This window comes from Pinus tabuliformis, chromosome 6, assembly GCF_031772625.1.
Source record: "Pinus tabuliformis cultivar Carrire ecotype Pingquan chromosome 6, CPIR1, whole genome shotgun sequence".
Classification (NCBI taxonomy): Eukaryota; Viridiplantae; Streptophyta; class Pinopsida; order Pinales; family Pinaceae; genus Pinus; species Pinus tabuliformis.
In genome coordinates, this window is record NC_142292.1 from 1142299236 (window position 1) to 1142371324 (window position 72089).

General features: G+C 38.4%; 2 protein-coding genes across 2 annotated transcripts; both read left to right on the forward strand.

Annotated features, from left to right (window-relative positions):
* The first annotated feature begins 13932 nt into the window (after positions 1–13932).
* On the forward strand, positions 13933–35065 carry LOC149262889 (uncharacterized). The gene is made up of 2 exons (XM_089386669.1): positions 13933–14203; positions 33344–35065. Exon 2 carries the CDS (start codon positions 33482–33484, stop codon positions 34259–34261), a length of 780 nt encoding a protein of 259 aa, XP_089242795.1. The 5' UTR covers positions 13933–14203; positions 33344–33481; the 3' UTR covers positions 34262–35065.
* LOC149262890 (uncharacterized) lies at positions 19051–24859 on the forward strand. The gene is made up of 3 exons (XM_089382820.1): positions 19051–19277; positions 19388–19812; positions 24851–24859. The coding sequence occupies exons 1-3, from the start codon at positions 19160–19162 to the stop codon at positions 24857–24859; spliced, it is 552 nt and encodes a 183-aa protein (XP_089238946.1). The 5' UTR covers positions 19051–19159.
* Positions 35066–72089: the final 37024 nt, after the last annotated feature.

Genomic DNA, 72089 nt, shown 5'->3' on the forward strand with positions numbered 1-72089 from the left:
TTAAAAGAGACACTTCCGCTGAGCCTGCGATAGAACCATTTCAGTGCACCATATAGTGTTACATCCAGTACCGTAGCACTTAATCTAAAGGAACCCTTATCTGCGGTTCATATCTTGGGCCCGCAAAATAGGACCTCGGTATTCTCTATGCCAAGCTCCTCACTATGGTATGTCACCCCCAGTATAAACGAATCAAGGTAAACGAATCAAGGGCGATCTTAGAAGCATACATTTTAGTAGGATAAAGAAATCATGTTTGAAACCACACTTGGGTATGAACTACCACCACTCTACTGACCCCTTGATATTGTACTAGCACTGAAACTACTAGTACTTCCTCCTACTACTGCACCAGGCTGACTACAATTGCTAGAATAATGATTGTACCAAGGCAAATAGAAAGCAAAACCAGAAAAAGAAAGTACCATATGACTTATGGATGTCAAAGTGGTCAACGTTGGGCTAGCTCTGTGGTTTCTTGACATTACCTCTTCGACAACGGGGGTTCAGAATCTCAGCTTCTTTCATTATCAAGAAGCAGACAGTTTAGTAGGCTAAAGATTCAATCAGGATTGCCATACAGTTCTCGATGATAGATTTTTACTGATGAACAGTAGTTTCATGTTCTAACTCTAACCAGGGCACTATGCTTTGCTAATCATAGCACTATGTTTTTATACACCTATAGGGTGTTATAATATATTCTTTTGGTTCTTTGGACTTCTTTGGAGAGAAAATCTCGTCTGAAGTTCTTTAGTGCAGTGTGTTACTATCACTGGTCTACTCTCAACATATGGATGGAAACTTCCCTTCTGTAGATTTGCAACTTGAGGTCACATTGTTCTCCACTGTTCTTTATGAGTTTGAGGTGTGAGGGCCTTGCCTTTGAGACAAACTATGCCAAGATATAGAGTGTAGAGACCCATATGCTTCTGCATGATCAAGAGAAATAAAACAATTCTGCATGCCATTGTTCACGTAGAGTTTGTGACCCATTCACTCTGGCTTGAGACCATTTTTAGATTGGTCTAGCTGTTGCATCATATTTGCTATATCTTTGACACAATATTTAGTAGGGAGTGTTATCCATACTTTGCTTTTTATACCTATTAGGCCATAGCCTCGAATAGAGACCCATTGATTGGCTTCATTGTTGAAAGCAAACTCGAATAGACCCATTGATTAGCTCCATCATTGATGCTTTCAGAGGTTTCAGACCATCGCCAGTCAATTGGCATCTTGGTGGATAGCTTTCACATATACAGGCAGGATGTCTAGGCCTGACTTGACCTACCAAGTGGGTTAAAGGGCAAAATGGCCTTTTTTAGAGATTGTTCCCTCATATGGTATGAGGTATTCAACCTGGATTCTCGATTGATCTATCAGTCACAGTGTATGGTCTCTCCATTTGAGCTACAAGGTGTGGGTCTTTGTTCCATTGGTAGTTCAAGGGCTGCCCTCCAAAGTTCACCATGCCAAAAGGAAGTAGTCAGATAGTTTGTGCCCCTTTTTCATCGTTTAAAATCCTTGGAGCATCTTTTAAGGGATTGTAGATTTTATAGATCATGCTGGAGGTTGGTGCAGGACTGGCATTTTGTTCTGCTTCATGGGCAGCTTGATTCGTGCACACAGTTTCATTGGTGTGCAGGTCTTCTTGGGGTTTTTCAGTGCTTGGTTTCATGCTTTCAGGGGTTTGGGACTGTATTTAGATTTCAGCTTTGATCCACAATCTAGAAGCTTCAATGCAAGTATGCTTGAGGTCAATTTTATCAATTATTTTTTTCACTTCTAGCGAAAAGAAGTAGGTATGAAATTATTTGTCAAAGGATACCTCCTAATAAAGGATGCCAAAGAGCTTATTGCTATCACGTACTGAGGTTATTGATGCCTTAGTTTCTCTCAGGAAGAGGATATGATTCATGTATGTATACACTCTTTTCTTTTGGTTGGTTTTTTGTTTCGGATACTAAGTACAATAGAGCAAAATTTTATCACTCCTTGTGGACTTCCACTAATGAGGCAAGGTAATTTGCCTATTCTCGATTCTACACTACATATTAACAATGTAAAGCCCATTGCACAGTTTGTATAATAAATTACACTACATATTAACAATGTAAAGCCCATTGCACAGTTTGTATAATAAATTTGCAATTTTTGGATTTTACACTACATATTAACAATGTAAAGCCCATTGCACAGTGTTTTTAATAAATTTGCAATTTATGTAAAACATACCTGGGTAATTGCAGAGATCTTATAGATAATTTATAAACCTTGAGTGAGTAATGTGAAGTAGCATTAAAGTCATTTTTTTCAATATAACAATAGTGTTTTCAATGGCCCAGAACAAATGGGAGGTGCAAGTCATTTAAGCATTCAAATATTACTGTTGTAAAGGCCTTGCACTAGGACTTCTATTGTTGATTTCACACGGTTTAATTAAAAACAATGAACTACATTATATTTAGATATTAGCATTCTCAATAATTGATTAAGATTGAAAACTTTCTTTGAATCTTGCACTTGAGACAAATCAGATGGAAGAAAAAAGCAATCATATTACCATAGGAATCTAAAGGGTTATGGTAAAATGGGATCTATATGAGCAAATCACAGTAACAAGTACCTAACAAAAATACTTTCAGGAAAATGTTTATAGGGCTTAAAATGCATTGGGAGTAAAAGGGCTAGTTGGCCTCTTTTCTGTGGTGGATACCTTCGAAGTAGTATTCCACATGGTAAGCACATTCTCTGGCCTCTCTGCAATAAGATATACATTTGCTAAAAATCATTAGAACTTCATAAAATCTTCATTTTCCACCCATTAATCCCCACCCTAAATCCATTTCTATCTCGCTTCTCAAATCAAAATAATTTAAGACCTCGAAAATATGAGTTTTTTCCCTCAGCATAATAATATAGTTCTGAGATGACACGCAGGAGTGATCTGAGAACTTCACGTGCAATTCCTTAATGTAGCACCATATACTTTGCCTTGTATAACTCACTACGTTGTACTTTTCCTTATATGACTTACTGCAATGTAATAGACTAAGCCATGCCTATTATTCTAGCTAGACTTAATTTTATGATTTTGGGGCCGAAAAGTTCTTTTAAATCTAAGAACCGTTGTGTATATGGGATTGATGTTGTTCATGGTCACAACAATGTCTATGGGGCTACCGTCTTCCCTCACAATGTTGGGCTTGGAGCTATCAGGCAAGTAGAGTATCAACTCCATTTTTTCTTCACAACATTTCCTTGCAACTAGAAAATGTCATGGCTAATGATTTAAACAAATGAGTAGGTTGAGTGGTCGGCTATATTTCATGAAAACCCTTTATCTCTAGACAATACTAGAGAGCCTGGCCTATATCCGTAGGCATTATTTTTTCATCGTAAGTAGTATTATGATTTAGAAAGTGCCAAGGGGCACTCTGATTGCAATCAGCAAAATGTTAGGAGACAATGATTTGAAAAGTAACTAGGGTTATCTGAATGATTATGGGCAAAATCTTGAGTAACTGAATTGGGATAATAACAGAATCAGGGTGAAAATGTTGATGTTTAATATATCATGGGAACTCTGGCTTCTGATTAGTACCCTCAAAATCAAAATCTTCTAGAAAGTTTGGCTAACAATTTGTATCAACGTTTTATGGATACAGGGATCCCGATCTAGTTAAAAGAATTGGAGCTGCCATAACTCTGGAAGTTCGATCTACTGGCATTCAATACACATTTTCTCCATGTGTTGCTGTAAGACTCTGGCATGGAAGTGCTCGATGGAAGTTCATTCAAAAATGAGAGTCAAGTTTTCACTATTTAGAATGTCTTGTTTGATGCGAGCAGGTTTGCAGGATCTTTACAAAGGGGGTGTCGTATGTGGCTGGACAGTAAGTTTCAAACTTTTTGTTTTATCCCTACTTAGAACATAAATTTCTTTGATCAATCAATTGTACCACAGTTTTCTATATAATTGGACATTAAGCTGCAAACCTTTTGCTTTATCCATGCTTAGAATATGAATTTCTTTGATCAATCAATTGTACCACAGTTTCCTGAAATAGTTTTCTAACCATGTGATTTATTGATGTTTGTCAGGTCAAATATTGTAGCGTGTGCTAAGCACTTTGTGGGCGATGGTGGAACAACCCAGGGTGTCGATGAGAATAACACTGTCAGCAATTATAAACAATTAGTCAACATCCACATGACCCCCTATTTCAATGCCATTGCCAAAGGAGTCTCCACCGTTATGGTTTCTTACTCTAGTTGGAATGGACAGAAGATGCACGCTAACCGTTTTCTCATTTCTCATGTTCTAAAAAAGCAACTTAGCTAATAGAATTCCCAAATCTATAATAGAATTCCCAAATCTATTTTATATCGTATTGCATATTGTAGATTAGTAGATTGATCTAAAATTTAATTTTCATTACTGGTTAAAATCATGTACATACTTTTATGACAAATCAACTTTCCTCAGAAGCATCAGTTAGTTAAAAAACAAATGGAAGCCATTAGAATTCTCTGTTTTTCAAATATCGGACTAAATCAGATTTGGGCGTCTTAATGTATTTGAATTCTATTTCCTGTGCTTCAAAAGATTTGTAGGCTCCAGGCTGTGATATATATCTAGTGCTTTAAGCAAAGACCGGTTTTCAGTATACCTGGCCTCGTTTCTCTGGTTTGAAGCGATGCAATTGGGAGTGGAGTCCCATTCATATTCTATAATTGCACTTCAAATCTAAACTCCTAATGAATTCTGAGTGCAGGCATTCAGGGTGTCTTCAGTCTCATATATCACTGCGTGGTTCATTATATTATTTTCAAATGTTTGTTAGGATCCCCATTCAGCTTAATAACAACGAATGTAAACACATAATTTAGGAAATTTTAAGGTGTAAATTTCAGTCTTAAATTAATTTTGTATTTTCTAAAATGATTTGACTAGGATAAAAATATTTTACATTAAAAATTTCCAAATCTTTTTAAAAGCTATATAAAATCCTTAAGAATTCTATTTTTTTTAAAAACTACATGATCAAACATGTTATTATTAGTATTTTAAAAATTAATATTCATAAATTTGGAATTAACTTATATCTATGCTAATAGACTTGCCAGCTTGAAGCATTGGCTTCTTTGAAAGCTGAAATTCAAAGCCTTTCACACATTCATATGATTCCTTAACCAGAAAACCAAATCCAGGTATTTGGCAATGTATCTACCATATACTTTTCATTTCAATGGCTTGTTAACATACTTGCTATAGGGGTGCAGAGCGGGGTATAGAAAATATAATTGGATCCTGCTATAAGGGTGCAGGGTGGGTTATAGAAAATATGATTGGATCCTAATGTGGTTTTCCTATTTCATAACCATAGAAGGCAAAAACTATAAAGACACTTGTATCTGGTTGATGTATAGAAATTGCATCAGATACATGAATTGTCAGCGCTGTGTGCATATATTTGCAAGGCAATGATAAAGGCACTCAGTACAGATCTGGCATATATTACTATTCAGCTGATCAAGAAAGAGCTGCACGGGAATCAATGGAAAGGCACCAAAGGCCACTGCATAAAGAGATCGTGAGAGAGATCCTGCCAGCGAAGAAGTTTTACAGAGCAGAAGAGTATCATCAACAATACCTGGAAAAGAGATCAGCTGGTGCCAAACAATCTGGGGCCAAAGGATGCAATGATCCAATTCGATGTTATGGTTGAATAGTGACTCGATCAAATTAACTGGACTTCTTTCAAAATTAAAGTATTTGTATCTTCTTGTTTAGTTCAGCTAGATATTACAACAGAGTGTTGTATAGGGGAATAGGGGAGTATTATGGCGGTGGAAATTTTGCGTCATGCCTCAACCATCCATCTTGGATAGTGTCATCCGATTTCAAGCTCTTAAAGATGATTTTGATTTCAAGCTAGTAAAGCTCAAGGCTCAAGTATAACTCTATACTTATCTTTATTTGTAATCCTGCTGTCAAAATAAGTTTAGCTTATCTAGTTAGCTATGTTGTTAAATGTCATTTGGATTTTAGTTGAAAGAAACAGAGGAAGAGATGAATTGTTTCTATTCTCTGAATATTTATTGATATAATTTGATTCTCTTCAAAAGAAACTTTATGAACAATGATAGTTAATAGTTCATAACTTTAGGACTATTATCTTCTCTCAGGAAATATGGTTTCTAAGAAAGAGTACAATGTACTTATATTCTACTCTTGTAGAGAAGGAATTCCTATTAGACATTGGAAGACTGTTTGTGGGATATGGAGTTAGACTTACTTGTTTTACTGTATGTTTTTGAACTTGATTAAGTATGCCATTAGAAGACTATTTGTGGGATATGGAATTGGACTGTTTTCATTTTTTGGATGCAAGAATTGACAGTATTTTCTCTTAGCATCATGCCCTTGGGCAGGGACTTGTTACTCGCAACCCATCTTGTTAAAATATCAATCCACAGTCCAAGCGTATTTTACCAAAAAGGGTAAAACATAAACAAGACAAGAGACATGACTGCATGGTGAATAGAACAAGAAATAGGACTCAAGGTTTCTGGCGAATTATAAGCGTAAATCACCTAAGTGACGGCGTACATTACCACTATAAAATTGAGTTTTGGAGATACAAAACCTAGTTTACTAGAAATAGGAAACATAAACATAACTAGAAACAAAACAAAACTAGAACCGTGACAATAGAATTTTAACGGATAAGCAACTTGAACCCACCCATCTCCCTGAATATATCATGCACTTAAAGACTGGTGGTGTTGTAGAAGTGTAATCCCAACAGAGGAATGGAAATGATAATAGGAACAAGAACTGAATGGAAAAGAGGTATACTAGTCACGCCTCTACTGACATTGATCTGAACAATGTTGCATGTCATTAAATGGGCATGTAGCACAGGATAGAGAAGTCCATCGGTCAGGGGTAGACCTAATCTTCCATTCATTTCCCATCGTAGTTTTAACAAAAATTTACTTGGGAATATCGACATCCAACCTAAACCGTTCTATTGAATGACATGCAAGCTATTAGTTATTTCAAAAGTGAAAAACCCTACATAAGCCACCAATAAGGCATTGGTTCACTAGTGAGGTCAGCAGAGTTTAACCCAACCACCAGGCTTTACTATCACTGTTGTCCATGCCACCTAAATGGCATAACAGAAAAGCACCAGGCAATTTTGGTAGAAAAATTACCATCCAGACTTATCACCTAAACCAACGAAAGTCACTCATGGGCAAGTTTCTTGCATTAATTCTTATAATTAAACAATAAAAATAAAATGTAGTTACCTACCTCTTGAGTGGGTTTAGTATCCTCTGGAAACCTCTCCTCTGGCACAGAGCCTCGATCCTGCTTGTCTTAGCTCACATCCATTTCCTCGGCATCTGATTTCATTGCTCCGGAACTCTCGGAACCCTGTGGTACAAGCAAATCTGAGGCCTTTTTTGTGTCTCTGACATTTATAGGGACGACTGGATCATCACAATCCACCTGTGGCAGAGCATCTAGATGGTGACCTCCTACATTCTTGGGACATTTTATTTCCTCGTCTTAATCAACGCATTTTTGCTCTCTTTTCTGCTTAATTTCTTCACTGATTTCAGGGTCGGAAAGACACCTATCGCTTCTTTGGCACATAACACATACCTTCGGCTCCATCTTCCTCTGCGGAATCTTGTACATACAGCCTCTTGAGTGCCTCTTGCACTTGTCTAGAAGTATTTTAAAGTTGCAAAGAGTGATGGAGGCTTGGGGATGGGCCATCGCACAGGAGTGTGGGGAACCTTGTGCAGATCCCTTCGTAGAATGAAACCACCACGATTGGAGGCACCTAGAATCCAATTTCTTGTATTCAACCAAATGTATCAAATCAAACCTGCGACAACATGGCCGCGACCTTCCTCTTTCTTCCCTGGAAAAACCCTGCAACGTGAGGGAAATGAATAAATTTTGATCTTTGAGAAACATAATGGGATGATATGGCGACCTTCCTCCCTGGAACGCGAGGGAAATGAAAAAATTTTGATATTTGAAAAACCCTGGAATGCGAGGGAAATGAACAAGTTTTGATATTTGAAAAGTATAAATGCCGTGAAACCTTGAACGGAACTTAAATGAAATGCTATTGTGTTTTTCAATTGGAATTAAATGAAATGTGTAAGTGTTTTTTTTGGCTTAATGGGGAGGTATTGCTTAGGGTAATGAATGGAAAAATTATTTGAGGGGATTTTAGTTGAATTGGAATTAAATGAAATGTGTAAATGTTTTTTTTGGTTTAATGGGGAGGTATTGTTTAGGGTAAAGAATTTTAGGTAGGAAAAATTATTTGAGGGGATTTTGGTTGATTTTTTAATGTAATCATGTTACATTAAAGGTGAATTATGGTGACATAAAAACAAGTTGTGTGTGGTCAAAAAGTGCAATGAAGTCGTAATATTATAAGATTAATGATTATTTCTAATAAAATGTTTGGTTTAGTAAGGTTAACTAATCTATGGAGATGTTCCAATATTAGATAAGAAATTGTAGATAGAACAGAAATCAAATGGAAATAAGGAATTTGTCTAGAGAAGATCAGATGGAAGAATCCGAGAGGAATTTCCATGGCGGTCTAACCCTAGGGTTTTTTCTGGTGCGAAGATGGGTTTTCACCTACACCCGAGAGCGATAACAGCGTGAGAGAATGGTCACAACGCTAGCAAACAAGGGTCAATACACCTGGTTTATATTTATCTGCGGCGGTTTGGCAACTTATGGTCTCGCGGGTTTTCTCGGTCAACTAGTAAGGGGATCAAACAGTGGAGGTGAACATTTTGTTCGGTTGGGCCAATGTCTCTCGGAGGGTGTTGTGCACAGCATCACATGGGGATAGTATAACAGAGTACATGTGAACATTTTATATCGATGAGGAACTTGTGGATTATTCTTCTCATTCTATGGAGGCTTCCCAAATTTGGGTTGAGGGGCCACATCAACACCAAACTGGGGTTTCACCGGCGATACACCATGAACTGGAAATCCAGGTCAACGCATTTACGTCAGAGATGGATGATGTGAAGGTTTCCCTAAATTCCCTAGGGTTTTCCCACCCGGGCTCGATGGTAAATCCAAACTTTCTTCAACTGCAGGAGGACCAAGCTCAACCGGTCCTGAATATCCCATCACCATCGGAGTTACAGTATTGGGAACTCGAACAACAAGGTCTCGCAACAAATGTACAGGGGGCGTCTTATGTGGTGGTTGAGGGCACGAGCGTTCATGGAACTAATACATATGGCGTCGTAAATAATGGGAATAATTTACCATGCTCATCAGGAGCAGACCCCCAAGGCTAGCAGCCTGCTCATGTGGCTCGCACTTCAGGACGTTTTGATGGCATCACTCGTCAGGAACCTTGTATTGAGGATACTAGAGCAGCGGATTCGAATGAGTAGGAGTCAGTAGAGGACGAACAACACCCAATAGACCACGCATAGAGAACGGGGGGGAAGAAAAAAACAAAATGCACCAAGGTGCATGAGAAGGGACGTCTATTGGTATTCGGAGAAGGTATTAGTATGGCCCAACAAGCTAGACAACTTCAAATTGTATGTCCCTTTCCGAAAGGGGCTTCCTCCTAACAGCCATCTAAGAACTCTAACCACAATTGGAGGGATCTTAAGGACAGAAGGGGATCTAAAAATTCAACTAGACAAGGAAGAGACAACCCACAACATCCTAATACATTGAACAATAAATCTTAATGCATTCAGAGCATATTATTTTGGATTAAATATTCCTCTACACATTTCACTATAGAAGTAGATATGTCCCTCTAAAGTTGATCTAGTGTCTACTAGTAGATCTGTGCTTAAGGTTGATTGCTACCTTGTTCCATGAATTAGGATAAACTTTGGGTCCTCTTTTAGTAGACACTCAAGCAACTTTGGAGGGACATATCTACTTCTATAATGAAATGCATAGAGGAATCTTTAATCCAAAACAATATAATCCAAATGCATTAGAATTTATTTCTTAATGCATTTATCTATGTTCAATATCATCTTTCTATTCATCGTGGTACTCACAACTTTGAGCCCAAGAACTAGCATGAGGATAGGGGATATCGGTTGAGCCATATATAGGGGATATTGACCTACAATGTGGATAGCATATGAGGAAGACATCTAGCGATTAGGTCAATTTTGAATAATGGTTTTGGCATATGACCATTATTAGCTTAGTGAGAATAAATTAGATGATGTGGGAAATGTGTGGGTTAACCCAATTCATTGTGTGCACTAATAAGTCTTGATTGTGGTTTGATGATTTGTCATCATGGTTAAGTAGAGATCTATGCTTAAACACAATTGTGGAGCTCAATGCTAGTGTATGAATTATGGTGCATGTACTAAAATAACTCTGGATAGAGAGATAGAAAGATGGAGTGAGAGGGATCAGATATACCCCCCGATCCAACCCATTGTTTATAGTGATGTAAATGATGAAGCAGGGGGCCTTTCAGTAGAAATCTGTCCAGTCTGCGAGCCAAAGCTGCTGCGCCCACCCTTCTGTTCCTCCAAGTAGGCATGGGTTTCTGCATAGGGACATCAATAAAGTCTGTCTGTTCCAAGGTATTTTTCATGAACTCGGTGATGGCATCCACCTGAGCCAAAGAACCCCAGGGTTCACTGAAGCCTAAGGAAAAATTTAGATCTCCCCCCAGGATGCTATGGCCAGATGCCATTAAAGTAAGATTTAGGAGGTGCCTCCAAAACGACTCTCTCTGGTGGCAAGGGCCATATATATTCACAATTCAGAGGGCTTGACCGAGTTCCATAGAGAAAATATCCATTCCCAAGAATCCATTTCCACCCCAAGAGGCATCAACCCTGATGTTCCTAGGGTTATATTCGAGCGCCAGTCCCCCAGATTGCCCGATAGCATCAATTGCCAAAAACTTCCATTTTGGTGCCAGAGAATGTAAGGATTGTGAGATAGCCTCGGCCGAACCAAGAGTCTCTTGGAGGAGAATAATATTAGGTTGTTCAACCTCAAAGAGTCTCTGAAGGGCTAGTTTTTTGGGGGCACTAGCCAAACCCCGACAGTTGAAAGATAAGCTTTTCATGGGGGAACCCTTCGAGGGGTTAAGGGTGCTCTAAGGACCCCTTCAAGAGTGGATTGTCGACCAGATGCGACCTCCGCCCCAGCTCGCCTGATAGCTTTTGACAGATCAGATTTCCTACCTCTGGAGGACAGAGGTCCCATTCCCAGGGAAACAATACCCAAGCCGACCTGAGGTCCAGCGGCATCCGCATTGTGAGTGCGGGGACGCAGAGAATAAGGGTGGGAGGTGGACTGCTTGGGGGAAGACAGCGAGGAGGATGAGGATGAGGCTGGCAGAGTTGGAGGGGTAGTGGAGGCTGTCATGGGGGGGGGGACGATATAGTGCAGTGAGCCATGGTGCATGATGCATTTGATATAACCAAAGAAGAGGAGATACCAAATGAAAAGGAGGAAGGGTTAAGAGCGGTACTCGAGACCTGAGCGGCTGCTGCTGCAACCTGAGCCCTAGTCAATGGAGGCGAAGACGAACCGAGCCCCTTCGTCCCTGCTTTTATTGGGGTAGCATGTGCTGTTGCGATCCCCTGTGATGGGCGAGGAATGACAGGGGAAGCTCCTCTAGAAGGTATATGAACATATTCCTTTCAGATGTTGAAAATTCCATGAGCATGGGCACCTATTTAGAAACTGCCCTCTCAGCAAAATAGAGAACAAAAGTAAGGCGAACACAAAGAAAGATACTAAAGGCTTTCACAAAGTGGTTCATAAAGGAAAAGGGGGCAGGAGGGGGCTAAAGCAGTAGCAGATAGAAGGACCACAGACTAATCTAAATAGGTTCCAAGTTCTCGAAGAAGAAGAAGAGATAAGAAAGATAAATCAGGTAATGGAAAGAAGCCCAAGGGAAAAGGAGAAAGAGGAAGACACAGCTCAAACATAGGATAGTATCAAATAGAAAGAGACTATGATGAGTGATGAAGAACCAAAGATGGACCAAGAAATGACCCAGAGTGAGATGGAAATGGAAGATCATGAACTACAAGAGATTCTTGACAGGGAACACCTAGATCTGGAAGGATTCTTGAAACAGGGGACCATGAGTGGGGTAGACATTTTACCTCCAGAAGATTTTAATAGGGTACAACAGCTGTTCCTATGGAAAACTCAGGCTATAGGGCTGGATAGACAAGGAAAAAGTGAAAGGTAGGGCAATGAAGGTGTGAAAACCATGAAAAACACACCAAGATTAGCTCCCAGAATTTCAGGAAAGAAAAGAGGCAGGAAAAAGCAGAACGAGTTATTAATGGAATGTGGAAAGCTAATGATAGATTCAGGTAAGATGAAAGGTCTAACCAGCTACTCCTTTACAAATCTTTAATAATGAAGTTTACATCTTGGATAGGTGCACTTTTCAATTTTCCAACTTCTCCTTAGCATCATTGCCATCCAATATCACGTTTAGCATATTCATCTTCACATTACACTGTTTCTTGTAGAAAAATAAGGACACTTGTAGCAGTTTGCAACCCGACTTCTAAGCTTGCCCAAATTCACACGAAACACATGATTTTCGTTAATTCTCTATACATACTTACTGTCTCGATACTCGACACTTAACATACATACGAGCTTGTAGATTGAAGCCCTAATTTCTCAATACCCGATATGTTGAAAGGCCAATGGTTGAGCTATCAAGCCACTGGGCCCTCAGGAAGAGGCTAGAGACTGTCATTGATACTAATTAGTTGATATCTTAACATCCAAACGCCCAATATCCACGTTGTCACTATATGGTTACCACCTATACAACACCTCGGTGCCAAGTCAACCTTCCATTGCCATGTCAACACGCCATATCACTTGCCACATTGGTATGCCATGTCATCTAGACCCACATTGGTGCCACATCATAATGAGACGTTAGCATGTCAAATCAACTGCCACACAATTGACATGCGATATCCCCGGGTCCACATCCACTCATCACATCATTACTCTATCGTTATCAAGGTTTCTTGTTGGTGACTAGTGTCCTACTTACTGATGTCTACTACTCAATATTGTGACATTTTGATAGGTCGATAACGAACAACTAATACATTGCATTCGTGTTGGTTGACCTTGAGGTGTCCTTAATACAGTTAGCCTGACATTTGACCTCTTGATGGACTATAGTCCCCAACCATCAAGTGAGAGTCCTTGAACCCTCTATCTCCATGAGCTAATAGATAATGTAGGATAATATGTTAATATCGAGGACATCTAACCTAGACTAGGTTAGTTGGGGCTTTTTGCACAATTAGGTGATGAGGAGCACTATTTTCCAGCATTATAAACCATAGGTATATAAATGTTGTATGGGTGTTAATGTGAGGATTTGCCCAACAAGGATAACTTTTGTTGGGGCCTTGGACATCATCTAAGAAGAAACACCATTATCATCTTAAGGCCTATGAATGGTTTTTAAGGTTTAGCAATAATATAAACTATGCACATTATACAAAACCACTTCCCGGTGCCTCTAAAATGAATGGTTTATAAAATGAAAATGTATGTTTATATAATTTATAGGATGCACAGGTTAGTTAATATTATATGGTTTGTATTAATAAAATAAATGGACAAATTAATAGAACCGCTGGCAAATCAACATTTAAAAAATTATTATGATGAAGACTTTTCAAACAATTTTATGGGAAAATTCAATTAATAGAACTGTTGGCAAATGAACCTTTAAAAAAATATTATGAAATAGACTTTTCAAACATTTCTGTGAGAAAATTTAAAATTTTGTGGGAAAATTTGGGCTTGGCGCCAATCGGCTGTTCGTTTCTCCTTGTCTCGAAGTCCCACCGCCTGAACATTCTCTTCCAACGATTGATTAAGGTGTGGCTGTCAGGGTTCACACCGAGTGGAAAGCTTATTTTCTGAACCAGCGGTCTTATATTATTATATGATATTTGGCAAGGTGGGCTCTATAATATCTGGTATTCAACGATTTGGAAAACTTTCGAGCAGACAGATCAGTGTGCTCTGAGGAGCAATAGCCAAGACAGGTTTACCAGCTCTGCATTTACTACTATTTTTTCTGTGAGGCCGATCTTCCATAGTTTTTGCCCAAAACAGGTATGTATTTTAGCTTTCTCTTTGTTTTCTTAAAAAATAGCTCCTTGAAGATAGGGTGTAGAAACTGCAGGCAAAATTAGAGACAGGGACCATAGCAGCTTCCTCCCACTCCAGCGAGAATCATCACATCCCGTCGTATACCCTACCGGATTCCCAGTCGTTGCAAATTTCGTCATAACCTGTCATCTCAGGGTTAAAATTATATTAAAACACCCGGGACTATTGGACTTCAAAAAAATCATAAAAATTTTGTTCTTGGCACTTCTGCACTTGGTAAGACAGCGATGAAGGAGAAAATACTGGTTGTGGCTGAGCAGTATACGGATATCTACACCAAAACCCAAAACTGGTTGAATCTAGCCAATCTTGCATTGCAAGACCTTGATAGGGGTATACCGATTTTATCAATAGGATGCATATGTCTGTGTAGTTTTTTTATTGTCTTAATCATATGACGAAAACCAGAGTACAAGAATATGGGTTTCAATGCTTTGCAACCGTTGAGTTCTTGAGGCTCGGTTGCAACTTGGAGAACTAGGAATATTTTGAGAAGAGTATATATATTCTTTTCAATCCATGTCCTTGCCTTGCAGGACATTGAGGGGTATATAGATTCTTCTCAATGGAAAACAGTTGCCGTTTGTGTGGTTGTTTATGATCTTGCCATTTATTCACGTTTTTTTGTAATATGTAAAAAGTTGCAACCTCATTAAATGGCATTTACACAGCTAGAATACACCAGTGCTACCTCTAGAGAGATAAAATCAGCTGCGTTCATCTGATTCCTCAGTGCTCAAGATACTGGCCCATTGTATAAACATAATCGAAGGGAGTATCCTTCGCTTTGACAAGTGAAATAGCTAGTAAACTCAAGGCAGCAATATCAAGATGAGTCCATATGTGCTACATTATTAGATTAACTTGGTAAATTGATATCCTGTTGCCTGTTCAGATTGTTGGGGCTACCTTTAGATTCTTTCTTTTTGATTGTACAGACTTTAAACACATACCCAACCCATTTCCTTATAAGCGTTACTAAGCATAGGATGATAATATGGGGCATTTTCTTGGATCGGATTCCAGCTTAGTTATTTCCTCTGCTTTTGGGCATATGTAAAGTTAAGTGCATTTTAATGGAATGTGATTGCTTGTTTCTGTGTTAAGATATCTGCAAATTTCCTTGCTGACACTTTCACATCAATGTAAGAGAAGTCCTTATAATCAAATGGGTATTTATCCCAGGAGTTTATTCTTGCACATTCTCACACTTTCAAGGCTTGCATATGTGCCATAAATCATAGACAAGTACCTAGACTTGGAAGAAAACTCAAAGTTAGAACCTCTTTTGACAGCGTATAGGTCCTCCTCATAAGACAGTTGTAGAGACTTCTCCCTTCAATGCGGTTGGGCTTTAAGACTACCGCTAAGACGCGCTAGGTCTCCTTACTTGAACAACACCTAAAACACATCCTTTAGGACTGTGTATTTAGTCTATTTCTTATTGTGGATTAGGGGTTCATTAAGGCTCCCTTTGACTGCCTCTTAGATGTGAATAGAAGACTGCAGCTAGGGCTCTTTTGGAGCTTCCTTTGACAGCGCATGGAAGCCTCCTTGCTGTGATGAAGAGCCTTCTTTTGGGACATTGAAGGAGCCTCTCTTCACTGTGATTTAATCCCTTTAGGATAGCATATAAGGCTTGCGGCTAGGGCATGTTGTACAGCAACTAGGGCTCCTCCAAGGCTGTCCTAAAGGGCTCTTTAAATGAATCCTACACCTCTTGACAAGACTGTCCTATTGTGCCACTGCTGCACTATGTCATGGCTGTCCCGTTGTGCCACTACTGCACTATGTCATGGTTGTCTCATTGTGCTTTGCCATACCATAACAACACCATGAATTTGCCACACTAAATACTAGTTGTCCCATGTTGTACCATTGTACCATTGCTGTCCCATTGTGCACTATATGCCATTGACCATTGTTGTCTCATTTTTGTAACATATGTTGCACCATACTGCACCAAGTTGCCTTTGCTGTCCCATTGCTGTATCATTGCAGCACCATGTAGCATTGTTGTCCCACTGCTGCAACAAACTTCTTGCTATCCATACTGCTGCACCATTGTTGTAGCATACATTTTGTTGTCCATTCTGCTGCACCATTGCTGCATCATACATCTTGTTGTCCATACTGTTGCACCATACATCTTGTTGTCATCGATAATACTACTATGGTCCCTAACCCCATTTCCCTGCTCATTAATCAGATGAGAGGTACTTCCAATGAGTCTCAGATTGCATGGGTAGGATGCCTCGATAGGGGAATTGATCATCTATCCTACAGGAGAACTAATCATCCTGGCTCACAGGAGAATGAATCATCCTATCCCAAAGTCACCTTGGGGTATTACAAGGGAAGGCTAAGCTATTCATCTTGTACACAATGCACCATTAGGGGAGGGTGAGTTGCCCTATGGTCGTGTGTTTCTCCCATAGTTTTAAAAACCGTTCCGGTCTGACCGGTTACAGGCCTAACCGGCCGGTTGGGAGGCTCACCGGTCAGAACCGGTGAAAAAACCCGGTTAGAAGCCTCACTTGCCCAGAAATTAGACCTAACCGGTAAAAAACCGGCCGGTTTAGGTCAAAACCGGCCGGTTTATTGCTAACCGGCCGGTTCCGTCCTAAACCGGCTGGTTTAGGGACAGGCCGCCGTCAAGGTAAAAAGCGCACGGTTTTTTGCAGCTGAGGGCGGTTTAGGGTTTTTGGGGGTGAGGGAAAGGGATTTTCCCTCCAAAAACACCCTCACACTTGCTATAAGACACCCCTCTCACTCTCATTTGTCTCACACAACTGATTTGGAGTGTTTGTGAGTGTTTGTGAGTTTGTTTGTGAGCTTGGAGAGTGTGGAGTTTTTGCTGAAGTAGTCATCTTGGAGTTGGAGTTGGAGCTATTTTGGAGATAGTGTGTAGCTGTCAGTGGAGTTGCCATCATCAAGAGGAGGCTAAGGGAGCTACTTTGCATTTCCAGGTAAGGATTTGCACTTGATAATTCCTCATTTGGGTCTGCTGTCCATGAATTAATTTTTTTGTGCTATAAACTTCTCATTTCAATGATCTATCATCTATGCTAAGCCTATGAACTCTCTAGCTCTATGCTATCAAATTTTGTAGCTTGCATGTGCATTTTTTTTCCTACATTTATCATTGGTTTTCCATGTTCCTTAGCTGCAATTTTTTTTTTAAATGGCAGATTTATTTGCAAATTGTTATTATTTCAAGCAAACATGGCTCCAAAAGGAAAGGACAGTGCATGGGCTCATTGTGATGTAGTTGAGGGAAAAATGATATGCAAATTATGCCATAAATCTATTGGAGGTGGGGGTATTCTTAGGTTGAAACAACACTTGGCTGGGGTAAGAGGCCAAGTAAATCCATGTGATGCACCAAATGCACTGTTAGGTCCTATTAGGGCAGAATACATTGCCAAGCTTGAAAAATTTTATGAGGATAAGGCTAGGGAGAAGGCCATCCAAGATGAAATTGCAAGGAAGAGGGAATTATTAGAAGCCATGAAAGAGAGTGGGTATGATGATTATGAGATTCAAGACTCCACTTCTATCCCTTCCACCAATGACCCCTTTCACTATGTTCATCCTTCTGTTGGAGTTGGCCAACCATCAAAAGGACCAAAGAGACAAAACATCCAAAGTTATTTCTCATCTTCTGCCACCATTGCTTCTTCTAAATCTAATCCCACTTCCTCCCAGCCAAGTTCTCAACCCACTTTGGATCAGCATTGGAAAAAACAATGCAAAGAAACTTCTCACCAATACATTGCTAGATGGTGGTATGATTCAGATATCCCATTTAATGCTGCTCGCTCACCTTATTACCAAGCTATGTGGGACTCTGTTATAGCTGCAGGAAAGGGCTTCAAAGGCCCTAGTATGCATGACTTGAGGGGAGCTCTTTTGCAAAAAGAGATATCTTCCATTGATGAGTATTTGACTGAGTTTAGAGAGTCATGGGTCAAAACAGGTTGTTCCATTATGTCAGATGGATGGACCGATGGAAAGAACCGCACTATCATTAATTTCCTTGTTTCTTGCCCTCAAGGAACCATGTTTTTGAAATCAGTTGATGCATCTGATAGGGTAAAGGATGCAAGCCTTCTATTTGAGCTTTTGGATAACATTATTCAGGAAGTTGGGGAGCAGCATGTTGTGCAGGTCATCACTGATAATGCCTCAAACTATGTTCTTGCTGGAAAGATGCTTGAGGCCAAATATAAGACCATATTTTGGACTCCATGTGCTGCACATTGCATAGACCTCATGCTTGAGGATATAGGCAAGGTGGAGTGGGTAAAAAACACTGTAGAGCATGCCAAGTGCATTACAAAATACATTTACAACCACTCATGGGTATTGAGCCTAATGAGGAAACACACTGGAGGCAAAGAGCTTGTTAGGCCTGCAATTACAAGATTTGCAACTCACTTCCTCACGTTGCAATGTCTCAATGGTCAACATAGAAACTTGCAGAAAATGTTTTCCTCTGATGAATGGTCTGAATCTCGGTGGGCTCGTAGACCAGATGGAAAAGACACCAAAAAGAAAGTGTTAGACACTTATTTTTGGAAAAGGTCTGTAGAGCTTGTGAAAATTACCGAGCCCCTTGTTAAGGTGCTAAGGTTGGTGGATGGGGAAAGATTGGCCATGGGCTACATTTATGAAGCTATGGATCAGGCAAAGGAGCAGATACGGGCAGCTTACAATGACAGGTTAGCTAAATATGGCCGTATATGGGAGATCATTGATAACAGATGGAACAATCAACTCCATCGTCCTATACATGCAACTGGGTATTTTTTGAACCCAAGGTATCACTATAAAAATCGGCTAGGAGATCAGCATGATGGGGAGGTCAGAGCTGGATTGATTGATTGCTTGGAGCGCATGGTCCCTAACCATGTAGACCAGTTGGATATACATAGACAGCTTACTATTTTCAATCAAGCAAGTGGTACTTTTGGCAAAAACTTGGCAAAGATGGCAAGAGATGTGGACCAACCAGGTAAGCAATTCCAATTTCCATTTTGTTTTTCATTTCAAGTTAAAATTGTTTACGTTCTTTACAATTCAAATTATAAACTAAGTTACTAATTATTGTCTTTTTCTTTGCAGCACATTGGTGGGAGTCATTTGGTGGCCAGTGTCCTCAATTGCAAAGGTTTGCAATTAGAGTCCTCAGTCAAACTTGCAGTGCTTCAGGTTGTGAGCGCAATTGGTCTGTTTTTGAGCGCATACACACGAAGAAGAGAAACCGTTTGGAACAAAAACGGTTAAATGATCTTGTTTTTGTGCAATACAACCTTCGACTGAGGAGGAACCAAATGATGAGCAAATCACCTGATCTAGATCCCATTGTGTTGGACGATATTGATCCAACATCAGAATGGGTGGAGGAGACTGAAGATCCTGTGTTTGAGGCTGATTTTGATATCGACATGGCTTTAGCGGAGGATGAGGCAGATTATGTGGCGGCATCAGAACCAGGATCAGTAGCGGCATCAAGGAAAGGCAAGGAACCAATGGAAGGCACTAGTCGTGTAGGTCGACGAACTCGTGCTTCCACTAGGTCCACTTCTATTGTCATTGGTGGCATTGATACTGATGTTGCAGATGAGGCAGAGGCATCCTCAGACTCTGAACCAGATGATGTCTATGTAGCTCCTGATGATGATCCTGTGTCTAGTAGTGGTGATGATCTTGATGATTGATCATGTGTACACTGTAGACTTGTAGTAGGCCAATGGCCTCATAGCTTGCAGCATTGTTTTTGGACTTTATAGGCCATTTAGAGCCTCATTTCTTATGTATTTTGCTATTTTGTCGATGATATGTATTGCACTCGATGCCATTTTGATATATTCACCTTTGCATGGTATATAAATGAGCAAACTTTGCATATTTTGTCTCTATTGGCTTGGAATCATGGTTTTACATCTTAAAAATAGTTTTTTTTCATTAAAAATTAATTATTTAATGTATTTTTAAAAACCGTTCGTTTAGACCAAACCAGTCCTGGTTAGACCGGTTCCGGTCGGTAAACCGGTTAGCTAGGTGGACCGGTTCGGTCACCGGTTCCGGTTTTAAAAACACTGGTTGCTCCAGTAAGTACCCCAAACCCCCTAGATCTCCCAGAGTTCAATGCATGCAACATGCAGGACCCTTATACGAAGGTCTCTCAACGACTCCAGGTTGTTCGGGAAAGTCACAAATTTGACCTTACCCCTGGGCTTTGACAAAATGTTTGCAACCTGTACATCAGTCTCAATGCGATGGAGCCTCCTCGCTCATCGACTTACCATATTCTAGATAAGTTAGTCTTTGATGTCTATCTACTGGAGCAATCATCGAATACATGATTTCTCAACAATCGAATCCCCCCTTGGTTGTCACAGAGGATCACAGTGTTATTCATCATTTGTACAAACAACGCACTGAAGAGCTTCCACAACCAGGCAACGTCACACAAGATCATACTCGTAGCTATGTATTCGGTCTCGGCGGTGCTTATAGCAATCGACTTTTGCTTCTTGCTCATCCATGATATCGAAGCAGAATCCAAAGAGAACTAGCACTGAGAAGTTCTCTAGTGATCCTCCCCATAGCCTGCCCAGTCAACATTCGAATAATCATGCAGCTTCATATTTCAGGCAGTGAATCTCAATCCATGAGAGATTGTGCTCCGAAGATATCTCAAAAGGTTTTTGGCACCAATCTAGTGAGGCTCAACCAAATATGAGCTCACCATGCTAACTATAAAACATATATACGGACAAAAGTTCACCAAGAACATCAATGCAAATGAGTTTATGAAACTTAGAGGCATTTCCCAAATCTGGTCTAGCATCATCACAATATAACTTCTGAAAGTTAAGATCCTTGAGGTAGTCGCGGTCTTGCAGTTTACCATTCCACATCCGAAATCCAACTCTCTCTTACTTTTGCAAGTGAGAGGGTCTACACCTATCAGAAATAGGTCGTTCTTTGAAGGTGTCGGTATGAGAGGTCTATCATCCACAATCTTCAAACAATGGTTTGGATTGGCTTCACTCTTAGTGAATCTCAGCTTCATCTGACAATTATCAATCCTCTCATATCAAACCCGGGGTGATTTGCTTCAAGCCATAGAGGGCAGCGTATTTGATGGAGAGGCCCAGAGAGGCCAACGTATTTGACGCAGAGGCCTAGAGAGCTAACGCAGGGCCTCCTGGGGTTGACACAGGCCTAGATAGGCTGACGCAGGGCCAACGCTGGGCAAGGAGAGGCTGACGCAATCCAGATTGGGCAGACGCTGGGGTTTTAGTGCAATTTTGTGCTAAGGAGTTGCCAGAATGATTATCTGAGGTTTTAGCCAGGAGATCTGTGAGAAACTGTGAGGTATTACTGCTAAGGAAATTCTCTGTTGGGTAGGCCAGTTTTGACACCCAGATTGTACTCTTATATTGCTTAGTAAAAAAATCCCTCAGATAGCTGCACCCGTTTTCCCGCATTGGGTTTTTCCGGGGACATTGGTCCAAAAATAACGGTGTCATATGGTGTGTTTGTTTCTGTTTCTTTTAGTAGCCTTTTAGTAGCCTTTTGTGTTGTAAAAAACACCTCTTATACTCCCTTTTTCTTCAACTAGCCTTTTGATAGTAATATATACGAAGGTCTCTCAACGACTCCAGGTTGTTCGGGAAAGTCACAGATTTTACCTTTCCCCTGGGCTTTGAAAAAATGTTCGCAACCTGTACATCAGTCTCAATATGATGGAGCCTCCTCGCTCATCGACTTACCATATTCTATATAAGTTTGTATCTGATGTCTATCTACTGGAGCAATCATCGAATACAGGATTTCTCAACAATCGAATCCCCCCTGGTTGTCATAGAGGATCACAGTGGTATTCATCATGTGTACAAACAACACACTGAAGAGCTTCCACAACAAGGCAACGTCACAAGATCATACTCGTAGCTATGTATTCGGTCTCGGCTGTGCTTAAAGCAATCAACTTCTGCTTCTTGCTCATCCATGATATCGAAGCAAAATCCAAGGAGAACTAGCACTGAGAAGTTCTTTGGTGATCCTCCCCATTGCCTGCCCAGTCAACATTCGAATAATCATGCAGCTTCATATTTCAGGCAGTGAATCTCAATCCATGAGAGATTGTGCTCCGAAGATATCTCAAAAGATTCTTGGCACCAATCTAGTGAGGCTCAACCAAATATGAGCTCACCATGCTAACTATAAAACATATATACGGACGAAAGTTCACAAAGAACATCAATGCAAATGAGTTTATGAAACTTAGAGGCATTTCCCAAATCTGGTCCGACATCACAATATAACTTCTGAAAGTTAATATCCTCGAGGTAGTCATGATCTTGCAGTTTACCATTCCACATTTAGAATCCAACTCTCTCTTACTTTTGCAAGTGAGAGGGTCTGCACCTATTAGAAATAGGTCGTTCTTAGAAGGTGTCGGTATGAGAGGTCTATCATCCACAATCTTCAAACAATGGTTTGAATTGGCTTCACTCTTAGTGAATCTCAGCTTCATCTGACAATTATCAATCCTCTCATATCAAACCCGCAGTGATTTGCTTCAAGCCATAGAGGGCAGCGTATTTGACGCAGAGGCCCAGAGAGGCCAGCGTATTTGACGCAGAGGCCTAGAGAGCTAATGCAGGGCCTCCTGGGGCTGACACAGGCCTAGATAGGCTGACGCAGGGCCAACGCTGGGCAAGGAGAGGCTGACACAGTGCATATTGGGCAGACGCTGGGGTTTCAGTGTAATTTTGTGCTGAGGAGCTGCCGGAATGATTATCTGAGGTTTCAGCCAGGAGATCTGTGAGAAACTGTGAGGTATTACTGCTAAGGAAATTCTCTGTTGGGTAGGCCAGTTTTGACACCCAGATTGTACTCTTATATTGCTTAGTAAAAAAAACCCTCAGATAGTTGCACTGGTTTTCCCGCATTGGGTTTTTCCGGGTACATTGGTCCAAAAATAACGGTGTCATATGGTGTGTTTGTTTCTGTTTCTTTTAGTAGCCTTTTGTGTTGTAAAAAACACCTCTTATACTCCCTTTTTCTTCAACTAGCCTTTTGATAGTAATATAATATGTGGCAAACCTGGTGTCACAAGGCCCGAGCAACTCTCTAGATGCATTATTCTTGTACAAGATCAATGTGAGTTGATGGTTAAATATGAAGTGAGAAATTTTTTCCCCCTCCGAACTGTCTCATTAATCCATGGAAACTTTGCCAAGTCATGTAACAATAAGTCAAGACAATGAGCAACACAAGGTGTCCAATATATTTTTCTGTATTTATCCATGATCATTTTTCCTGCTCCGACACAATTTGAAGCACTAGACCACATTTTCTTCTCCAACCTCAAGAATAGCTTCCTCTAAAATCTTGAAAATAAATTCAGAGGTCTTCTTATTCCCTGATGTATCAACTACTTTAAAAAAAAGTACCCCTTTAGGGCAATAAACCAACACATTAATATCAACTACTTTAAAAAAAAGTACCCCTTTAGGGCAATAAACCAACACATTAATAAGAGGTCTATGATTCATATCTGACCAACCATTTGATAAAAGTGTGCACCCTGTTTCCTTCCAAGAGTCTTTGATCTTCTGCAAATTGTTTGTAACCCTTTCTTTTGACCTCTTCAAAAGAGTGGTCCTTATAGTCTCAGAACTAGGAGGGACATATCCTTTACCAAAACTTGCCATCATCTTACACGCATTGATTAAGTAAGGGCTTCTTGCCACATTAAATGGAATTGCAGATTCAAAAAACATATCAGCTATAGCATCATCAACTTCTTGTTTCTACATGGGCTTTCAAAGAGAATTTAATGTAGCTGTCCCACTTGATTTACCGATCTTTGACTGAGATGAACTCCCAACACCAACCGTGAATTTTTTCTTTTTTTAGATGATTGCAATGTAGAATATTAATATATGTCCAAAGTTTTGAGTCGTTAGCTCAGATTCTATAACTATAAGTTATTATATGATGGACTAGAGGGTCAATGATACCTGTGTTACGTGTTCTAGTCGTGCACACTACAGTCAACGTTGAAGCTCGAACGAAGGTGCAACAAATCACGATTCACACTGCACAGCCTACGGCTATAGCTTATAGGCTCACATGGTAGTGGGCACGGGCTCAAGCAGCCGCGTAATTAGCGACCAGCAGTGACTGAACTTGCAAGGTGCCTGCATGCCGCTGCAGGACTACATCGATCTCCTCAAGGATCACACTGCACAACGCAATAAAATGCACAACAATATGCCAATACAAACACTCTGCTAACTCAATACTCTATTCACTCGACCGACTGGCACAGCTTGTGCCAAATCCTTAGAGCGCCATTGTTTATAAAGAAAAAATTGGCGGGAATCGTTGTAGAAAAGCAGTATGCGGCCCATGGTTTTTCACGTAAACAGGCAAATAAAACTGTAAAAAAAAAGTGGCAAACCCTAAGTCGAACCTAAAAAAAATCGATCAAATTCGCGTTCAGGTTCGTGTTCGGATGAGGTTCAAATTTGATTAGGTTCGCCTTTTGGGTTCAAATTTCAGGTTCGGTGAACTTGAACGAATTTCAATTTTTTTTTTTGAGGTTCACTGAATTTCAAACCTGAACCTTCAAATTCAGCGAACCTTGTGACATAGGCTGCTACATGAGGGGAATGGTCCCTTTGTAAGATTTTTCTTCGGTACATCTCAGACATGTACCTTCATGCTCCTTTTGTATTCAGGCATCCCAGTCACCATCTGACTCACATCGAGTAAGGCCCCACAATAAGTAGACCTTTGGTGCTATAGATGAGATGTGTCAACTAACATGGTCCCCGATGGACCATCTTGCAACTTGGTACAAATTGCCAATGCTGAACCCATGAGTAAAAGCATCTTTGAAAATTCTATTTTCAAACACGTACCTTCCCATCGATGAATGCCACCCTGAAACCTTTGACTTCCGTTGCCGAAATGGACACCAGGTTCTTCTTGCGATTAGGTACATAAAAGAGATTCTGTAAATGAATTGAGTTACCCTCATTCAATTGAGGGGTAACATTTCCTACACCCTTTTCGGGATAGGTGGCATCGACTCCAAATATAATCCCACGATTGTTTCTTACCAAATTCAAGAGAGCACCCTTCTATTCGATGAAGTGCCTTGAAGCACTATAATCAATAAGCTAGCTTCCCACAGAATCTGAAGGAGAGGGCCAATACAAGATAACGCTTCTTTATCTTATCAGAAACAACATTTGATTCTTCATACCTGGGGTTCCTTGCTTTCTTTGAAGAGTCAGTCGTTTCCTTGATGACCTTCATTATCTGTCATTCCTTCGATCATTGAAGATGTCTTTGGAATGATTGTTATCTTCATCAATAGATGTGTCCTTGCCATTTGTACATTCCTTCGCATAATGGCCGAACTTATTGTAATCTGCCTTTCCTTTCACCCTGAGATCCGGACTTCCCATTGAAGTGATATGTAGGTAGGCCATCAGAAGCTTCTGCTGCGCCATTTTGATGATATGCTCTGCTTCGACTTTACCCTTGGCGAATTTGAAGAGGGATGAGGAATCCATGGATCCTTTTGTCCTTTCCCAACTGCCTTCACTGATTGCTATTTCACTCATGACTGCGTATGGGATAAGGGATTTTCCTTTTATGACTGCATATAGGATAAGGGCTTTTCCTTTCATGATAGCAAGGGCATTCCATGTGTAGAGCACTTCTTCTAGGACGATGTTGAGGTGCCATCTCCATTAGGCAGCGTAGCGACTAGGTTTAGGGCATCTCTTCTCCTTAGACTTGCGGCCAGGGTTTCTGCCTTCATTTCCATGGCTGCATATTACTACTTCTTCATAGGGCAACATTTAGGGCTTCTCCATAGGGCAACATTAGGGCTTCCTTCACCGTGCTAGATCTCCCTTTCCTCCCGCATCTAGGGCTTCTTCATTAGTGCAGTGTAGAGCCTAGGGCACTCCCTCTAGACTAGTGCTATAATTGGTCACTTTTGATGATGGTTATCCTCTTGAGCGTTCATTCTCCACACTAGCAAATGCATATATTGGATTAAGTATAGAGAAGGAGGATGATGGGTGAGACAACAATGGTAATACACAAATTCTAATGATTATGGCATCGAGGAGGACTACTGATAGTCATCGGCTATGAGAATCTTCCATCTATGGTTCTAGTGTCCATGCTATTTTGTATTTTCCATTGGCATTCCAATCTGTAGTAGCATTGAATCAATATCTATGTTGTATGTTTTCTACATTCTGATTTTTATGACTTAATGAGAAGACCACAGTTTGTGGTTCTAACTTCTTGTGTTTGCCATTTGATCATCATTGATGTAGTACTAGTAAGTACTAGTTGTATGATTGAATTTGTATCATGTAGATGTTCTAGTTTCTAAATTCTAAAATAATTGAAATCCTTATTGTCATGTTTTTAGAGTCGATGTGTCTTGTCTCACATATGAGAGATGAAACACTTGGTATTACCTTAGATTGGGTATTTATTTGGTATTTGCCACTGTAAATGGGTTGTTATTTGGTTGCTTGAAACTGTTCATGTACTGTAGGTGTAGAATTTCTTTGCTAACAAAATTCATAGTTGATTTGCCTCCCAAACAAATTATTGTTTGTGTGTGGATTTTTTGATTTGTTGATCTTATATGTCTTGCCATAATATTACAAGTGTCCACAATGAATGAAACTCTGTGATTTCTTGTTGGGGTTGCACATTCTCTAAGCATGCTCCTATTTGGATCGCAGGAAAATCAAGGTTATGGTCTTGAATACCAACATGATTGGACCAAGAACCAGTAATGTATGTCTAACAATAGACCTTAGGCATCACAAAGGACACACTTCCAGTCATATGATGGTCTGATAATTGATGTCAAAGAATTTTTAAACTCCAGTATCAGTTGTAGTTGCTTTAGTTTCTTAAATAGTTTCTTCTCCTGTGATTGGGTGCATAGTTATACTTATCTATTGATCTGATTTTGTCAAAAATTGGGTTCAAAAACTATCTTGAATTCATGTCTGGAGGGATATAAAGATAGTGGTCACTGCAAAAGGTAAGTTATTAATGGTAGTTGTTGCCCATATTTCAGAAATTTTGATATAAATCCTGAGAGAAGCTTTGTATCCTAAATTGAGTGGGGCTTTAGGATTGAGAGACTTGGGGATCCTAAACAAAGCATTGGGAGAGAAATTATGTTGGGATTGACTTCGGGTTAGAGATGAACTCTAGAAACAAATATGGGATATGAAATATGGCCACTCTTCTCAATTGAAAAAGTTGCAAGCAACCAAGCATCCTCTAAGATCTTCCATATGAAATTTGCCACAGGCCAACTAGACCTTAATTCAAAGTCATGTTTTTTGAGAGACCTGGAATGGTCACACTAGTGACTACATTATTCTCAAAAGATTCTTGGCAATAGATGCCACAATTGAGGGATTGTTAATCCTAGAGATTTAATAACATTTACTTCAAAGCATCAGGGTCTTACTGTAGAAGAATTTTAGAAACTGATTCAATCCCCTAGGCTATGGAAGGAATGGAAAACAGTTGAAGATTGGCAATCACATCCATCTTTCTCTCCCTGGCCTATTTTAGCTCATGAGCTTCAAAAATGAAAATAATCCAATGCTCAGGATGAAGACAAACTCTGGTGAGGTTCTCAAACCAAAGGGATGTTTACTCTCAAGGAATCCTACTCTCTTATAGTTGGTCATCAAGACATCCACTAGGATCCCATTTGGAAGAAAATCTAGATGAATGGTGTTTTCCCATGGTCCTCAATTCCTTTGGCTAGTTGAATGATGTAAGATCCTCACATGGGATCAAATCAGGAAAAATGGATTTTAGGGCCCCTGACTTTGTACTTTATGTTGGAATTATGAATATTCTATGGAGCATATATTGAATGTATGTCCTTCCATTGAACATATTTGGATGCATAGTTGACTGCCTTTTGGATCCTTGTACTGTAACTTCAACAGTTTTTTATACTTGTACTCCCTCATAGATCCAGCATATTCAATAGTCCAGTTCAAAATAGAGAGTGGATTATTTCCCGTAGTTTTGTCATGTCAATGCTTTGGAAAGAAAGGAAAAACCAAATATTTAAGCAAAAGAAAGAAAGGACAAAGTCATGGTCTACATCAAAGTGCAACATGGGGGTTACGTTATTCCTACTCAAACTCACAATGAAATGCTGAGGTGCCAAGTGTATTACCATGAAAGTCTACAGCTCCCTTACTTTCAGTGTCTGTGAAAATAGGATTAGTTTAATGAACTGTATTTCTGTGACCTCAATAGTGTTTTCAGGATTTAAATTATCAGCAAGGAAAGCGTGATCTTCACCATACTTTTCATATGGTTGATTTTCTTCCCCTACCTTTGCATGTTGTATATGTACTTGTATGTTTCTTTGGTAGAGATTTCTCCTCCATGAGAAAGACTGCCCCAAGAATGCCTATCTGCCCTCTTAGACAGAGCAATATCTGCGTGATAGAGATGGGATCTGTAATTTGTTGATCTTATATGTCTTGCCATAATATTACAAGTGTCCACAATGAATGAAACTCTGTGATTTCTTGTTGGGGTTGCACATTCTCTAAGCATGCTCGTATTTGGATCGCAGGAAAATCAAGGTTATGGTCTTGAATACCAACATGATTGGACCAAGAACCAGTAATGTATGTCTAACAATAGACCTTAGGCATCACAAAGGACACACCTCCAGTCATATGATGGTCTGATAATTGATGTCAAAGAATTTTTAAACTCCAGTATCAGTTGTAGTTGCTTTAGTTTTTTAAATAGTTTCTTCTCCTGTGATTGGGTGCATAGTTATACTTATCTATTGATCTGATTTTGTCAAAATTTGGGTTCAAAAACTATCTTGAATTCATGTCTGGAGGGATATAAAGATAGTGGTCACTGCAAAAGGTAAGTTATTAATGGTAGTTGTTGCCCATATTTCAGAAATTTTGATATAAATCCTGAGAGAAGCTTTGTATCCTAAATTGAGTGGGGCTTTAGGATTGAGAGACTTGGGGATCCTAAACAAAGCATTGGGAGAGAAATTATGTTGGGATTGACTTCGGGTTAGAGATGAACTCTAGAAACAAATATGGGATATGAAATATGGCCACTCTTCTCAATTGAAAAAGTTGCAAGCAACCAAGCATCCTCTAAGATCTTCCATATGAAATTTGCCACAGGCCAACTAGACCTTAATTCAAAGTCATGTTTTTTGAGAGACCTGGAATGGTCACACTAGTGACTACATTATTCTCAAAAGATTCTTGGCAATAGATGCCACAATTGAGGGATTGTTAATCCTAGAGATTTAATAACATTTACTTCAAAGCATCAGGGTCTTACTGTAGAAGAATTTTAGAAACTGATTCAATCCCCTAGGCTATGGAAGGAATGGAAAACAGTTGAAGATTGGCAATCACATCCATCTTTCTCTCCCTGGCCTATTTTAGCTCATGAGCTTCAAAAATGAAAAATATCCAATGCTCAGGATGAAGACAAACTCTGGTGAGGTTCTCAAACCAAAGGGATATTTACTCTCAAGGAATCCTACTCTCTTATAGTTGGTCATCAAGACATCCACTAGGATCCAATTTGGAAGAAAATCTAGATGAATGGTGTTTTCCCATGGTCCTCAATTTCTTTGGCTAGTTGGATGACGTAAGATCCTCACATGGGATCAAATCAGGAAAAATGGATTTTAGGGCCCCTGACTTTGTACTTTATGTTGGAATTATGAATATTCTATGGAGCATATATTGAATGTATGTCCTTCCATTGAACATATTTGGATGCATAGTTGACTGCCTTTTGGATCCTTGTACTGTAACCTCAACAGTTTTTTATACTTGTACTCCCTCATAGATCCAGCATATTCAATAGTCCAGTTCAAAATAGAGAGTGGATTATTTCCCGTAGTTTTGTCATGTCAATGCTTTGGAAAGAAAGGAAAAAGTTAAAAACCAAATATTTAAGCAAAAGAAAGAAAGGACAAAGTCATGGTCTACATCAAAGTGCAACATGGGGGTTACATTACTCCTACTCAAACTCACAATGAAATGCTGAGGTGCCAAGTGTATTACCATGAAATTCTACAGCTCCCTTACTTTCAGTGTCTGTGAAAATAGGATTAGTTTAATGAACTGTATTTCTGTGACCTCAAAAGTGTTTTCAGGATTTAAATTATCAGCAAGGAAAGCGTGATCTTCACCATACTTTTCATATGGTTGATTTTCTTCCCCTACCTTTGCATGTTGTATATGTACTTGTATGTTTCTTTGGTAGAGATTTCTCCTTCATGAGAAAGACCGCCCCAAGAATGCCTATCTGCCCTCTTAGACAGAGCAATATCTGCGTGATAGAGATGAGATCTGTAATTTGTTGATCTTATATGTCTTGCCATAATATTACAAGTGTCCACAATGAATGAAACTCTGTGATTTCTTGTTGGGGTTGCACATTCTCTAAGCACGCTCCTATTTGGATCGCAGGAAAATCAAGGTTATGGTCTTGAATACCAACATGATTGGACCAAGAACCAGTAATGTATGTCTAACAATAGACCTTAGGCATCACAAAGGACACACCTCCAGTCATATGATGGTCTGATAATTGATGTCAAAGAATTTTTAAACTCCAGTATCAGTTGTAGTTGCTTTAGTTTTTTAAATAGTTTCTTCTCCTGTGATTGGGTGCATAGTTATACTTATCTATTGATCTGATTTTGTCAAAATTTGGGTTCAAAAACTATCTTGAATTCATGTCTGGAGGGATATAAAGATAGTGGTCACTGCAAAAGGTAAGTTATTAATGGTAGTTGTTGCCCATATTTCAGAAATTTTGATATAAATCCTGAGAGAAGCTTTGTATCCTAAATTGAGTGGGGCTTTAGAGACTTGGGGATCCTAAACAAAGCATTGGAAGAGAAATTATGTTGGGATTGACTTCGGTTAGAGATGAACTCTAGAAACAAATATGGGATATGAAATATGGCCACTCTTCTCAATTGAAAAAGTTGCAAGCAACCAAGCATCCTCTAAGATCTTCCATATGAAATTTGCCACAGGCCAACTAGACCTTAATTCAAAGTCATGTTTTTTGAGAGACCTGGAATGGTCACACTAGTGACTACATTATTCTCAAAAGATTCTTGGCAATAGATGCCACAATTGAGGGATTGTTAATCCTAGAGATTTAATAACATTTACTTCAAAGCATCAGGGTCTTACTGTAGAAGAATTTTAGAAACTGATTCAATCCCCTAGGCTATGGAAGGAATGGAAAACAGTTGAAGATTGGCAATCACATCCATCTTTCTCTCCCTGGCCTATTTTAGCTCATGAGCTTCAAAAATGAAAGATATCCAATGCTCAGGATGAAGACAAACTCTGGTGAGGTTCTCAAACCAAAGGGATGTTTACTCTCAAGGAATCCTACTCTCTTATAGTTGGTCATCAAGACATCCACTAGGATCCCATTTGGAAGAAAATCTAGATGAATGGTGTTTTCCCATGGTCCTCAATTCCTTTGGCTAGTTGGATGACGTAAGATCCTCACATGGGATCAAATCAGGAAAAATGGATTTTAGGGCCCCTGACTTTGTACTTTATGTTGGAATTATGAATATTCTATGGAGCATATATTGAATGTATGTCCTTCCATTGAACATATTTGGATGCATAGTTGACTGCCTTTTGGATCCTTGTACTGTAACTTCAACAGTTTTTTATACTTGTACTCCCTCATAGATCCAGCATATTCAATAGTCCAGTTCAAAATAGAGAGTGGATTATTTCCCGTAGTTTTGTCATGTCAATGCTTTGGAAAGAAAGGAAAAACCAAATATTTAAGCAAAAGAAAGAAAGGACAAAGTCATGGTCTACATCAAAGTGCAACATGGGGGTTACATTATTCCTACTCAAACTCACAATGAAATGCTGAGGTGCCAGGTGTATTACCATGAAAGTCTACAGCTCCCTTACTTTCAGTGTCTGTGAAAATAGGATTAGTTTAATGAACTGTATTTCTGTGACCTCAAAAGTGTTTTCAGGATTTAAATTATCAGCAAGGAAAGCGTGATCTTCACCATACTTTTCATATGGTTGATTTTCTTCCCTTACCTTTGCATGTTGTATATGTACTTGTATGTTTCTTTGGTAGAGATTTCTCCTCCATGAGAAAGACCGCCCCAAGAATGCCTATCTGCCCTCTTAGACAGAGCAATATCTGCGTGATAGAGATGAGATCTGTAATTTTCCCATTTGACATTGAGCTCCATCAGAAGAGCCAAATTTTCAGCATGTGGCCAACTGGAAGAGGAGGAAATGACAGATTGTTGGCAGCCAATATCAGCAAGAGTGAACAGCTCATGCCTGTGAAGAAACTGGATGATTGGGGGAGGAAGAATGTGATTCCCAGCCAATCCAATGATTACTAAAATGGCTTACAACTTCCTGTAGGATGTCTTTCTGAGTAGTTAGTATTATATTGTCCATATTTCTAATATACCAGATTGTGTCGGAATTTTTTCTTTTGGAAGCTATCTTATGAAAGTACTTAGTATTATTATCTCCCCTAGAAACCCGCGTCATTTTTATTTTTTGTCTCCATTCCTCTGCCTGATAATTTAGAGAGCTCCAATATTGTATTTTTGCTTTGTTCAGATAGGAAATTAGGCCTTGTAGGGTCCATCAATTCTGAAATCTCTTTATCTATAATAGAAAACTCCCGAGAGAGTGTCTTCTTGCACTTGATGATGCATGTCTTAACCTTTGACTTTAGCCTGTGCAGTTTTTGAGTGACCTGATACATCATTTTATTTTTCATTATCCCTAAAGGCCTCATCCAAGATATCTTAATCAGGTCCACTAAATATTTATCTTGTAGCCATACTTGATTGAACTTGAATGGTAATTCCTTGGCTTCTTGTTCACCATTCCATTCCAAAAAGATTGCATTATGATCGGAAACTAAAATTCCTTGGTGCAGAAGCAGATGCAGCTCAGTTGCTTGAAAGCACAAGTGGATGTAGAAGGATCGAGTTTTGTACATATCCTATGGGGAATGAGCCTGCCAAATCAAACAAGAATCTAAGAGAAACGGTTCAGGAGGATGATGAAGTAAGAGATGGTGAAGGGGGTTTGGGGGGGAGAAACAATGCAACTTGAAGATGAAGAACAAGCTCCAATGGAATGGGTGAGGACAGACTTAGCTGGTGAAAATCAAGGGGAAACATTAAACACCAGGACTGGTGCTGAACCAAAAAGATTACCTGATACATATAACAGTGGCCAGCATTTGGTGAGAACATCCCATCCTATTGGAAACTTGTTAAATGGGGAGAGGCAGAGTCAATCTCCTGTCAGTCAGCAGCATAGAGATGAGATAGATGCTAGAAACAAGAGAGATAAGCATTCGATAGTAACAATTGATCTATTAGCATCAGAGGTTGCTGGTAGTTGGGCATTCAGTACAGCTGGTTCAGTTCATGGCGACAATGAATCTCTTCGGAGTGATGACAGACAGCCAGGGACAGGAAGGATCAGTGATGAAGGAATTAATCAAGATTTTGATGCTAGTCAGATTGCAGCAGCAGGTGAGAATATTAGGTCCAGGCAAGATCTACTATTAAGTAGCTTGAAGTGTCAACACACAGTGCCTGAAGATGCAGTGGCAGGAAGTCAAAATTCTCCACCTCCCAAGTTAGCTTCTCGGCAAAGCTATGAGCACCAAGCTTTGAATGAGATGCTTGATATTGTTGCCCCTGATTTCAGGCAGCTTCATGGACTTAGAAGAAATAACGATAATGCCCCTGACACTGAAGAAGATATTGAAGGGGAAGAAGATGATAAAAATCATGATGATGACGACACTGAGGAGGGTTCAGAAGAACCAGAATCTGAATAGGAAACTGTCTTTCTATTAACTCTGGATGTGTCTGAACACATGCCAAATGATTCTCCTGTCATGGCAGTGCAATTGTTCTTTGGTAAGCCATGCCATTACTTGGTGTTTTTATGACTGCCATACCTAATGGGTTGAAAGTTTGACTACTGTAGTTTGGTTGAAGCAATGATCCATGGATGGTAATGCCCATTAGATGTATAAGTGTGCTAAGCTTTTGCTTGGAAGGTGCTTAGAAATCTTTTGGCTCTCTGAACATTGCGATCTCTTGTATGACTGTAGATGAGTTCCTATTTATTGACTGTTATTCTACATAAGCAGAGTACACTTTGGCACTTTGGTGCATAAGCACCTTGACTCTGCCTCTGTAATATTAATTATAAAATTCTAGCAGACAATAACAGTTGGAACTCCAACCTAGAAGGCCAATAGTTGGAACTGTCACAGATTGGTTTTGCACTCCTGTAACCATACTAAACCCAGAGAGATAGTGACTGGAGTCTGAAATTTTGACAGAATGGAAGCCAAAAGAAACATGATTCTGAGAAGTTCATTTTTTTAAGATTTAGAATTTAATTCTTGATTGCCTCCTGAGCTTGCTTGAGTCATTAAATATGATATGTTTCCATTGCATAAGCAAGCCTACAATGTCTTCAGTGCACCTGACAGTGTTGTCATTTGGGTAAAGCACAAACCTTCTGTAGTGCTATCTTGTGTGTGGAGGAAAAACTATTAAAATATTATGAGACTGCTCTAATGGATGTTGGGAATTAATTACAAGTGAACCCACTGGCTGTTTATCTCTTTATTAATGGCATTGGAGTGCTGGTTTTTGTTTGAATATGTACACTGTTCCTTTCCTCAGGGACATTTAATTTGTTGCTGTTGTTGAATATAATTACATTTTATGTCAATGCTTGGGTAATGTAGAGGAAGAAGTAAAGTGAGTCTGTTTTGTGTTAATGCTGGAGAGTATATTTCTTTGTATCTGAGTCTTAAGGAAGAGTGCTGGACTACAATGCATTCAAGAGTAGTTTTGATGGTTGGCAAACATGAGCTAGGGCAAGTGTTGTTTCGAAGGGGAATGCTGCTTGAGAGCCTTGCTGTTTAATTGAATAGCTGCTCATTCAATTGTTAAATGAACATTGAGGTGCCAGGAATGTTTTGGACGAAACCATCTTCATTAATAGTTGGAAACCGAAGCAATAGGAATCAGGTTGACTAGAAAATTACAGAATCTGCATTCTCTCAGACAGAAATGATTTTCTTAAGGAGTTCATTTTGCATATAAGATTGAGAACAAGAAAGTATGGGACCAACATAAACGTTAATACTAGTATATTGTCTATAAGTCCTCTTAATACTAGAAACTCTTGGATATTAGGTAGCCCATTGGTATTTCCTTGAGCATGTTATGATGTTTACCAAGCATTCGTAAATTCAACCCTAACCTAAGAAAGCTAAGTCCCTGCATTAAACTAATCTCTCAGAATAATAAGAACTCCACCGAACGTCTTTAAAGTCAAGCATATCAAAGAAACATTTGAGTCTTAAACCATCAAGTGCACTAAAAGCAGTGCAATGTGAATGTAGAATGTAAGGCATTTATGCAGAAGCAGTGGACCTCTTCTGCTGAAAAGAGATGCCAAGTCACTATATGGATTGAGATGATAACCTTAAACGCATTTCATTCATCCACATCCAAAACTTAAATCTAGGATATGTGAACTGAGAATTCAGCATGTCAGGACTAAATTACTTCACACATCTGAAACATATGAAACATGACAAATAATTCTAGTGAAAGTGAAAAAAGGATATATTTGAGGAGGTTTTGCCAACTATTGGCAAAACCAATCTGTGAGGAGGTGCTCCAAATTTCTAGGAAAACATCATATATTTATGATGATATACCATTGCTTAGTAAATTGATGCAAACAAATAACAGTTTTTTTTTGTTGTTGTTCTGGGCAAACGAATATATGCATTTACTGGGAACCAATTACAACTAACAACCAAAGATACTACTTGAATCTGAAATCTTCCACCTTTGCTTGCTAAGCAACTATTTATCTGTTGATATTTCTTCATCCTTTTTCATTCTCACTCATCTTGTTCTTCATTTCTGTGCATGATCCTTCTTTTCTGCTCACTTTGTCATCTTAATTGCTCCATCTTAGTCATATTAAGCTTCTCTTCTCATTATTCGCCAAGTTTCCCCGTCCATATGGCCTATCTTGGGAATCTATTTCTTGAGTATTAATTCCTAGAGTCGACATACTGTTATCCTTTCTACTACTATTGTTTATAGGAACTTATTCTAGCGTAGGCACCTACACTTCATTTGGCAGCTCCCAAGGGGCATGTTCTTTCTTGGGAAAAATATGATTCTGATTTATGCCTATAGCCTTACCATACATTTTGATGTCATCCCAACCAAGTATACGTAGGAATTTCGCTATTAGATGTATGGTATTATGGCATCCCAAACATCTAAAAGGGATTCCCCAGTAATCCACTCGTTTTATGATAGATTGTGTACTCTAATAGATATCAAGGGTAGCCGAGAGACCTTTTATGGAATCTGGTTCAATGAAAAACCATGCTACTCATTTTTCTAGAAGGCCAGCACTCCCTTCATCGACATAATAGAATTTTCCTATCTTGTTGGCAATTTCCATGATTTCCTTCTTGGTCCATAGTTCCAAAGGAAGGCTAGGGAGTTTAACCCATATGTATTTTCGCTGGGGATCTTCTTTAATAGGATTAAATCCGACTGTCTAATTCTACAAGCATAAAAATCCCCTACCTTTCACACATGAGATTGAGCCAATCCTATCTGCATCTTCCACTGTCATGAAGTGGAATCCAAACCAACTATTGAGGAGCATGCTTACCTTCGGTCTATTTCCAACAATACAGAACCAACATTTCTGCACCCATTCTTTCATTTGTCCACTAGACATCCTAATGTGTTCCCAGTGGCCCACCAATACCTTATGCTTCATCTTTACCACATTATCCCAATATATATCAATACCCATAATGAGTTTTTGTATCTGTTCCTGGTTCTTGATCGATTTCTTTTACGTTTGTCTATTTTTTTTTGGATCGGGTTCCATTTGAAGATTCCTTTCCAAGATATGTATCTGAGTCCTCATGTTGGGATGTTTTCAACAGGCCAATGGATGTGGGAACTTGATTTGGTCTTCCCAATCTCTCTGCAAATTCATTTTCTATGACTATCGATACTTCTATAATTTTCCTGTCGTCATAAATCTATTCCATAGAAAAAGATTGACCAACCATGTCAATATTGACTATTAGAACTGCATTACTTTTTAAGAGGGGCTTCAAGCGAACCAACACATTGTTTTTATTGATCGACTTCAATTTTAGGGTTTAGAAAGAAGGAGCGGCATCCAATCCTGTAAGTCGAGGAGAAACGATAAGGTCTCAAAGGGCAGCCGGGCCAACAAACCATCACTCAACTCGTAGGCTAAAGCCTTGATGAACTACCCATTGAACCTCATTGCCGTATATCATTGACGAGAGCTGAGAAGAGCCCATACACCGGTCACTGCCAAGCAGTCGAGAGCCCATCAGTCCCACAAGGTGCCTGTCAGCCGAGAGAACCTAAGTCACAGGAGGTGCCGATAGACACAGGAAGGAGGTGCCAAGAGACAGGAAGGAGGCAGCCAACGTATTGGTCAGCACAATGCTACTACATATGGGTGAAAATAAAATCCAAATAAAATGTGAAAGTGTGACCGATTTTATTTGTACTATAGAACAAAGGCTAGTGGGTTAATCTCCTAAAAAAAGGTGTTAACATAGTCTGTCGAAAGGTACATTTTGCTTCAGGATAACCCCTAGATTGCTATCTTTTTATGAGGAAGCAAAAACATGGAAAATGTTTGGTTAGGTAGGAATACAACTTGTCAATTTGGTCTAGCTTGAGTGATTAAAAGAGAAGGTTGTTAGGCTCTCCACCATTTCATGGATTGATATAGTGATGAGACAAAAGAAGCTCTCTCTTGAGACCTGACTAGGTGATTCATAACAGTTGTGGTGTTGGTGCCTTAACTTAGCCAGAAAATGCCAAAACTCTATTGATGCACAAAATTTATTACTGAATCTACCTCAGAGTATGCCATAGTCACTGAATATGACATGCATGGTTTTACCAAGGAGGCCCTAAACTTTTGAACAATGAAACTTTACATTGGTATCTTGGCAGTAGCTGCATTGGTCTTATTAGCATTACACCACTTTTAATATGAGTCTTCACAATAGAGAATCACCATTACACTTTGTTGATTTGTGTTAAAAAGAAAAATAACACGCAATACATTTCTTTTGGCATGCAATGTTGTTGTTGGTAGTTTTCTTGTATGTGTGCCACATGTAAAGCTAACATGCGTTAAATTTCTTTCACCTTGCAATATTTTTATTGGAAGCGTGCTTGTGTTTGGGCTAGAAACTATGCTAGATTTCTTTTTCTTTGCAATATTGTTGTTGTCAATTTGGTTGTTTATGATGAAAGGAAATCTAGCAAGTGTTAGATTTCCTTCACCTTGGCAATGTTATTGGAAATGTTGTGCTTGTGTTTGGGCTAGAAGTTGTGCTAGATTTCGTTTGCTATGCAATATTGTTGTTTTCAATTTGGTTGTTTATTATAGAAGGAAATCTAACACGTGTTAGATTTCCTTCACCTTGGTGACGTGCTTTTGTTTGTGTTAGAAGGAAATATAACATGCACTAGATTTCTTCTGGCATGAAATGTTGTTTTTGGTAGTATGCTTGTATTTATGCTACATGTAAAGCTAGCACGCGTTAAATTTATTTTACCTCGCGACGTTGTTATTAGAAATGTGATTGTGTTTTTGATAGAAGTTGTTGGATTTGGTTTCCCCTACAATATTATTGTTGGCAATGTGCTTTTGTTTGTGCTAGAAGTAAATCAAGCGTATGCTAGATATCTTTCACATTGCAATGTTGTTTTTGGCAATGTGATTGTGTTTGTGCTAGAATAAACTTTAGAATGTGTAAGATTTCTTTTACTTTGAAATGTTTTTGTGAGTAATATGCTTCTATTTACGTTAGAAGGAAATTTAGCATGTGGTGGATTTCCTTCGCCTTGCAATATTCTTATTGACAATGTGCTTGTTTGTCCTAGAAGGAAATCTAGCACGTGCTAGATTTATTTGACCATGTAATGTTGCTTCTAGCAATATGCTTATGTTTGTAGTAGAAGGAATGATATTGATTGTTAGCTTTCATTTGAGGAAACAATGTTTCATTACATACAATATTACTACCATGCTATTTTAATTTTTGCATCTATATTACTTTTTCGTAAGTTGTGTGTTTCTATGAAAATATAAAGTCACACTTAACACGGTTCAACCTTTTAATTACAAGCTACGATTTAATTGTTGTTACAGAATTGATACAAGCTACAATGGAAAATATAATTTTGGCAAAAGGGGACTATGTTGATCTCTTTATTAATGATCAAGTCATTGGGCTAGGAAGGGTCGAATCTGCAGAGTCTGGAACTTATTATGTTGGAGAAAGGGTTAACGCTGGTTATGTTACAATTTTGATAATTGATGTAACTCAACCACATTTGATTGATGAGGATGTTAATGAAGGGGACATACATCCATGGAAGATCATGGATTTGAGACACAACATAGGTAAATCAAAATATTGAAGCATGTGTTATATATTATTGATAGCATAATAAATGTTTTTTTTGAGTAAATACTAACCTTATTTACATTTGTTTATAGGTGCAAATGTTTCTTCCACATTTTCTATTGGAGCCAAGGTAGATCTTCTGCAACATGGAGTGAAGGTGGGCGAGGGCTCCATATTCAATACAGAGCTTGGGCATAAAGTGCATGGAAAGATGGTAAAGAAAGGATGCATAGTGGTTAAAATCGAGAAGGTGTTAAAACATAACGCTCCTCTACCACATCCAACAGGATTTGAGCATACACTTGGGGGTGCATTAGAATCTTATGAAATTTGGCCAGAATCAGATTTGGAGCCTCACTGTCATGATCATGCCACAAATATTCCCCAAGATAGGGTTACATTCATATGTACAAAGGTTTCTCTTACACATGAATGCATGGGAACAAGCATGTGCATTGCCAAAGGAATGCTAGTTAATGTCCGCCAGGATGACATTGTTGAGGGTGAAACACTAGGTGAAATGGATTTTGGTGTTTTTCTAGAAGAGATAGATGGAACTTGTGAGATATGTAGAATTGGGGATAAGTCTATACACTGTTTGGTTAGATGGCCAATAAATAAGTTGGTGGACAACAAAGGTGTGATATTAAGGGTTAAGGAAAAGTTCAAGGAGCCACCCAAGGAAATGGTGATATGGGATGTTATAGAGGACAGAAATCCCTTAAACAATTGGGATGGGTTCTTTTGTAATGAAAAAGATAGAAACTCAACTGATATGCATGTAACAAGGCCATATAAAAGGATTAAACGAGTTATGGCTACAAAAAAAATTGCAAAATGTCAAACAAAAATAGATGAAGAGAAAGAAATTCGAGTTTTGGCAGCAGATGTATGTTGTAGAAAAGATTGTCTTCAACATGTGGATAGGAAGGCCATTGCAGGTGCTAGAAGGGATATGAGACAAATAAATAAAAATGGTATTAGAGAATTTGTCTTGAATTCACTCATGTCAAACACAGTCATGTCAAAGGGCCATGGCCATGGCCATGGCTTACCAACTATTGCTAGAAATGTAAAGGACATGAGATTTAATGGGAATATTATTTGTAAGAAAGCATGGTATAAGATACATAAAATTCCTCAAAGCACATTCTATAACTACCAGCATTATTTCTAACATGGACAGATCAAAGCTATTCATGGTAACACCAACACATGCAAAGCAAGAGCTCACACAATGGCAGCCATAGAAATATTGCACAAAATTGTAATGGACAATTCAGATTTTTCACCAAACCAAACACGTCAAGTTGAAGAAGATGGAACATCTGCTCCTTTAAGATTGCTTCCTTCGACTTACACACAAAGTTCTTTGTTAAAAGAGATCAATGAGGATCTTCAAATGCTCAATTACCCATCAATATCACAGTCAACAATGAGCAAGATTTGGAATACTAAGTTTCGAGATGTGGCATTTTCAAAGAACACCAACTTCAGTAAATGCAATGAATGTATTGTGTTGAAAGCACAAATGAAGTCAGCAACTACAAAAGAGTTGGAAGAAAAGGCACGAGGTAGGTTGAAGAAACATAACAAGATTGTTATGTGTGGAAGATATTGCTACTATGCCCATAGAATTATGTCAGAGCGGTTTCCAAAGGAGTATTTGAGCATTATCCATGATAAAATGGACAAAACAAAGACTTCAATCCCAAGGCTACGTGTCAAATCAAAATCTATTGTAGGAACAAATTTAGGTTTATCATTGACAGGTATGCTTACACATGGGCATAAGGCAGGAGGTTTTGGTCATTTCTCCTTACCATTTGTCCATATGGGATCACAATTTACTATTACATCTCTTGCAAAGTGCTTAAGGGACCTTGAAGACCCACAAATGAATATGTATGGTGATCTACTTTATGAAAGTGGAATTTCAAGAAACCCACTTACAAATGCATTACTTGACACCTCTATTTACTCAAAATGTCAAGGGTACAAGGATGATTTTATATTTCATGGAAGTTCAAAAAGTCAAAATGTTGATTTTAAACCTCTTCCTCCACATTTGTTGCTACAGTTGGACAATGCAGCAAGTGATAATAAGAATCGCTATCTTTTCATGTTTCTATCACTTTTAACTGCACTTGGTGTCTTCATCACTATTGAGGTTGGGTTCTTGCTCGTGGGGCACACCCATGAAGACATAGATGGAACCTATGGAAGAATTTCTTCCAACCTAAAAAGTAAAGATATTTATTCTTTACCTGAAATGATGGATACATATCGTACAATTGAAGAAAATCGAGTGTTTCCACCTACACTTATTGACAAGGTCTATGACTTCAAAAGTTTCCTTAATGGATACATCAAGGAGGGAAAAAATGCACTAGTTGGACATCTTAATGTCCAATACTTCCAATTTCTTGTACTCAATGATGTTCCAGTACTAAGGTACAAAGAATCAATTAGAGATATTGAGTGGTCAGAACCAGTTGAGTTATGGAATATAGATGATGAAGGCCGACCTATAATTCCCATTGGGAAGCCATCTTTCTTAGCTTCCAAACAGAATGATGTCTATTTAAAAGAACTAAAGGAAGGGATAACATCATACATAAAAATGTGGAAATACACTATTGGGAATGAGGATTCACCAATTGTTACGGAGGAATGGAAAAATAAAGTAGTGTATTGGGAAAAAGTTCTTGATACATTAGATGGAATCTATAATGATCATAGAATAATAGATGGAAGTGATTCATCTTCTGAGGATTTCTGGCCCAGGACAAGGCACATTGTTGATGTTGATCGTAATGCACTCCAAGTAATGTCAAGTATTATGGATGGAGATTTTGATAATGTGATAGATGAATCAATATATGTTGGACCCAAATGCAACAAGCCAAAACCAACTTTCAATCCGATGATTGATGTTGAGAAAGGAAAGATGTTGCTAGTTAGATCAGGAAATGAGGATGCAGGAGAGATGATTTGGATGGCAAAATCCATCTCAAATATCTTTAGGGATAATGAAAGTGAGAATCTTCATGTAAAGGTTGACTGGTGGAAGCCTATGTCAGGGAAATACAATGGAAAATTTTTAGAGCAATATTGGGTACCAAATCCTGATGACACAGAGCTTGGCTCTATTCCAATTAATACCATAGTGTGGGCATGGATGCCAAATAAAGAACATTGCAAGAAGATCAAGATAAATAAATATGGTGTAGAAGCCATTCTTGATCTACTTGAGCGAATATCGTAAGAGTAGATTTATATGATTCATGAATGTAATTTTTTTTGAAGGATCTATTAATATACATTCATACACACTTTTCCATATTTGTTGTATATCAAATATTCTCTTCATATTCTTTTTGGAGGAGTTTTATATTATTTAATATTTCAATGTAATCATGTGTTATACAAATTACATGACAATGCCATAAAATATTTAAGTTTTCAAAACTTTATTTGACCAACATGACTTCTCACCATATCAAATATGCATAATCAAATTCAATAATGCACTTAAAAACATCTTCTAAACTTGGTCTATTAAAAAAACAATGGAGTACCTAATTAGTATTCTATTTAATATAAACCATTTAAACACTTAATGAATAAATGCTAGACACTAGAAAAAATGTTTGAGGTGAGTTTTCCTTAATTTTCCTTATTATAATTGATATAAATCAAATTCACTATCTTGTTGCACTCTAATTTATAAAAAAAATATTTTGATCATTGAACAACACAACTAGAATTATAAAATATTTCCTCTTATAGATTTTGAAGTGGTGCCAACATTGTACTAGTATAATTAATATGTACTTAACGTAGGAAAAATAGTTAGTGTCAATTTAAAATGGTCAATAGTAGTAAGAAAAACAATATTAGTATATTCTTAAATAACTTTATAGGTAAGTTTTTTTTTTGTTGCAAAATCTATTATTCACGAGTCAAATTTAATACATAAATATAAATGTTAATGATAATAGAAATAATGTAAGGAATCTAAGTTTTAGATGAATATTATTCACGAGTCAAATTTAATACATAAATATAAATGTTAATGATAATAGAAATAATGTAAGGAATCTAAGTTTTAGATGAATGTTAATATGTTCTTTTCAATATAATATCCTTAAATACTACAGGAATATAAACTAAACATTTGTAATAAATATCTTAGTCAATTTTCTCTCTTTCTTGTTGTATTTGAATATAATTAAATTAGACTACTTTGTTACTATTCTAATTCATGATTGATTTTGATCATTATGGTCAATAATAGTAAGAACAACAATATTAGTATATCGTTAAATAACTTCATAGGTAAGTTTTTTTTTTGCAAAATCTATTATTCAAGAGTCAAATTTAATACATAAATATAAATGTTAATGATAATAGAAACAATGTAACTAATCTAAGTTTTAGATGAATGTTAATATGTTCTTTTCAATATAATATCCTTAAACACTACAAGAATAAAAACTAAACATTTGTAATAAATATCTTAGTCAATTTTCTCTCTTTCTTGTTGTATTTGAAAATAATCAAATTGTACTACTTTGTTACTATTCTAATTCATGCTTGATTTTGATCATTAAAATGATTAATAATTGAGACGAGAGACTCATTTTACAACCCAATATGTGGGGGGGGGGGGGGGGGGGGAATAAAAATTATGTTCTAAATAGAAAAATAAAAGAAATGAATATTTGGTAAAGTATTTAGAAGTATATAAAATGTGTGAATTAGATGTTTAAATCTTATACTTTTCAAAAAATTTCAGCTAGAGATACAGAGGAACTATTGGAAGATTTATGTTAACTAATTTATGTCAATATCAACTTCATATATATCTATATATAAGAAAAAAGTTTTTTATGGTTAAAATTCTTATTTGGTCATATATATACTTTATTTAGCATTCAAAAATACAGATTCAAAAATGAAAAATAACACATTGTATTTTTCATTCAAAATATTTGCACGTGAAGAAATTTGATCCCTACATCTCCACTTAAAATGGATCTATGATGGTATATATTGGACACATAACTATGATCATTTGTCATTAAATAACTTTATACTTAATATATAGCTTGCATATTAATCTATTATTAATTAAGCCAGCCTCAAGTTTTAAACATAGAAGTACAAATAATAAATAAAAATAAATTATGCTACTACTCCCATTCAACATTTAATTTGATCTTAAAAAATATTTTCTCCTCAACTCTAAAATGGTGCAAATTCCTACAATAGTATGTAATGTTGATGGTGATAATGATGATTATCATCCACTAAGACCAAATATGGTATTTAAGAAGGTAAAAAGATATTACTAAATGTTATTTCGAATTTTATTGTTATGCTAAAAATACATTAAAAAGAGTGTTTCAAGATCATCATAATTTTGTTTAGTTAAACAATCAAGAAAGTTGGTAGCGTCACAAATATTTTGAAATTTAATTCCAATATGAGTATAAACTAGATGATCTATGAGAGTTTTTTTAATCTTCAACCATATTACTAGTGTTGCAAAGGTGATAGACTTTTAAATTGTGCTAACACTCCTTTAGTAATAATCATAACTTAACGCATACATGATATGTACTATATCAGATTATAATTAAATGGATTAATAATAGTAACATACGCCATTATTTTCATAAAATAACTTTAACAAACTTATCTTTTAATATAAACCATAAAAATATTAAAATAGTTAATGTATGGAATCCAAATTAAGATGTGAAAGATTTGCTTTTGCAAGTTTATATAAATTTGTTTTATAAATTTTATCATGATAATTTTACACAAAAAATGGTGAATATCTACATTAAATTAGTGAACTAAGTGACTTTCTAATTCCTCATTTTGAAAAAACTTAATTTAGTTAAAGTTCTAAATAATGGTATATATTGGACATATATGGTAAGCCTCAATCAACTTTTTTATTAACATAAAAGTACAAATAATAAATAAAAATAAATTATGCTACTACTCACACTCAACATTTAATTCGATACTATTTTTTTTTCTCCTCAACTCTAAAATGGTGCAAACTTCCTACACTAGTATGTAATTATGATGGTGATAATGATGATTATCATCCACTAAGACCAAAAATGGGTAAAAAGATATAATTTACTAAAAGTTATTTCGAATTTTATTGTTAATATGCTCAAAAAGTATTAAAAGAAGTGTTTCAAGGCCATCATAATTTTGTTTAGTTAAACAATCAAAAAGGTTGGTAGCGTCACAAATAATTTGAAATTTAATTCCAATATGAGTATAAATTGGATGATCTATGAGAGTTTTTTAATCTTCAACCATAATATTATTAGTGTTGCAAAGGCGATAGACTTTTAAATTGTGCCAACACTTTCTTAGTAATAATTGTAGCTTAACACATACATGAGATTTACTATATCCGATTATAATTAAATGGGTTAATTATAGTGAAATACACATCAATATTTTCATAAAATAACCTTAAAAAACTTATCTTTTAATATAAACCATAAAAACTATTAAAATAGATAATGTAAGGAATCCAAGATTAAGATGTGAAAGATTTGCTTTAGCAAGTTTATATAATTTTTTTTATAAAGCTTATCATGATAATTTTTACACAAAAAATGGTGAATATCTACATTAAAATTAGTGAACTAAGTGACTTTCTAATTCCTCATTTTGAAAAAACTTAATCTAGTTAAACTTCTAAATTCTAGATCCATTGAAAACTTCCAAATTTAATGAAATATGTGTTTACTGCAGTACAATTCACGTGGTGTGAATAAAGGACTTGGCGTCGAACACCACGCAAAATCTTCTGGTTGAAGGTCATTAATGTATACCTGTCGCCGGAAGTGAGAAACTTGCCATTGAGGCACGCAAGCTTCAAAGTACTGAAAGGGGTTGTTCCTAGATCAACTTCTTGGATAATGAGCTGATGTCGACAAGAAGCGATCCGTCACAGGAGGGCCTTAATGAATCCCACATCAGTGACACGGAACGGAGCTAATGATTTTAATGGAGGTGAAAACGATCTGTGACATATGATTCGGGGTGGCGGTCATGGATGGATGAAGGATAATGTATGGCAGTTGATGGGACCCGGTTGACTCTTTCTGAATGACTTCTCTTGAACATATGGCGACACTGATGCGATGGATTGGTAGCATTACCCCAAATATGGATGGTATGGTGAGACCATGGTGATGTGACCGGTGAATGAAACAACCCAACCCGAATGTGCTACGGAGGAAAAGTGTCATGTTCAAGAGCGACCTGCTACCATCAAAGTTTTCTTGATTTTTCCCAATTTTTCCCCAGTCATTGCTGAGCAGTACCTCTTTATTTTTGTCAAGCTTGAGGAGGATAACATATGCTTGTTCTATAACCTGCCCTTCGGGCAAGCCCATCGGTATATTTTAACGAGCCTAGCGATAGGGAAACTCTTTCTCGTCTAAAGACAAGTTTGTCGCTATTTAACAATTTTAACGAGTCTAACGACAAGGATAACTCGATCCTTTTCACTTTTAGAGAGTCTGAAAAGGTACATAAAGTCAACTCCCAAAATTCCTTTTTCATCATCTGATCCCTTAAGTCCGAAAAAGTATAAAACAATACAGAATGGATGAGTTTTCGATAATTTTAACAAGCCGAATAAAACAAGCGCTCGACCTTTTTGTGCAATAATCCCTCAAGTCCAAAAAGATTAAAATCTAGAGGAGGGATAGCTCTTCCGGTCGTTTAACGAGCTGGAAGGCCAAAACTCGGCAATCTTTTCATATTTTACGAGTCAATAGAAAAGAGATTAAAGAATACTCGTCTTTCGAGGAACGAGTGATGAACAGGGTTAGCAGCTGATTCCAGGTACATGTTGGAATTTCCCAATCACGGCAGTGTCACAAGGATGGCTAGGTGAAATCACTCTTCGCAGCTGTTCCTCGAAATGGGTAAACAATCAAATGGAGGTAAACGATCGGCCAAATGAACAGTTGAGGTGACGGTACACAAAACACGACCAAGGCTTTTTATGGTTGATCAGGTTACATACTCAATGGTTATTTACCGGTATGGGTTCATTTTTTAACGAGCTTGAATGCGCCAAAACACTGCTCAATCTTATGTTTATTTTTTAACGAGCATGAACTATGTGCTAAAAATGCTCGGTGATAATTTTGCATGCCCCCAGCATAATAACACAAATCGAGGTGCATGCCCCCCAAGCTTCATTGCATTCAACTCGGTGGTTGGAATGAAGGTTTACGTTTGAGATTTGAAAAGGGGATTTGTTTCATTTTTTAATGAGGTTGACATAATAAAAGAACTATCCTCATGACCCCTTGTTTCATTTTTTAACGAGGTTGACATGAGATAAGAACCGTCCTCGGGGTCCAAATCCATTAGATATAGAAGGTTTCATATTCCACTGTGGCCACTTCCGCCAGATTACTTGGAGGCGGTAGGGCAAAAATACCCATTAAGGCAGGATCTTTTAGGAGACCTACTCCGATATCTTGGAGCGAATGATTCCTTCCATGGATCATTGGAATGCTTCCTGTAACTTGTTAACTATTGGGGAGAAATGTTTGTTGGTCAACGATTGTAATTCCTCCTTGGAAGGGAAATGCAATCTTCCTGAAGTAGGTTGACACTACTGCGGCCATGGCATAGATCCACGGTCTTCCTAGTAGGATGTTGTAATCAAGATTCCCATCGATGACTTCAACATCAATTTCTATTGTTTTCCCTCGTAGTTCAACTTTCAAGTTATTTAGAATACCGTATGGGGTATATGTCCTTCCGTCGAATGCTTTTAATGTTGTCGAGGATTGCAACAAGGTTGGAGATCCTAAAGTTTTCCAGCAACTCATCGACATAATACATGTAGATGCCCCCTCATCAATAATTGTTCGGTGAATAGTTTTGTTGAGGGCTTTCACTTGGATAAGGAAAGCTAGTTGAGCTGGTAATTGAGGATCGTATCCTTTGTGGTCAGAGGATACAAGATTGGAATCCTTAGGATCAACTCCACCTATTGCTGATAATAAAGCTTGCTCTTGGGAGAGGAAATTTTGCGGTACCTCAAGCGTCGACATAGCGGACGGCGATTGGGCCAGGTCCTCTATTATATTATAATTTTGTGCTATTTTTGCACGAGGATTAAATGTCGATTTGTGTACTACTCCCTTTGGCGACTTTATCATTTGCTCAGGAACGATGGGTGGCACAACTTCGGTCAAAGTTGTTGTTGAACTACTAGGTTGTTCATTAGCCTTTTTGTTCGATAGCTTTGGATTCCTGTAATCTTCATTCCTCGTCAAAGCATCATTTTGCTGCTTTGATATAGACAACATAAGCACTTGGGATCGGGAAGCATTTTGATTAGCAACCAGTTCGGTTCTCGGGCTTGGAAACGGATCAGTCAACACAGATGAGGTTTTCGAACTCTTAAAGAATATTTTAAGCTCAGCTTTGTATGGACAATCTGCTGTCCAATGATCCTCATCGCATATATGACACCCCGTAGGGGGTTTCCTTTTTCTCCCTTTCTTTTTCTTCTTGCCCCCTGGTTGCTTCAGTCGTTTTCCCTTGTCGTCCGACACGGCACTTACTTCCGAGGCAAGAAGTTCCTCATTTTCATTTTGACCGGAAATCATACGGGCCTTTTTAGATATAGCCTTTGTCGATTTCATGTCTGTTGCGCCAATCACGCCATCGTCGGCATGAGAGTCACTATTTGATTTAGGAGGAGGAGGGATTGAAAATTCTGGTCTAGGGGCGTCAAGTATTTTATCATAGAGCGTGCCGGACTGAGTATATACTAAGTCTAGATATTGTGCACGAGCAATAACTTGCTCCTCCGTTACGACTCCCCCCTTGGCCACATCTTCCGTTATGGCAGGAAGTAATGACTTTATAAACCATTCAACTAACAGCTGATCTGGAACGTAAGTCTCTACCATCCTGCGACAACGACACCACTCATGTATATGATCGGATATATGTGTGACCGTCGTCTGCTTGAAGTTGGTTAATATTTCTGTTCCAGTTTCATACCTTATCAGTAATTGAAAATGGGTTAAGAAAGTCGTGGCTAGGGAACTGAAATTGTCGAAAGAGGCTCTAAGTAATTCAATATACCATTTAGCCGCTGGACCTGTCAATGTCCTCTGAAAAAGGCGAAGCCTTATCGAATCATCATTCAGGGTGTTCGACGAACACCACAGATGAAAAGTCATGACGTGATTCGATGGGTCTTCACCTGGATTTCCATTGAATTTAGGAATGTCCGATGGAAGTTCATGCGGAATCGCTGGCCACCAAGGGGCATAAGCAATTGGATCATTCGCCAGCCGGTTTAGATCTGGTAATTCTAGAGTTGCTACAAAGGGCAACTATTGATTCAGGTTAGGCGGAGCATACCCAGGATAAGATGGAATCGCCTGAGCAGTGGGTCTTTGCATACCAGCATAATGTATTTGATGCTGGCAACTTTGACAAGTTTGATGGGCATAACCGTTATTATACGCTTGCCCATTACTTACAAAGACGTTTTGCTCGGGTCCTTGATATGATTGCTGGAATTGTGGTTGTTGAGTTTGAACCAGCTCCGGTTGTTGGACCATTTGCTGTCGTCCAATACTGGATGATTGACCAAGATGAGGAGTCATAGTACTTGTTTGAGCCTGAGTCGCTCCAGATAAGGAGGCACTAACCGGAGGTTGTGATTGAGTTGTCGAGACAACAGGCTGTTGTATGGCAACCTGAGAAACTTGGGGTTGACATACAACAGGTAGCGCTTGTACTTGCGACGCAATCAATATACCAAGTATAGTGGCAACATTCGACACAGGGTGGACTGGTTGCATTGAATATGCAACCCTTGGTTGCTGAGGCAGTATTGGTACCCAACCGTTGGATGTAATTCCAGTTTGACCTGAACTTTGTTGCAAACTCCCATATGGTTGTTCTCCGGTAGAGAACAATGTAAAGGCATACTGCCCTCCATATGGTGTCAGTCCAGTACTTAAAGGACAAATTGGCCTTTGAAGGCACATTGGATCAATTTGTTGAGTTTCAACATAAGAAATACCAGATGATAATCCGGATGAAGAGATAGGAACTAATCATGTCGCCGAAGCAGTCCCTGATGGGACTCCGACTTGTTGTTGATAACTTGTCGGGACAGATGGTATACCATCGAACATCGTTGGGGTAGAAGCAGGAGGTTGTGCCACTGCTGTGTCGGATGACACAGTCCTAGATGTCGACGGTTGTTCAGACATATTTAGTCTATCCAAAAGATTTCCTAGCGATTCTACAAGAACTTTGTGATGAAGGTAGACTAACTTCGAAGATCAACGCAGGAATAAAGGGTGATTGTTCCGTTTAAAATAAATTGTTAACGACGCTTTAGACACAACTTGTTTTCTCAGTTTTAAAGAGTCGAGAAAAAGCTAAAGATGACTCTAGTCTCCTTCGATGTTTTAACGAGCCCGAAGTGACAAATGCTCGGATGGACTTTTTGTGTTATAGAGTCTGAAAAAGGCCAAAAGAAACTGCTCTATAGATCTATGCAGATGGTGTGCCAAACTTTTCGCAAAACCACATAATACTTTTTACGGTACGGGTGGTTGATCTTCGTGAATGTTGTGTTCACTGCATTGCGATCAGTAGGGCGGCTGACACGGCTTCCTAAGGATAAAGGATATATGTCTATAGGGGTCTCCCAATATATACGCGACGGTACGTGGGAGCACAAGTCCGTATTAGCGCTATCGTCCCTCAGGAGGAATCACCAACCTTCCCCGAGATTGACAGTCACTAGGTTTAACGACGCCGGAACACGTCTCTACCTAGACCTATATGTTGTGCGTTATGTTACAAAGCGTTGTTAGGTTCATTCAGTTTATTTTAGGTTGATCTTTTTAAAGTTTACCTTTCAAGGTTCACCACGAGATGTATGATACAAATTCTTAAATGCAATCTAAGATGATAAGCAAGCTTTACAATCTTTCAACTTTGAAAATCCTAGCTACTAAGGGAAAAGAGAACGACTATCTTTTCTCAAAGAGTAATCAGCACACTCTAATGCACTTTCCCTAAATCCAACATGCAAACTTATCAAATGCAAAATGCACAATGCAGGTGTTTGTTTTCAACTTTCTTAGTATAAATGCCTACAAAGAAAGATTTTTGCACAACTTTGAATTTGCTTTTACAATGATCAAAATAAACAAGTTCTCTTTCTTCGAAATCAACAAGGGTAGAAGATATTACAATCACTTTGCAATTTTCGAAATAAAGACTCATTTTTGATACTTTGAAAAGAACAAACTCAAACCAATAAGCAAAAGTAAAACTATGATCAATCTGAACAAACAGCCAATGAACTCTCTTTTAAGATCAATCTCAATCAGATCTGAATCAAAGGCTACAGAAAGACTACTTTACTCATGCAAAGGAAGACTGTAAATGATGCCACAAACACATAAAAACATTCACAATCTTTTTGTACAAAAATGGGGCGGAATTCAGGCAAAGAAAAGGGTTATCAGGCTAGTACCTATGGTGGTTAAAGGCTGCAAAAAACAGAGATCAAAACAAGGCAACAAAGGACAAAGAACCCCAGCTGCTCAAGGCCACACTGGTTTAGCGCAGGTCCAACACTGTCAGTTTGACATTCAGCGCAGGTAGCCCCTTCGGGACCTGCGTTGAAATGCAGACTGCCTTCACAGTGCCTGCGCTGAAGAGAGAAACTCTCGTTTCTCTTGGTTTCTGGGTCACAAAATGCTCAAAAATCAACTGTTTCAGGCCAAATCAAAAACACAAGCAAGGTATAAACAGAGGGATGCTTTGATAGGGTACTAAAGACTATCACAAGGATCAATCAAATCGTTTGTGGATCTAGTTTAGATCATAGACAAGTCCAACATACTAGATCAAAGCAGCAACTTTTACTTTGCATCCGGGAAAGATGCAGTTTAAGAATTGCTGTCAAGTCTATGAGGTAAACAAATGACGGAAACACAAATGAAATGAATAAAAAAGTTCTTCCCCAGCGGAGTCGCCATTTTTTTGTGGGGAAAAATGCCTATTTAGGACGATCCTATCCACCTAAGGTGTGACAGTGCCTTAGCAACAAACGAATACAGCTATTATGATTCCTTCCTTTATGAAATGTGAAAGAGGGGAGATTGGCAGACTTACCGTTGTCTTCCGGTTGTCCCTCGATCTAGATCCTCTTCTCTTTGTGTGTCCACAGCTACTTGCCTCCTCGCTTGATCAAGAGAACAGCTACTTGAATCCCACGAGATCACAAGAGAACAGCTACCTGTGACAAGAGAACAGCTACTTGCAACAAGAGAAGAACACAATACAAAGGCAAATATACATATTCATAAATGATTTAGGATTAGAAGTAAATCAAATATACTAATGCAATCATACAAAATACACCAGCATATAGGGAAGAATCAAGATAGCTTTATTGAAAGTAACAGGATTCAGGAAGAGATACAACCCATAGGGCTCCAACCCAGCATCTCCTTCCGAGCAGAATGGAATTCCTTCTTCAATTCCCTTCAAAGCATAACACACCCAATGTTTCTAACCACAAACCAACAACAATTCTTTGCCCATACCAAATTCTAGCCTCTCCGATCTCATATAGGGATATTGGAGAGAGGATGAGTCAGCTTGAGAAGTGACTAGTGTCCTCTCCCTCTCTCAGTTCTTGAGTCCACTTGGAGGTTCTTGCTTCCACTTGGAGATTTGGAACCTCTTACTCATCACCAGTCGAATTCCTTGATCCAAGTGTCATTTTGGAAGCTTCCTGGGCATTGACACCTTGAGGAATGACTCTGCCACATGTCCAAACTCGCTCAGCGTAGGTAGCCTTTGTTGCAGTTGACATTCAACGCAGGTAGACAGTGGGGCAGTTGACATTCAGCGCAGATGCTCAGTGGAGCAGTTGACATGATCCAGAATTGCCTTGTTTTTGAGTGTTTTCAGGTGGAGAACTTCTGTGAATTGCTGTGGTTAGTCGGCCTTATTCCTCTAGGGGTAGGAACAACATGTTTAGGGACTTTGGATCCCTTAGTTTATGGACATTTCATGCTCAATGCTGCAAGGCACAAAAATGTCTATAACATGTAACTCAATCTACCAATGAGCGTACGCTGGAAAAGACGTAAGCGGATCGAATCATCTGAGATGGAATTTGAAGCACACCAAAGGTGGTAAGTCATCACGTGATTGGACAGATCCTCTCCAGACTTACCTTCGAATTTGGGTATATCACTGGGCAACTTATTTGGCATTGGCGGCCAGAACGGAAGATATTGTATTGGATCGTTCATTAGGCGCGTCAAGTCGGGTAAATCCGAAGTTGCGATAAATGGTAATTGCCGATTAGGATCCCTAAAACTTTGGGTCGCAAGACCAGTCCCAGGAGGAGGATATCCAGGATAACTTGGAACAGGAATCGCATTCGGGATATTATATCCTCCTGGAAAACCAGGATTAACCAGACCGTACTGGGGTTGCTGAGGTTGTTGATAAGTGTACCCAGGATACGGTTGATACTGGTAAACCGGTTGTTGGACAGTAGGACCGAATTGGTAATGTCCCTGGTACTATTGATAAGTAAATTGAGGTTGACTTGTTACAATAGTACTTAAACCAGGCTACCCTACAGGCATCTGGACCGTGGTTTGAATCGTAGATCCGGACAACGGTAAAGATGTCTGAGGGGTGGTTACAGAGACAGTAGAAACCGGAGCTGTCGATACTCCAGAAGTAAGTGCGGTAGATGTTGCGGTAGTTGCAGCAGTCGTTTGAGACGGAGTACTAGGTGCAATTGGCAACTGAGTAACTACCAAAGTTACAAAAGTTTGAACATTTGACTGGACAGGTTGCGGTTGCTGGGGTGAACCAGAAACTACGGGTTGTCCAGTTTGAGGTAACAACTGTATACTTGGCTGCAACACCTATTGACCTTGTGATGGATCCCACACTATCATTCCGGGGTATTGACCCGTAACAGGTTGAGGATACTGAGATCCATAACCAAATTGAGGATAGGATTGATAACTGAAAGGCACAGTTCCCATACCTTTAACATATGACTGTCCTTGAGGTGGCTGATAACCTTGACTCGAGTATTGACCTTGAGGTTGATAACCTTGGGGTAAATACTGATACTGGGGTTGACCTTGACCTTGAGGTTGATGCCCCTGAGGTAAATATTGATACTGAGGTTGACCCTGGGGTACATATTGAGGCTGGGGTTGACCTTGAGGAAGGTATTGTACTATGGGTACATACTGTCCTTGAGGCTGCCCCCCAGACATGATTTATGTACCTTGAGATTGCCCCCCAGGCGTTAATTGAGGCTGCCCCCCAGGCGGTAATTGGCCACCTTGAGGTTGAGAAATGGGAACTGAACCTGACATCATGTAAATGTCCCCTACACCCAACGGTTTATTACCATTGTTTCCAGTTAATAACCCATGATCAATGGGTTGAGGAGATGCCCCCGCAAAGGTACCAGAAAGTGACTGATACCCGGCGGGAACAGAAGGACCGTCGTGCAAGAAAGATTCAGGAGATTGAGTGAACACAGACGACTGACCAGACATATTTACAAGAGTATAAATACCTCCAGGTGGAAAAGGAGTACAAGGTGGAGAAAAACTTATCCCTGAGTTGTATAAATAATTGGTTAACGAAAGGTACCAAGTAGTACTTCTAGGAGGACTGTAAAAGATAGATTCACGCTCCCTTAGATCAATAGTAGGTTGATCTTCAAGGATAGATACGCCTAATTCTTCCTCTGGAGCAAGTTCTTCAATGGCTATCAAACCAGTAGGAAGATTTTCGGTGATGACTCTTTCTACCCTGGGTGAATCTGGTGCACTAGAAGTTGGAGTAACAGGTTCAGATACTTCAGGTTCTTTGCCTATATCACTAGTAGATGAAAAACTACCAGCAAGCTCAGAAATTGCAACTGCCTCAGGATTATAACCTGTTTCTAGACCTTGGTAATCTGGATGGACTACCAAGGACGATTCTCCTTCTTCAGGTGAACCTACTTTACTGCCACTAGGAGTAACAAGTACCTTTAAACCTTCGTAATGACTTGGGACGTCTTGAGGAGGCTCACCCCGAAGTCTACGGGATTTCCTTAACAATTCGGCCACAAAAACAACCTCAGGAGACTTGCCCCGAAGTCGACGGGACTGTCTCGGTAATTCCGCCACAGTTAAAAACTTTTAACTACTGCACATGCAAACAAAGTAAAATCTCAAAGCAAACCACCTAAAGTCTCTAAAGAACCAAACAAATTTGAAGCACACGCCTAAAGAATCTAGGGCGTCAAACCAAGCACAAATAATAGCCTTCCGGACCAAAACCGCTAGTTGGAGATGAAACCCAACATCGCCGAATTGAGTACAGAAGTGGCGGGTGGAACAGTTACCTCGGCAACCTGCTTAATGAATAGATCGGCACAAGTTCCTCCACTTTAACCGTCTCGAGTGAAGTGAACCCCCCGGAAAATCCAAGTGAGTCTAGCCGACGTCTGCTCCAGGTACAGTGGGATCTTTCCTCCACCATCACCTCGGTAGAATCCTAAAGGTAATGGTCACTAAGGTTACCAATAGCAACAAATGCACCTGGGGGAACAATCTACACTCCGACAGCACGCAAGGGCATAGTATCAAGCTCAATCCCCTTGCCGGCTCCTTGACAATAATCCAAGGTTTACCGACAAGTGACCCCTGGCTCCTCGACAATGGTTAATTCGAGGTTTACCGTTTGTAATACGTGCGTGTCTGGCGTCGTTCCCAACGAGGGAGGATTGATCCCCTCACTGGTTCGGACACGAGCTCGTGCTTCTCCTTTAAGAGGAGCTTTCCCAGAGTACAAATGAAACAATTGGATTTATTCTATCACAAGATAAGCTACTTGTTTGGTTTTGTTGTCTTGGAGAGTTAATTACTCTCCTACTCCAAGACACTAGCCTGATCTAAATTGGTGTTTCAGAGCCCTAGTAAATAAAAGTTACTAAGTTGATTTTACTTTAAGCGTTAATTTTATGGTTTTTCTTAAAGACAAAAAGGTAGTGGAGATGAAACTGGTGGTGTGTAGACTCGACTCGCAACCACTACAAAGATGCACCTAAGATGATTTACACTACTTTTCTTTTTCAATGAATCTCCTAACTAAGAGAGTTGGAAAATGCAAATTTTATAGAAAAAAAATTTCTTAGTAAAGACAATCAAAGAAACAATCTCTTTATCTTTTCAAAACATATAACTCATGACCACTAATTACTCTACGAAATTTCCTTTTTCTCCCAAAAGTCTACAAATGCTACCAAAGAAAACTTTTTCCAAAATATTTTTTTGTGTTTTTTCTGTATTAATAAAGCATGTAAAAACTATTTATCAAATGAAATTTAACAAATCTAAAACAATCAAATCAAATTAACTCAAAAGCAAATTAAAAGGAGATCTACCTAAAAGCAAAAAATAATGAGGACAAAAGCCTACAAGGATAATTCCCGGATGTTTTACTCAGTCAAAATGCAACTAAGGATCAGTTCATGGAGAACCATAAACTAATCAAAAAACAAAATCAAAATCTTTTTGTTCTTTTTTCTCAAGAATGGAGTTCAAGGTTTTAACAAACAAACTTTTCGAGATTCGCAAAGAGAAGACACAAAGGTAGGTCTCTCACAAGGATGACTTCTATGACAGGCCCGACTCCTAAGAGGACTGACCAAAACCAGGGAGATCCAAACTTTCACAACCTCTAACGCCAAAGCCACTACAGGACCAGTTAAAAATCAAACCCTAAGGCAAAATCCCTATGAACTCCACCAAAACCCTCGACACTAACGGGACAAGTTCAGGTGAAGATCTCTGACAGTAAACTAATGGATCTGGGCAGTAAAAACAAAATCTAAAGAGCAAAAAGAGGAAGAATGAATTTTTCTCAAATTTGACAGGGGTACGCAGGTGATCTGTTGACACAGGCGCGGGTACGCCCTGTGCACAAAGACGCAGTGCGTACAAGTACGCACTGTGTCAAACTCAGAGACTGCGTACTGCTGGCAAAGCTAAGAAAAATAAAAATCTAAAATGACTCTAAGCTAACCCACCCAAATACATAGCTAGACAGCCAAAAATCAAGAAAAAAAAGCGATTTTTCTCAGACCAAAATATCAAATCAAAAAGAACTCAAACACATTCATGGAGTCCCCAACGGAGTCGCCATTTTGTCACATGGAAAGAGTCGTTAGTGCGGACACAACCGACCTCCCTAGAAGCCTAAGACTTTCTAGTGACAAACAAGACAAATAAGAGCAATCCTTCTCTAAATATGCTTTTACAATATGAGAAATCAAGTGTTTAGATCCTACCTGTAACCCAACGCTGTTGTAGTAGTCCAGCTTCGTTGATCCGGATGAGCTCCTCCTTCCCTTCGAAACCTGCATTCACTAACAATCAAACGATTAAATAGCACCTGAATATCACATAAAGTAAAACATATTTAACATATAGACCAAGGAGTATATGAAACAACTCATAAATAACAAATTGTTGAGAAGAATTGACTAATTTGTATTAAAAGGTAACAAAAGGAACCATTACAACCTGAGCCTTGGTGTTGTGCAAGTCCCTCCCAGGGTCCACAAGAGTTCTCCTTTACTCTGATCAGCTCACCCACCTCCAAATAGAACAAGAAAAGATGGTAATCTCTCCTCACAAGCTTCTACAAGGAAGTCCTAATTCTAGCAGCATCTACCCTTAGGAATATTCAGCTTTCAACCTCTCCTCTCTTTGGCCCAATGCCTGTATTTATAGTGCTCTAGAGGAAGTTATTCAGGTCCACCATCAATGGGATAAGCCCCTCTTTGGATGGGATAGATCCCCTCTTTGATGGGATAAGTTCCTCTTTGGTAGGGATACATGAACCATCTGGAGGCGCTTCATACATGTCAAACAAGCTTCTAGAAGACTCTAGAAATGACCACAAGTAACTTTTTTGGAGTGAAACTTGCGCCTTTTGACCTTTACAGGAGTACGCACCCATTTCTTTACATACAGAGCATACAAGTACGCAGGTATTATGAACTTTGGTTGCGTACACGTAGGTAAGGCTAAGAGAAACTGCGTACTAGAGATAATTGACTTTTAATGACTTTTCTCTCTTTCTTGGAGTTTGACATGAAAAGCAGAGGCATGAGACTTGCCAAGGAGGATAGTATGACAGTGGATGGAGCCATACTAACTACAAATAGTCATGGTGACATTTTTTAGTGTAACACATATCATCATTAGCAGTAGTTATTCCCACACTGCTAAGCTCATCTCTGCAAGTGGTGAGTTTGCTCGGATATGTGGAAATAGTATAACAGTTCTCCATCTTGATTCTTCTAAGCTTATCCTTGAGCACCAATTTCCTTTGGTCACTACTGTTCTGGTAGAGGTCCTTCAATGTCTTCCACATTGAATATGGAGTATCTTTCCCATGGAGACTCAAGACAATATGGTATCAAACTCCCTCAAGGATGATCCATCTCGCCCTCGCCATAGACTTCTTCCATTCAACCAACTCTTGTGCATTAGTTGAGTCTGGCTTTGGGATTTCTTGATCAATGAAATCTTTCAGGCTGTTGTCTTCTAATACAGCCTCCATGCAATCTTTCCATGCTATATAATTCGAGCTGCCATCCAAGGCATACTCATGTCTCAAGCCATAGAACGCCATTGGATAACCTTGAAGTATGAAATGAATTCAATTTTCACCTGCAACCCCAAACTTCAAACTTCAAATTCTCTTCTCAGTATACTATTCACAACTTTGATAACCTTTGCTCCAATACCATGTAGAAATTCTGACTGTAGATTAACCTAATAATGCAATATAACTAAAGCAAAATACTTTAATTTACTTCTACAATCAAACTTATATAAGCTTAATAGATTTGAGCAAGATCAAGCGGAACACATATAACCAGAAGAAGAATCAATGCACATGAAACACAGAACAATACTTTAGGGAAAGCCTCAGCTAAAAACCCTGCTATTTGTATTGTCATACAAGGTGGAAATATCTCATAATTACACAAAGCCTTAGCTCCTACAACTATCCAGCTCTCAGTACAATCCTCCTAGATGCTCACAGGTAAACAAAGCTTCACACAAGCCTTCTCCTCTGTCATCCAAGCCTCCTATTTCCTTGTGTTTTTTCTCCTGGGTGATCCTACTCTTACCAAGTGTAACACTGATCACTCACACTAATCTCACACCCTGTAAAATTGTGCAATCCTCAAGGAACCTTGTTCCTTCAACATGGATGAGTTTCCTTTATAGGAACTCATGTAGCTAATAGTAACATGTCCTTGAAATTTATCTCAACTGGGTCTTTCTCAGAATAGACATGCATGAGTTACTAATGAGAGAATCTTAAGTTATCTGCAGTACACTAGTTGGATGCATGCATGCATTAACTGAATAAACTCACAATTAGTTCCTCAAACAGTTTGGAAATAATTTAACTGGACTTAACCCAGTTAAGTGAGCTAACTAATTACAACTCAAATATAACTCATCCTTATCTCCTTAATTAAGGGATAATCTCCTTAATTTAAGGGATAATTGTTGCATGACTTCAGAAAGGCTTCTAACTTGAATTTCTTCAACTAATCAACTTAGGATGAATTAATTAATTATTTTTCAAGCAGCTGGTGAGACTAAATTCAAACTTTAATTCAAGGACAAATTAAAATTGGAATATTCTAGACTTTATTTTTATCATTTCTTGTTGTTATTTTCAACATATCTCACTTTTCCTTCCAAAGTAACACGAACATCTTCATGAGACAGTCTTCATGAAATTGAGCCTTTAGTTTACGCACATGCATGTGAAATTTAACCAAGTGAAGAGAAACATCATCTCCTTTCTCGTCTTTGAACTTTGGTAGATAAGTATACCAATCTACACAAGGCATGTGATTTGGAAATTATGGAATGTGATCTCGTTTTAAAGGAGCATACCTTACATATATAGAACTCATCTTGATTCCTAAATCTCGCTGCTAGTGGAGTCTTCAAATTAGGTTGAAATTTGATTCGATTCATCGGGTGAATGGTTCAGCCTTCATATGTGTCCAACCACTCTCCACCATCAGCAATCAAGTATAAAATTTTATGATATTTCCCAGGGAATATGAAACTATTTGCTTCCCGGCAATGGTGCCAAAAATGTTGGCACTCCTTAGTGTCCCAAGGCTGATAAAGGAAGCCAAGGAGGTAACGTCAAACCAAATTTTGACATGGTAGATAGTCCTACCAAATCAAAGAGGGCTCTCTTAAAAACAATCTCGTAGTCAATGGAAGTGACCCAAGAATATGTAGATCTTAGGTTAGGTATTTAGCACAATAGGGTATGATTTTTAAGGCTTGTTGGATCAGGGTCACAGGTCTAGGAACTAGGTCAGGGTTTCGAAATATCAGTTGTAGAGGTACAATGTGGAAAGGTAGGTATGATTAGTGACATATTTGAGTTGTGATTTTGGTATAGTATTGAAATGGAGGACAATCAAAATGATCGTAAACTTATGAACTCATTTATTAGAAGAAATGAAACATAAACATGAAGATCTCATCAAAACAAAGCATAAAACTATGAAATCTTCTTTAAAACTCATGAGATGACCACATGAAAACATATATATGGTAGGAAAGAGAAATAAATATTCGAATTGATCATAAAACTGAGAAAAAACACTGGCACTAACCATAACACAAGAATCCCAAGATAATAGTTGTAACTACCAATATTATTCCTACAAAAATATGGTGTACACTATCTCCAAGCTTCTGACTCTCAAATGTCCAACATCCTACCTTTGATTAGGCTTCAATAAGCCTTCATATAGATGAGAAACCACATTCCCTCTCTCAGGGGTCGAATCCATCATCATAGGAACTAATTACATGAATATCTCTGACCATACAAAAAACCAGGGAGGTTAGAAACCAACTCTCTTTTTACACTAACTAACTTATTTTGACTTTGAAAGCATTAATTATAATGAAATTCTCTCTTACCATCCTTAGAACATTTAGTTACATCATTTAAACTCATTATAAGTACTAATTACATCAATAAAAGTTTGCTTTGACCAAGAAATACTCAAAATTTGGTTTTCCCACAAAAGCGCAGCGAAATCCTTAGAAGCGCGTCGTGGTCTAGCAGAAGCACAACGTGGTCTTTGAGGAGCTTTTTTGGTGGCTTTGCTTGGTCTCTGAGCTGAAATGATGGTTGGTGAAGGTATCTGAGATTTTTTAGATTACCTCTGAAATAATCAACGTCCATGGCACCTAAAAATCCAATCTCCCAAGGCTACTCCAGAAGCACAACATGGGGTCCAGAAAGGTGGCAGAAACATGAAAAATGTCTTGTTTTTTGACTTTTTCTCCAAAACTGTGAGATGAAATGAAAGAGTGAGTACATATATGTGATGTAGAGGTCAAAATAAACCTAGATATGTGTTTCATTCTTCATTTTCATGCTCTGAGATGAAGCGCAACGTGGGCACGCTACGTTACTATAGGGTCGAATTTATGTGTTTTCTGCAAACATAGTGCTCAAATATGGATAAATATATCTATAAAAATAAAACAGTTTACAAAATGGGGAGAATTTTTTGTATTTAAGATTGTTTTGAAGAAACACCTCTCTCATTTTTGTGAAATTCGTTCCCGTGTTCTTGGAATCCAAGTTTTAGGTTGGTCACAAAAAACGTAGCAAAAAATTACAGAAGCGTAGCGTGCTCTGAGCATAAGCGAAATGAAAGTTTGGAGAGTTATTTTGAGGCCTTACCAGAGGATTTTTGTTCTATAAGTTATATGGTTGGAAATATTATGATTTATTCTACAGAATGGAGTCATCAAGCACTGCAAACACCTGCGCCAACCCCTGAAAAACTAACTTGAATTCAAGTTGTCCAAAAGTGCAACAATTTTCCTGTAGCAACTATATTTTGGGCATTTCTATCTAATCATAACACATGTGCATAAACTGAAGGAGGTTTTTTCCTTTGGTATACGATTGACAAAAAAATATTTCACTTTTGTAAAATTCATCTTCATTATTTCAGAAACTAATTTTGAAGTAAGATTGTCCCTTTGTGCGGCAACTGACCTCAAAACCCTAAAAATCATGCCAATCACCTCTACTAACACCAAGAAGTCCATCCCTACTATGGTGGTCTTGTCCATTTTAAAATTGGTGGAAAATAAACTGGTTAGCTCATGATGATAGCCCATCTCTTGTGCCTTCTCACAAAACCCTAGGCAACCGACATCTTCAAATGACTCCTTGATGAATGATGAGGCATTGATCTCTTGCATATGATTTGGCTCATATATGGAGATATTGCATCCTTTGTTATACTTCTTCTTCTCAGTGTCCATGGTGTTAGTTTTCTTGAAAAAACCCTAGTTTTATAGGAAGGAAGTGTGGGGTAGGATTGGGAAAACAGGGGCAAAAGGGTAGCTAGTTTAGGTATAGGAATTGAGGGGATAGGGATTAAATAAATTTGTAGGAAAATTCTTGGGGCTAGGGATATATGGTAGGCATAATTGGGAGGTGGAATAATTTGAAATGACTGAGGGGAAGTGGGGAAAAGGCTAAAACACAGTCCTAACCCATAATTTGGCAAAAACACAATGTGGGCAAGGGTTTGTGGGGAAAATGGGGGAGATGAAGGGAATGGGTATGGGAAATGGTTGTGGGAGGTATACAAGGTGTGTATGAGTGTGATAGGGAAGTAAAACTACGGATTTTATGACTAAGATGAAGCAAAAACTTAGAGAAACCAAAAGCACAGCGATGCCCTAGGAGAGGGATTAGCAATGAGTTTTTAGGGAAATGACTACATGAGAGAGGTAGTAAAGGCCAACTTACTTCATTTGGAGTCCCTAGGACGTGTTGAATGCTGAATTAAACCTTTTGTATACTCCTTTGACCCTCCAAGATAAAAACAAAAACATGCTAGTATAAATGCAATGTTCTCAAGTAGAAACACAGTGTCCTCAAGCAGAAACAAAACGTGCTAGCAAATTAGGCCTTGATGATGAAATGATGAGGTCTCTAAATGTTGAGATGAAGCTCGATGATGGAGAGGTTCTTAATGAATATGAAATGAAGAATGAGAATGCTCGGATTGTCTTGTTATAGCTCAAAAGTAGATTTTTTGCTTTAGTCATGGAGTGACATCATCATGTCTTTTTAGAAATGAAAAGATAGGATAGTGTACTGCAACTTTGTAACTTTGTTAGGAAAAGTTACATCTCTATGAGTGGTACATGTGCCTTTGAAATCTTTTTTTGAACATTTTTTTCCCTAATTACTAACTCCCATGATGGTGACTATGGTGATGACATGACTCCTATATGAATTTTGATGACCTGAACTAATGATGACACCAGATGCATAGGTAAAATCATGATTTGGAAATTTGAACCCTTAAAGTATGAATGATTATGATCTGATGACCAAGACACTCATTTGATGACCTATCACAAGGAGTGATGACATGAACATGATGGAATGTTATGGTTTTTAAAATGGAGGGAGTAGTAATAATACCTAGACACTAACCAATGATCAAATTTTGTTTGAAAATTCGATTTGAAACTATAACAACTTGACCAAGGACTCTATCAACTGGCATTTAAAGAGTACATCTGATCACTGGTGACTCATAGACACTAATAGAGTCGAAACAATTCCTCACGGTTTAGGTGGAGAGATCTGGAGGCATCCATGTTTGTTTAGGGTCTAGTGATCCCTTGACCGGTATATGGTGAGATTGCAATAAAATATGAAGTTTATACTTATTTTTTGGGCCTAGGAATCCCCTGGTGGGATACATAGTAAAGCCTAAGGAACCCTTGATTGGTTTTGTTGTGAATCTCACATTCATGTTTGGAATATGGCATGGGCGTGATTTGCTAAAAGAAATATTTGGTTTAGCCCAATCTATGGTCGGGTGTTACGTGGAAGTCTCTCCCTTGGTTGGATTTTTCATATGTTAATAAGAGATTTTTTCCTCTTCTGTTTTATGTGTAAATGTACTTGTTATTATGTGGCTTTAGTGGTTGTTCTATCATTGTTGTTATGTTGGTTATAAGCATGGTTTATGAAAAATCTTAGTCGTGGCTCTTATCATGTTTTGATTAGTAAATGAATGTATGACATAATAGATGATAATGCAACTATTATGAGAAGGCCTCAAACCTTCTTGATGAATCTCAGATAAGTATGAGACCCTTATGTCCAGATATGTTGTTATGACCTGTATATTACATGTTCATGATGTGTTTGTTCAAGTGTTTGCATTAGTAGCCTTATTTCATTGTTATTTATCATTTCTGTAAGTTTCATGAAGTTATAGGTAGAGGCCTGAGTCCTGGCACTGAAAAAGTGGCTCAGAAGTTAGGGTTGCTGGCACAGAACTCCTTGAAAAAGTGGCTCTTAATTTGGGATCGCTAGCACAGAACTACCTGAAAAGGGCCACAGTCTCATGGATGCCTTGTTGTGGGAGTGACTAGAGGGTCTCAGTCACATGGATGCCTTGTCATGGGAGGGAGTGGGGGTTTAGTTCTACAAATATAAAATTGTCTCAGGGGTTGGACACCTGAAGGGTTTGGTTAGCTCCTGAAGGTCCTGCAACTCCTAAGAAAGGTCATTGTTTTTTTGGTATGTCGCTTCCATTTCCTTCACTCTACATGAGGAGTTGAATCATGTCACAGTAACTCTTCATCACATGCTTAACCCAATGGATCAGTTAGCTTGGGTAAATGTGGGGAGGGTGTTATAGAGTGGTATCTAAGCATGGTTCACCCCTTGGATTGGATGGGGGTAATATGGTTGTCATGCATGTATGTAGGTGTGTATGTTCTTGATGTGTATGCATGGTGATGGTCATTGTTGTAGTTGTGTTGTCATGTAGAAGTTGAAGGTGTTATTATTGAGATTTTTTTGTCATGAATTCATGTCGATTGAATGTGAATTTGTTGTGTATGATTGTTTCCATGTGGATGTATGCATGCATTGTCATGGTTATAGTTTTCGTGCATGAGGTCATGGTATGTGGTTGGTATGGTCATGCATGGTAACTAGATGATGATTGAGATGATGTTTATATACTGTTATGATTATGTTTATACATGTATTGTGCTAATATCATTAATCTTGTAGATGAGATATCCTCCCTTGAACTATACTGAGGTATATTGGTTATGTTTATATTTTGGTTTAGCTGACATGGTATACTTGCAGGAAGAAGATAAATATGACTAGAAAGATGGTATACTATAATTCACGAGATTCTCCCTATAGATCCAATAAGCAAAATGGCGATGGGAACTCTCCTGACATATTAGACACAATGAGGAGTTTGAAGGAAAAAATAAGAAGTTGCAAAGTAGATAATGATAGAATCATTCAGGAACAAGAGAAAAGCAAAGGTTAATGGACTTATCCTTCAAATTTTTTTAGACTTGTAGAGACCCTTATGTCCAGATATGTTGTTATGACCTGTATATTACATGTTCATGATGTGTTTGTTCAAGTGTTTGCATTAGTAGCCTTATTTCATTGTTATTTATCATTTCTGTATTTCATGAAGTTATAGGTAGAGGCCTGAGTCCTGGCACTGAAAAAGTGGCTCAGAAGTTGGGGTTGCTGGCACAGAACTCCTTGAAAAAGTGGCTCTTAATTTGGATCGCTAGCACAGAACTACCTGAAAAGGGCCACAGTCTCATGGATGCCTTGTTGTGGGAGTGACTAGAGGGTCTCAGTCACATGGATGCCTTGTCATGGGAGGGAGTGGGGGTTTAGTTCTACAAATATAAAATTGTCTCAGGGGTTGGACACCTGAAGGGTTTGGTTAGCTCCTGAAGGTCCTGCAACTCCTAAGAAAGGTCATTGTTTTTTTGGTATGTCGCTTCCATTTCCTTCACTCTACATGAGGAGTTGAATCATGTCACAGTAACTCTTCATCACATGCTTAACCCAATGGATCAGTTAGCTTGGGTAAATGTGGGAGGAGGGTGTTATAGAGTGGTATCTAAGCATGGTTCACCCCTTGGATTGGATGGGGGTAATATGGTTGTCATGCATGTATGTAGGTGGTGTATGTTCTTGATGTGTATGCATGGTGATGGTCATTGTTGTAGTTGTGTTGTCATGTAGAAGTTGAAGGTGTTATTATTGAGATTTTTTTGTCATGAATTCATGTCGATTGAATGTGAATTTGTTGTGTATGATTGTTTCCATGTGGATGTATGCATGCATTCTCATGGTTATAGTTTTCGTGCATGAGGTCATGGTATGTGGTTGGTATGGTCATGCATGGTAACTAGATGATGATTGAGATGATGTTTATATACTGTTATGATTATGTTTATACATGTATTGTGCTAATATCATTAATCTTGTAGATGAGATATCCTCCCTTGAACTATACTGAGGTATATTGGTTATGTTTATATTTTGGTTTAGCTGACATGGTATACTTGCAGGAAGAAGATAAATATGACTAGAAAGATGGTATACTATAATTCACGAGATTCTCCCTATAGATCCAATAAGCAAAATGGCGATGGGAACTCTCCTGACATATTAGACACAATGAGGAGTTTGAAGGAAAAAATAAGAAGTTGCAAAGTAGATAATGATAGAATCATTCAGGAACAAGAGAAAAGCAAAGGTTAATGGACTTATCCTTCAAATTTTTTTAGACTTGTAGAGACAAGCCGCTTAGGATCAGTCATGGATAGGAGGGCAGGACTAACAAGGCATATGGCAATAGGTATCATGGTGGCCACAAGTTGAATAGAGATGACGCGATCAGATATGGCGGGTTCTTTCATACGCAGGATAAGAGAGGTGATGGACCCAAGTTCTATTCTATTTCGGGTTCTAACAAGTACCATGGTTATCATCATTATCATCCTTACAGGAGGAATGACAGGGGATAATTGGTAGATTAATTCAAAAAAGCTAAGACACCTACCTTTGATGGAGGTTTGAAGAAGCTGGAAGATGTAGAGGCATGGTTAATTGGGATGAATATTTTTTTTGAGCTGCATGATTACACAGAGAATATGAATGCTAGAATAGTTACCTTCAACCTCAAAGGGAATGAAGACATCTGGTTGGAATATTTGAATTAGGTTAGAGACATTAGGATAGAAGAGTTGATTTGGCATGAATTCAAGAGACTTTTTAGGAATCAATATTTGTTAGAGAGATAGTATGACAGTAAAGCCAAGGAATTCTATGAGCTAAAGATGTGATCAATCACAGATGAGGAGTATACGACCAAGTTCCTGGAGTTATTGAGGTATGTACCATATATTAAAGATGATAAAGCCAAAGTTCATAGATTTGTTAGTGGATTACCATTAAAATTTAAAGATCAGATTGAATATGATGAGCCTTGGTCAATTGAAGAATTCATTGGGAAGTTGAAGCACTGTATGAGCAATCAAAGCATAAGACAATATATCATCAAGGTTGGAAAGGAAATGACAAAGCTAAAGGTAGATGGAAGCTGAAAAGATCAAGACCCTAGGATGTAGATGAAAAAGAGAATGTTGTTCCTTACAAGAAGTTTAATGTAGTTGGATAGGGACATGGGTCATAACCTGGAGGGTAGTAGAATAAAGGTGATGGTAAGGGCCAGTTGCAGTGTTGGATATGTGGCAAGGAGCATCTCAAGATATATTTCCTGTAGTATCAAGGTGGTAGGCCTCAGATTTACATTTCACAGGAAGCATAGATAGTTGGGGATGTTAGGCAGAGAATTCCTCGGATCTATGCAACATTGGATAACATGTAGGCAGATCACCAAGCATCTATTATCAATACGGATGGTAAGTTTTATGACCAAGTTATTTATATTTTGATTGACACTGGATCTAATTATAGTTATGTTAATCCTGGCCTGGTTTATATTTGTGGTTTGAATAAAGAAGTGCATGAAGAATCTTAATTATAGCAGTTGGCTACAGATGCAAAGAAAAGAGTTCACCATTGGGTAAGATCTTGTGCATTTGAATTGAATGGTATGCCTACATCATCTCATTTGAATGTGTTTCTATTTGGATCATACAATATTTTGTGGGGTATGGATTGGTTGTATCTTTATAGGACTAAGGTTGATTTTTATGACAAGGACATTGAATGCTTGGATGATAATTGAGAATAGAAAATATTGCAGGCTAAGAATATAGTTGTATCAATTAGAATGATTACAACTATGTAGGAAAAGTCTAGTCACAGGAAAGGGTGTGTGTTATTCACAATACATATTTCTAGTGATAAAGGTAAGGATGTTTGAGGATGCAGAGGTATTGACTAGGTACCCAGTTTTACAATAGTTTCATGATGTATTTCCCGTAGACATTTCATAGTTTCCACCTGATAGGGAAGTGGACTTTTCCATTGAGTTGGTACTAGGGAAAACACCAACATCAAAGGCACCATATAGGTTGAACACTCCATAGTTAGTAGAGTTGAAATTGCAGTGGAAGGAAATGATTGATAAGGGATACATTATGCCAAGTCTATCACCTTGGGGTGTAATAATGTTGTTTGTAAAGAAGAAATATAGTACTCTTAGGTTGTGTTTTAACTACAGTAAATTGAACAAGGTAACCATCAAGAATAGGTATTTGTTATCGAGGATTTATGACTTGGTTTGTCAATTGAAGAGAGAAACAATGTTCTCGAAGATTGATCTAAGATCCAAATATCATCAGGTGCATCAAATAAGAGAATATTTACAAGACTACTTTCTAGACCATGTATGGGCATTATGAGTTTTTTTTAGTTCCATTCAGTTTTACTAATGCTCCAACTACTTTTATGTGCTTGATGAATAGTGTGTTGCATCCTTATCTAGAAAAGTTTGTTATTGTGATCATTGATGATATATTGATATATTCTAAGAATGAGGATGAGCATGTCGAACAATTAGCAAGAGTATTGATATTGTGGAGAGAGCATCAGTTGTATGCTAAGCTTAGTAAATGCACCTTCTTCAGACATAGGTACATTGCATGGGGCATGTTGTTTCCAAGGAAGGCATATTAGTGGATTCAGAAAAGATAACAGCTATCATGGAATGGGAAGCTCCTAGGAATGTGGATGAGGTAAGTTCATTTGTGGACTTAGCAGGTCACTATAGGAGGTTCCTTAGGAAATTCTCATGGATTGCATATCCTATCACATCATTGCATTGAAAAGGGAAGAAATTTGAATGGACAGAGGAATGTGCAACAAGTTTTGAGCAGTTGAAGCAGTTTGTTGACAAATTCTCCAGTTCTCAAGATTGCATAAATGGATAAAGAGTTTGTGGTGTGTACAAATGCCTACAAGTGAGGACTTGTTGGAATCATAATGAAGGAGGGGCATGCGGTATGTTATGAATCAAGGAAATTGAATGAGCATGAGAATAATTATGTTACACATGATCTTGGGTTGGCATTGATCATCCATGCAATGAAGATGTGGAGGCACTATCTTCTTGGCAAGAGATTTGCATTCATGAGTGATAAAAATGGATTGAGATACTTGTTTGACCAACCGAATCTGAATGTTATGAAATCTAAATGGTTGACCACGATCAACGAGCTTGATTTTAATATTAGGTAGATTAAGGGAAAGGAAAATAGGGTTGTAGATGCTCTAAGTATAAGAGTGTAGGTGAATCATATAACAGTTATGAGTTATTATGGAACAAATCTACAGGATCAAATCTTACAAGCAGGACAAGAGGATGATAGGTATATGGAGCTTATGCATAGGTCACAGTAGGGTACAGGTCATTAGGATGTGGAACATCATGTCATAGTGGATGGTTTGGTTAGATTTAGAGACATGATCTATGTGTTAGATGACAGTGATCTCAAGAATATTATCATGAGATAATTGCATTCTAAATCATATTAAGGTCACCTAGGATACCAAAAGGCATTGACGACAGTGAATAAGTTCTATTTTTGGTCGAATCTGAAGAAGCAAGTGACATAGTTTGTGGCTATATGCTTGGATTATCAACAAGTAAAAGAAGAGTGTAAGGATATAGGTAGATTACTACAACTGATTCTGATTCTAGAGTGGATTCCAGAAATGTTGGTAGGGATGGAACAAGAAATGCAGGTTATAAGGAATAATCTAAATGCAACACAAGACAGGAAGAAAAGTTATGTAGATCAACACAAGTTGTTTAAGGAGTTTCATGTTGGGGAACATGTGTACTTTCACATCAAGCCCAAGAAGAGCTCCTTGAGGATTGGGTCATGTGCAAAGTTGGCACCTCAGAATTGTGGGCCTTTTGAGATCCTTAAGAGGATTGGGCCAATGGACTATCAACTTGCACTACCTTTGATAGTGAAAGTCCATGATGTTTTACATGTTTCATTTCTTAATAAGTATGTAAAGTATGTTGATCATGTTATTGATTGGTTTGTATTGCATGTGGATCAATAAGGAGAATTCCAGCCGAAACCTCAGTGCATTTTGCAGAAAAATATTCTCATTCTCCAAAACCAAGAAATTGACCAGGTTAGGTGCAGTGGAAGCACTGCAAGCACTTTGGGCCCAATGAAGTTACATGGGAGATGGTTGATCAAATGCGGGCTATGTATCGTTCTGTTTTTATCGGTTGAGGCAAAGTTGTTTTGGTATATGTATATATGTATATGGATGTAAATACTACCATGAGTTGTGTTATAAAGCTCCAATAAGCGGTATGGTTGTCATGTTGGTTATGTTGATTTTCTTTTCAGCAGGTTGATCATTGTAAATATTGCATCGAGCTAAGTTATAAAGGTCCATGGGCATTATGTTTTGTTTTTCAGCTGTCTTGGTGGTTGTAGGTTTCATTGAACACTGAGGATGGTGGGGGGGGTTTGTAATAGCCCCAGGTGAAAAGTTCATGTAATAATGTTAATAAAGGAAAAATAACACCAAGGTCATGAGACACTTATTCCAAGTTGAA

Excerpts from the sequence above, each read along its gene's own strand:
- LOC149262890 (XM_089382820.1), top strand. The coding sequence starts at position 19,160 with ATGGTCCCTAACCATGTAGACCAGTTGGATATACATAGACAGCTTACT. Across the intron at positions 19,278-19,387 it reads AAGAGATGTGGACCAACCAG|CACATTGGTGGGAGTCATTT; the intron begins GTAAGCAATTCC and ends TTTTCTTTGCAG.
- LOC149262889 (XM_089386669.1), top strand. The coding sequence starts at position 33,482 with ATGGTGAAGGGGGTTTGGGGGGGAGAAACAATGCAACTTGAAGATGAA.